Source organism: Kogia breviceps, chromosome 2 (assembly GCF_026419965.1).
Source record: "Kogia breviceps isolate mKogBre1 chromosome 2, mKogBre1 haplotype 1, whole genome shotgun sequence".
Classification (NCBI taxonomy): domain Eukaryota; kingdom Metazoa; phylum Chordata; class Mammalia; order Artiodactyla; family Physeteridae; genus Kogia; species Kogia breviceps.
Window position 1 is genome coordinate 91,585,003 of NC_081311.1, and position 72,089 is coordinate 91,657,091.

A 72,089-nucleotide genomic window follows, 5' to 3' on the forward strand; every position below is an offset into this window, starting at 1 on the left:
GAAGTTTTGGTAAGCTAAGAATGCACAGTGTAATTCGTAGGGCAACCAATATAAAAATACAAAGAGATATAGCTAAAATCCAATAGGTCCATGAATAGCATATAAATAAAATTTCATCATGTTTTTTTCTTTTTCTTTATTTTTATGATTATCTGTTTTTTCTGCAATCATTTCTTTTTTACTGAGGTAAAAATCACATAACATAAAATTAACCATTTTAAAATGTACAATTCAGTGATATTTAGCACATTAACAAGGGTTTGCAATAATCATCTCCATCTAGTTTGAAAATATTTTCATCACCCCCAAAGGAGACTCTGTACTCAGTAAATTGTCACTCTCCATTTTCTTCTCTTCCAGCTCCCAGCAACCACTAATCTGCTTGCTATCTCTATGATTTACTTATTCTGGCTATTTCATATAAATAAAATCAAATATTGCTCATGAGAGTATAGAACTGTAAAAACACTTTGATAAACAATGGAATACTACTCACTGATTTAAAAAGAAATACTGATATATGCATGGGTGCATCTCAAAACATTTTTAAATGAACAAAGTCAAACACAGAAGTTTATATACTGTTTAATTTTGTCTATAAGAAGTTCATAATCAGTCAATGCTTATGTATGGCCATAGAAATTTATAACAGTGATTGCCTATGGGGAGCGGAGATGACCCAGAAGAAGACATAAAAAATGTTCTGGGATAATGGAAAGATTCCATATTTTAGTAGATGTGATGGTTACAAAGCTGTATGAATTTTTCAAAACTCATCAAGTTATACACTGAAGATCCTTTCACTATATATAAATTTGACCTCAATTTTGAAAGAGTAACACCAAGCAGTTATTTTTAAGATATAAATAGGAAAGAAACCATCCCTTGATATCTGAGAATCTGGAACAAACATATTTAAAAATGATAAGTCCTTGATACTTAGACCTAGAAGAAACGTAAAGTGTCTTCAGTCTAAACTCATTCTTCCTTATTTCAGAAAAGTAACGGTTGAGACCCAGATATAAATTTTCGTTTACTTTTCTATACATTAAAGTTGCATTTTTATTGTAATTTTTATTGAAGTATAGCTGATTTACAGTATTATATTAATTTCAGTGTAGAGCATAGTGATTCAGTATTTTTACATGTTCTACTCCATTAAAAATTATTACAAGATAATGACTATAATTCCCTGTGTTGTACATTATATTCTTGTTGTTTATCAATTTTGTACATAGTAGTTTGCATTTCTTAATTCCATACTCCTAATTGTCCCTTCCCTTCTTGACATTTCATTGTAATTTAAAAATTAATTTCTTAAAGTAAACTTCCAGATTGTAATTACTGAACTAGAGGAAAAATTTCACCAAAGTAGTTGGTCCAATTAGACTAATTCACTTTTTGGGTTTTTAATTGAAGAATACATACAGATAAGTATACAAAATGTAGATGCACAGCAAAACTGCCATAGAGATCAAGAAATAGAATAATATCAGCAAAACAGAAGACACCTTTGCCCCAGGATGTTCTGTTCCTTCGCACATTGCCAATGGTAATGTCCATCCTGGCTTCTACAACTGAGTAGTTGTGCCTGTTTTTGAAATGCATCTAAATAGAATTTTACCGTATTTATTCATTGGTGTCTATTCTTTTTCCCTCAGTGGTACTTTTATAAAAGTTAATGACATTCTTTAAAAAAAACCTATAGTTCATTAAATAAATATACCACTATTTTTCCATTCTAACATGATACACTTTTTTCTAGCTTTTATATTACAAGCAATGCTACAGTGAAGATACTTGTACATTCACCTTGTTATACTTAAGCTTGCATTTTTTTTTTTAACATCTGTATTGGAGTATAATTGCTTTACAATGGTGTGTTAGTTTCTGCTTTATAACAAAGTGAATCAGTTATACGTATACATATGTCCACATATCTCTTCCCTCTTGCATCTCCCTCCCTCCCTTCCACCCTCCCTGTCCCACCCCTTGAGGTGGTCACAAAACACTGAGCTGATCTCCCTGTGCTATGTGGCTGATTCCCACTAGCTATCTATTTTATGTTTGGTAGTGCATATATGTCCATGCCACTTTCTCACTCTCTCACTTTGTCCCAGCTTACCCTTCCCCCTCCCCGTATCCTCTAGTAGGTCTGCATCTTTATTCCCATCTTTAGGCTTGCATTTTTATTGAATATTTCCTAGCAGTAGAAGTACTGGATCATTAGTACATGATAGTTGATTTTTAGTAAATAGTGTTCCAAAGTGGATAAATCCACTTATATTTCCACCAGCAATAAATTACTTATTGTTCTTTATCCTCACGCATACTTTCTATTGTCAGTCTTTTTTAAATATTACTCATTCTCATGGAGTTACCTCATTGTAGATCATTCATGTTTTCCTGATTATTAACAAAATAAGCCCTTTCTCATAGGTTAAATGTCTCAGAGAATATCTTTTGTAAGATGACTATTCACGTTTCTTGCCTATTTTTAGGTTAGGTTGTCTGTTTTTGCAAGAATATATATTCCCTCTATATGCCATTTTCAAGTATGTGCTTCAAACCTTTTTTCTACTCTATGGAATTCTTTTTAAGACTGGATAATATGAAATTCTAAATTTTGGGGTTCAGTTTAATATTTTTTTCAATTTTTATTGTTTTTGTCTTATTTTAAAATCATTACTTATACTAAATTCTTGAATATATTCTTCTACTTATTTTCTAAGAATTTTTTTGTTCTGACTTTCATATTTTAAACTTCAATACATCTGGAATTTGTTTTTGAATGTTATGGTTGGATATCAATTTATTTCTCCATATGTATACAGAAATTTCCCAGCTCCATAAATTGAAAAAGTTGTCCTCCCCTCACTGTTTTTATAGTAACATCAGTGTCATAATTTAAATGTGTCTGTATATGTTTATGCTTATATCTCCCTCATTTTTTGATCCATTGCATATATATTTCAATCTATTTTTGTCCCACAACTACACTCTTAATTATTTTTCCTTTACCAATGTCTTGTCATGGTGATGCCTAGAAGTTTGCATTTACATATACATGTTATAATTAATTTTTCAATAATCACACTCATGTCCACACAAAAATAAGGGCTGGGGTATTGTTTATGACCTAAGTAATTTTAGAAATAATTCATATTTTACAACATATACTGTCTTGCAATATATGAGACAAACGATGTCGTCTTTCATTTATACAGGTCTTCATCAATTTGTCAACAAAAATGTTTTAGTCTTCTCACCACTCCTTTGCAATATTGTCTTGAAAGTCATATATCAAAGCAATAAAATAAGAACTGGAAATAAAAGTTATACAGAATGAAAAGAGAAAAAAGTTTTCTTCATTTCAAATGGTGTGATTGTCTATGTAGAAAACCTGAAGGAATCAACAAAAAATAAAAAGTTTGGAAATTAATAAGAAATTATAAGAAAATTGCAGGATACAGGTTAATACAAGAATACTTCATTTTATTGTGTTTCACTCTATCGCACTTGGCAAATATTGCATTTTTTACAAATTGAAGGTTTGAGGTAACTCTACATCAAGCAAGTCAATTGGCACCATTTTCCCAATGGTTTCTGCTCCCTTCATGTCTCTATGTTACATTTTGGTAGTTTTCACAATATTTTTAACTTTTTCATTATTATATTTGTAATGGCAATCTGTGATGAGGAGTCCTTTATGATGCTACTATGACTGGCTAAGGGTTCAGATGATGGTTAGCATTTTTTAACAATATTTTTTTAAAATTAATGTATGCACATAGCTTCCTAGACAATTAATGGAAAGTATAGTCTAAACATAAATTTTATATCACTGGGAAACAAAATTTCTGTGACTCACTTTATTGTTATACTTGCTTTATTGTATGGTCTGGAACTGAACCCAAAATATCTGCAATGTATGCCTGTATACAAAAATCAATCCTTTTCCAATAAACCAATAATGGACAAGTGACATTTGAAATTAAAACACAATACCATTTACATTAACATTCTCCCAAATGAAATACTTAGGTATAAATCTAACAAAATATGAACAAGGTCTGTATGTGGAAAATTACAAAACTTTGATAAATAAAAAATAATTAAATGAATAACTAAATAAATGGAAATATATTCCATGTTCATGTATAGGAAGACTCAATGTTGTAAGATGTCACTTATTTCCAATATAATCTATGGATTCAATGCAATCCCAATTAAAATCTCAGCAATTATTTTGTACATATCAACGAAATGATTCTAGAATTTATATAAAAAACAAAAGACACAGAATAACAAACAATATTAAATGAGAAGAACATAGTTAGAGAACTGACACTACTTGATTTCAAGAAGACTCATAAAGTTATAGTAATCAAGATGTGGTATTGGCAAAAGAATAGATAAATAGATCAGTGGAACAAAATACAGAACCCAGAAATAAACCTCATAAATATAGTCAAAAAATATTTGAAAAAGGAGAAAAAATGATACAATGAAACAAAGTAGCATCTTCAACAAATGCTGCCAGAATTACTGGACTTTCACTTGCAAATAAATAAAATTTAAAAATTAAAAAAAGAGAATCTAGGCACATACCTTACATTCCCCACAAAAAGTTAACTTAATATTCACCATATACATAAATGTGAATCCAAAGCTGTAAAACTCGTGGAAGATAATAGAAGAAAAACCCAGGTGACCTTGGGTATGGCAATGACTTTTTTGACATAACATCATAGGCATGATCCATAAAATAAATAATTTATAATTTGAACTTTATTAAAAACTTATACTCTGGGGAAGACAGATGAAGAGAATGAGAATGCAAACCCCAGACTGGAAGAAAATGTTTACAAAGTAAGTATCTGATTAAAGACTATTATTTAAAATACATAAGGAACTCTTAAAAATCAATAATAAAAAAAACAACCTAATTTTAAAATGGGCTTAAGACCTGAACAGACACCTCATCAGGAAGATATACAGATGGCAAATATGCAAATGAAAATATTTTTGCATTGGATGTCATCAGGGAAATGCAAATTAAAACAACAATGAAATACGCTACACACCTATTATAATAGCCAAAATCAGGAACACTAACAACACCAAATGCTGGCAAAGATTAGGAGCAACAGAAGTTCTCATTCATTGTTGGTTGGAATGCAAACTGGTATAGTTTGGCAGTTTCTTAACAATTTAAAACTAAACATACTCTTACCATGTATTCCAGCAATTTCACTCCTTGATATTTACCCAAATGAATTAAAAACTTATGTCCACACAAACAAAACAAAACAAAACTTATGTCCATGGATGTTTATACCAGCTTCATTTATAATTGCCAGAACTTGGAAGCAACCAAGATATCTTTCAGGCGAATGGATGAATAGACTGAGATGCGTCCAGACAATGGAATATTTATTCTACACTAAAAATAACTGAGCGATCAAGCCACGAAAAGACATGGAGGAGCCTTAAATGCATATTACTAAGTGATAGAAGCCAATCTGGAAAGGTCACATACTATATGATTCAACTTATATAATATTTTAGAAAAGGCAAAACTTGGGGGACAGTAGAATGATGAGTGGTTGCCAGGAATTAGGAGGCAAGGAGAGATGAATCTGTGGGGCATAGAGCATTTTTAGGGTGGTGAAACTAATCTGCATGATGCCATGGTAGACATATGTCATTATGTATTTGTCAAAACCCATAGAGTAAACCCTAATGTAAATTGTATACTTTGAGTGATGGTGATATGCCAATGTAGTCATCAAATATAACAAATGCACCACTCTGATGAGAGATGTTGGTGGTGAAGACTATGCATCTGTAGGGACAGTGGGTATAGTGGAATTCTCTGTACTTCCCATTCAACTTTGCTGTGAACCTCAAATTGCTCTAAAAAATAAAGTGTTAGAAATTTGTTTGAGTATTTTACAGCTTTCTAAAGGGAGTGTCATACTGTTTCTCTATGAGATTTATTCCCAAGATTGTAATACTTTCGTAACTTTTATTTCACATTCTAACTAGTGGTGGCTGATATAGATAAAAACAACTGAATTATGTATATTAACCTTTTATCCAGCAAAATTGTTAAACTCAGTAATTCTAATAATTATTTGCCTATTCTTTTGAATTTTGTCATATTGAATCAATTGATTCAAAAATAGTAGCATTTTAATTTCTTCTTTTTAAATCTTAAATATTTTATTTCATTTTATTTTACTTTGGCTTATTGCATTAGTACCTCCAGTACAATAATGAAGACAAGTGGTAATGTTATGAATCCTTATGCTTTCCTAGTCCCACAGAGGAAGATTTCTTTATTTCCTCATTAACCATGACACATTTTTGTGGGCGGGTGGCTGTTGCTTTTGTTTCTTGTAGATTAAGAACATTCTCTTTATTCTTAGCTTGGAGAACGTTTTTAAAATACAATGGATGTTATATATTATTAAATACTTTTACTTCATTTATGGAAATGATTTCATGTATTTTCCATATATAAATCAACCATGTATCTCTGGAATAAAACCAAATTGTTCATCATGTATAATTCTTTATACATATTGCTGGCTTTTGTTTGCTCAAATTTTTGTTTCTACATTCTTGAGTGATATTGCCTTGAATTTCTTTTTCTTGTAATATTCTTGTGAAACCTTAGAATTAAAAATATGCTGACCTCATAAGAGCTCCCTTTTTAAAATTCTTTTGGAAAATTTACATAAATTGATATGATTTCTTTCTTAATTATTCAATAGAATTCACTCATAAAGACAAAAGGGCCTGAGATTTTCTTTGAGGGAAGATTTTAATTACAGATTTCTTTAAATAGAAATAAGATAATTTTTATTTTCTATTTCTTTTTGTATCATGTTCAGTAAGCTATATTTTTCTGTGAATTGATCTATTTCTATTTGTTTCAAATTTACTAGGACACTTGTTTATAATATATGAATCTGTATCTGAATAGATGGATAGATAGACAAACATAGAGGTAGAGATATATTCCAAGCTTATTTGTTAGTCTATTTCTTTCCTCAAATATATCTGGACATTTTTGAACATTTTTCTAATAAAGGGAAACATGCATATAGAAAGTGCAATAAATCATACATGCATCATCCAATAAGTATCTCAAAGTGAAGATACTCTCACAACTATCAGCCAAGACAAGAAAGAGAAAATATCATCCCCACACAAACCCATTCTCCTGATCTCTACCGATAAGTAGCCCCTCATATCTCACCAAAGTTAATCATCTGCCTGGATTCTGATATTATATTATTTGTCATGAATTTGAACTTTGAATACATATGGAATTTGAATACATATGGAATTTTACAATATTCGTCTGTGACGTGTTTATGTGTATGTGTGTGCCTACTTTCTCTCAACCCAATATTTATAATATTGATCTATGTGGCTTGCCTTCTCACTGCTTTAATTATATAATTTTATAAAGAGTACATTCGTAGTTTGTTCATTTTAATCACTGTACACTTTCTATTATAGGAATGCACCAAAATGTATGTATTCATTGAAATGCTGATAGACTTTTGGGTTGTTTTTAGTTTGGGGCTATTATATTAAATTATGCTATATATTTTTTGAAGACTTTGGTGCACATTTGCACATACCAATTGGGTATACACTTAAGAATAAAATTGGTGGGTCAAACGGACTGTGTGTGTGCTCTGTATTAGTAGATTTTGACAGATATGTTTGTAAGGTTGTGGTCCTTATTTCTACTCCTATTAACAGTAAATGGGAGTCCCTACAGCTCTACATTCTCACCAAAAGTTAGTATTACATAATAATTAACATTAGCCATTCTGCTGTTTTTAATGTATCTCATTGTGGAATTAACTTTTGCTTCCTTGATTTTTAATGATATAAAACATTCTTTTATAGATTTATTGGCCATTTGGCCATTTTCTTTTTGAAACACCTTCTCAAATTGTTTGTTCCTTTTCCTATTGGTAGTCTTCTTGTTTTTGGAGGAATTATTTATATAACCTGTATAGGACCCTATGTCACTTACATATGTTGCATATACATTTTCCTACACATTGGTTTGCCTTTTCGCTTTCTTAATTGTGTCTTCACTAAGTGTTCTTTATTCTAATGTAGCACAATTTATCAATCCCTTCTCTTTAGGATCAATGCTCTTTATATCATATTAAAGAAATTCCTTCCTGCACCCAAAGATATGAAGCTATTATCCTATGCTATAAGGTAGACAATTTATTATTTTTTCACAATCAAATCTATAATTCCCTTGCAATTTATTTATGTGTAAGGCTAGAAGTAGATTGTCAATGCCCATCTTTTTTTAAAATTGAATTATAACTGACATACAACATTATGTTAGATCAGATGTACAATGTAATGATTTGATATGAAATAATCACCATAATAATTCTAGTTAACATTTGTCACCATACACAATTACAATTTTTCCCTTGTAATTACAATTTTTCCCTTGTAATGAAGACTTTGAAGAAGTCTTCAAAGTTGCTATCCTCTTAGCAACTTTCAAGTATGCAATAGAGTATTATTAACTATAGTCACAATGCTGTACATTACATTCCCATGACTTATTTATAAGTGAATTTTGTAGCTTTTGACCCCATTCACCCATTTTGCCCACCATCTACCTTATGACTCTGGCACCCACCAGTTTGTTCTCGGTTTCTATGAGCTTTCTCTTTTCTTTTAGATTCCACATATAAATGAGATCATATGGTATTTGTCTGTCTTTCTCTTTCTGACTTATTTCACTTAACATAAGCCTTCAAGGTATATCCATGTTGTTGTAAATGACAAGATTTCATTCTTTTTTATGGCTGAATAGTATCTCTATCTAGCCATAACATATCCATTCATCCATCTGTGGGCACTTATATTGTTTCTGTATCTTGGCTATTGTAAATAATGCCGCAGTGAATGTGGTGGGGCTAATATTCTGTCAACATAGTGTTTTTGTTTTCTTCAGATAAATACACAGAAGTAGAATTTCTGGGTAATATATAATTAGTATTTTTAATATTTTTGTGGACCTTCCATATTATTTTCCATGGTGGCTGCAACAATTCACATTCCCACCAACAGTGCACAATGATTCCCTTTTCTTCACCTCCTTGTCAACACTTGTTATTTCTTATCTTTTTGATAATAGTCATTCTAACAGATGTGAGTTGATATGGTTTCCCTGATGATTAGTCATATTGAGCATCATTTCATGTACCTGTCGGCCACCTGTATGTCTTCTTTGGAAAAAAAGTCTATTCAAGTTCTCTGACCATTTTTAAATTGTATTATTATTATTGTTATTGAGTATCTTTTTATATAGATTTGTAATTTTCTCAGCAAAATTGTTTGAAAAGATCACATATTTAAGTTTTTAAAAATTTCTCTTGGCAATAGTCTTTGCTAGTTTCCATGTGGAATATTGGACTTTTTATTAGATTTATTCCTAGGTATTTAATGTTATTTGCATCAATACAAATATTTTTATTTTCTAAATCTCAGCTTCCATATGTTGCTGAAATATAGATTTGCAGTTGACTTTTAATCAAGTAATCTTTCTATATTCACTTGTTAATTTTAATAGCATATGCCTATATTCTTACATTTTTATGTACAAAATATAGTCCTCTTCAAATGTTAAAAGTTTTATTATTACATGTTGTTTGCACTGGGTAGAAAAACCTCCAGTATAATAGTAAATAAACCTTGAGATAGCAAGCATTTTTGAGTATTTTCCAAAAGTCAGAGGGAAATGGTAACAATATTTCACCATGAAGTAGAACATTTGCTGTGTTACATGGTATCAGATTCAAGGAAATTGTTTTCTTCCTAGTTTTCTGAGAGTATTTTTTTAAATGTATTTTGTATGTATTAAAGTCATTGTATCTATTGCCATATTTTCTCTAATAAAAATGTGCAATATTTGGCATGGAATATTATATATTTTATTATGTATTTATTGCAATTAAACTTATTTTATTAAAATATACAATAAATAAAGGTACACAAATTACAAATGTATCAATTGACTAATTATTAATTTTTTCATAGTTTTTGTTTTACATGTGCTGGCTTTTGTATTAGAAGTATATCTAAGAGTAGAGTTACTGGATCATAGAGTATACAAAATTTTAGTAGATATTATCAAACACTTTTACAAAGAAATTGTATTAATGTATGCTCCTACAGCAGAGTATGGAAACTTCATTTCCATACTCACATCAACACTTTGTAATGTCAATCTTTTTAACTTTTGTCACTCTGGTGACAGTATAGTTACATCTCATTTTGGCTTAATTTGTACTTCCCTAAAGGTTAAAGTTGAACCTTTTTGGTATGTTCTTTGGTCCTTGGGGTTTCCTTTTTGTGATGTGTAAAAGTTTATTTCAGATTTTTCTAACCATATATTAAGGATTTTAATTTATGTATTCTCATCATATCTTTCATCAAATGCATGTATTAAAAATATCTTCTGTTCTGAGGCTTTTCAGTCTAAATCATATCTTTTGATAAATAGACATTGTTAGCTTTAGCATAGTCCAATTTATTGGACTTTTCATTTTACAGTATAATTAATAAATATTTGCCATTCCCAAAATCATTGGTACATTTTCATATGCTATTATCTAGAAGTTATTTTCCTTCTATCTTTCTATCTAAATCTGTTACCAAACTGAGGTTGGGCTACTCACTGCATGACCTGACAGGCCAGTAATTTGAGTGACAAGGTGCTGAGACAAGGAAAGCAACTTTATTCCAGAAAGCCAACTAAACAAGAAGATGGAGGACTAGTGTCCTTAAAAACCATGTTGACATCTCAACACAGGCAAAGGGTTTTTAAAGACAGTGTGAGTGAGTGGGCTGCACAGTGTGTGAGCAGCTTGGGTGCAATTCTTGTATAGGTTATACGACTGTATTTCTTCTGACAATTTTCTATGTTAGTCCAATTTAGACTTATCTGTGGACTATAAAGTAAAGATTTGTCAAGGCATATCCACTTTTCTTGGTATTTCCTGAATTCTAATTTTTATCTCCAACCCATGAGTTTCTCAAATGCTCTGTTTAACGTTTAATATTCTTGTAGTCTCAGTAGACTTTTCCAGATTTGACAGATGCCTCCAAAATTAATATGATCCCAAATGATAGCTTATGTTCCAAGATATTTTTTTTCCCTGGAACTTATCCAGTGGTATTTCACTTTAATTTTGTTTTATTTTCTTATACTTTTTTTTTTTTTTTTTGGTTTAGTTGTTCTCATCAGGAGGATTAGGCCAATTTATACAGTAAGCTATTACTGGAAGCATCTGTCTTCATTTGTTAAGGAAAATTAGTGAGTATGAATACATATTCTTCAGTGTTGAACCCAAGTGATTTAGCTCATCAAAATCAGTAAATTGCCTTTGCAACAACTAAACATTTTTATTTAAAATTATCTCTGATTTTTTCCTGACAACACCAAAATCCCAGTCTATAACTAATTAATATGGCAATCAATCAGACATATATAAACTATTTTATCGTCTTTACCAAGAAGTGCTAAAAAAACCCCTTAAATTGGCAAAAAAAAAATAAAGTTGTTTTATAATTGCTGAGTTATTTAAAGTATTTAACTCATGATTATGTTTTTGTAAAATATATTTTTTTAACAAATTTTTATTTTCAATATTGAGCAGATAAACTAAAAATACAGTAGGGATATCTAGAAGGTGAGTAGAAAATCTCATAGAACTTGATAGTTCTGTGTGCACTTTTATTTGTATTTATGTAGTTTTTTTTTTTTTTTTTTTTTTTTTTTTTTTTTTTTTTTTTATGAGAAGCATATCAGCTCTCACTCCCTCTTGAGAGAACACCAGGATCACAACTAACTGCTGAACAATCATCAACAGGAAGACACCAGAACTCACCAAAAAAGATACCACACATCCAAAGACAAAGCTGAAACCACAATGAGATAGTAAGAAGGGTGCAATCACAATAAAATCAAATCCCAGGGGCTTCCCTGGTGGCGCAGTGGTTGAGGGTCTGCCTGCCGATGCAGGGGACACGGGTTCGTGCCCCTGTCCGGGAGGATCCCACATGCCGCGGAGCGGCTGGGCCCATGAGCCATGGCCGCTGAGCCTGCGCGTCCGGAGCCTGTGCTCCGCAACGGGAGAGGCCGCAACGATGAGAGGACCGTGTACCGCCAATAATAATAATAAAGAAAAGAAACCATTAAAAAAAAAAAAATCAAATCCCATAACTGCTGGGTGGGTGACTCACAAACTAGAGAATACTTATACCACAGAAGTCCACTCACTGACGTGAAGGTTCTGAGCCCCACGTCAGGCTTCCCAACCTGGGGGTCTGGCAAAGGAAGGAGGAATTCCTAGAGAATCAGACGTTGAAGCCTAGTGGGATTTGATTGTAGGACTTCGACAGGACTGGGGAAACAGAGACTCCACTCTTGGAGGGCACACACAAAATAGTGTGTGCATCAGGATACAGGGGAGGGAGCAGTCACCCCATAGGAGACTGAACCAGACCTACCTGCTAGTGTAGGAGGATCTCCTTCAGAGGCAGGAAGTGGCTGTGTCTCACCATGAGGACAAGGACACTGTCAGGAGAAGTTCTGGGAAGTACTCTTTGGTGTGAACACTCCCAGAGTCAACCATTAGCCCCACCAAAGAGCCTGGGTAGGCTCCAGTGTTGGGTCACTCAGGCCAAACAACCAACAGAGAGGGAACCCAGACTGACCAATCAGCAGATAAGTGGATTAAAGTTTACTGAGCTCTGCCCACCAGAGCAACAGCCAGTTCTACCCACCCCCAGTCCCTCCCATCAGAAAACTTGCACAAGCCTCTTAGATAGCCTCATCCACCAGAGGGAAGACTGCAGAAGCAAGAAGAAGTACAATCCTGCAGCCTGTGGAACAAAAACCACTTTCACAAAAAGATAGACAAGATGAAAAGGCAGAGGGCTATATACCAGATTAAGGAACAAGATAAAACCTTGCATAAACAACTAAATGAAGTGGAGATAGGCAACCTTCCAGAAAAACAATTCAGAATAATGATAGTGAAGATGATCCAGGACCTCAGAAAAATAATGGAGGAAAAGATCAAGAAGATGTAAGAAATGTTTAACAAAGACCTAGAAGAATTAAGGAACAAACAAAAAGAGATGAACAATATAATAACTGAAATGAAAAATACCCTAGAAGGAATCAACAACAGAATAACTGAGGCAGAAGAACAGATAGGTGACCTGGAAGACAGAATGGTGGAACTCACAGCTGCAGAACAGAAAAAGAAAAAAGAATGAAAAGAAATGAAGACAGCCTAAGAGACCTCTGGGGCAAGATTAAATGCAACAACATTTGCATTAAGGGGGTCCCAGTTGGAGAAGAGAGAGAGAGAGGGTTTGAGAAAATATTTGAAGAGATTATAGTTGAAAACTTCCCTAACATGAGAAAGGAAATAGCTACCCAAGTCCAGGAAGCACAGAGAGTCCGATACAGGATAAACCCAAGGAGAAACATGCTGAGACACAGTAATCAAACTGGTAAAAATTAAAGGAAAAGAAAAATTATTGAAAGCAGCACGGGAAAAACAACAAATAACATATAGGGGAACTCCCATAAGGTTAACAGCTGATGTCTCAGCATATATTCTACAAGCCAGAAGGGAGTGGTATGATATACCTAAAGTGATGAAAGGGAAGAACCTACAACCCAGATTACTCTACCCAGCAAGGATCTCATTCAGAGTTATTGGAGAAATCAAAAGCTTTACAGGGGCTCCCCTGGTGGTGCAGTGGTTGAGAGTCTGCCTGCCGATGCAGGGGACATGGGTTCATGCCCCAGTCCAGGAGGATCCCACGTTCTGTGGAGTGGCTGGACCTGTGAGCCATGGCCACTGGGCCTGTGTGTCCAGAGCCTGTGCTCTGCAACGGGAGAGACCACAAAAAAAAAAAAAAAAAAAAGAAAAAAAGAAAAGCTTTACAGACAAGCAAAAGCTAAGAGAATACAGCACCACCAAATCAGCTCTACAACAAATGCTAAAGGAACTTCTCTAAGTGGGAAACACAAGAGAAGAAAAGGACCTAAAAAACAAACCCCCAAACAATTCAGAAAATGGTGATAGGAACATATATATCAATACTTACCTCAAATGTGAATGGATTAAATGCTCCTACCAAAAGTCACAGGCTTCCTGAATGGATACAAATACAAGACCCATATATATGCTGTCTACAAGAGACCCAGTTCAGACCTAGGGACACATACAGAATGAAAGTGGGGGGGTGGAAAAAGATATTCCATGCAAATGGAAATCAAAAGAGAGCTGGAGTAGCAATACTCAAAACAGATAAAATAGACTTATAATAAAGAACGTTACAAGAGACAAGGAAGGACACTACATAATGATCAAGGGATCAATCAAAGAATATATAAAAATTATAAATATATATGTACACAACATAGGAACACCTCAATACATAAGGCAACTGCTAAAAGCTATACAAGAGGAAATTGACAGTAACACGATAATAGTAGGAGACTTTAACACCTCACTTACACCAATGGAAAGATGATCCAAACAGAAAATAAATTAATAAGGATACACAAGCTTTAAATGACACCAAAGACTAGATAGATTTAATTGATATTTATAGGACATTCCATCCAAAAACAGATTATATTTTCTTCTCAAGTACGCATGGAACATTCTCCAGGATAGATCACATCTTGGGTCCCAAATCAAACCTCAGTAAATTTAAGAAAATTGAAATCATATCAAGCATCTTTTCTGACCACAACACTATGAGATTAAAAGTCAATTACATGGGCTTCTCTGGTGGCGCAGTGGTTGAGAGTCCACCTGCCGAAGCAGGGGACACAGGTTCGTGCCCTGGTCCAGGAAGATCCCACATGCCGTGGAGCAGCCGGGCCCGTGATCCATGGTCGCTGAGCCTGCGCATCCGGAGCCTGTGCTCCACAACGGGAGAGGCCACAACAGTGAGAGGCCCTTGTACTGCAAAAAATATATATATATATATATATATAAACATATATCTCTCATATATGCTCACAAGGATGAAAAAAGTATTTCTCTCAAATCAATACCTCTGTCTCATTGAAAATGGGGTTATAGTTTTTATTATTTTAATTAAATAATATTTTATAATTTTACTTGTTACTTATATATCATCAAAAATCCCTTATGCATTTTTTTTTTTTTTTTTTTTTGTGGTACGTGAGCCTCTCACTGTTGTGGCCTCTCCCGTTGCAGAGCGCAGGCTCTGGATGCACAGGCTCAGCGGCCATGGCTCATGGGCCCAGCCGCTCCGCGGCACGTGGGATCTTCCTGGACCGGGGCACGAACACATGTCCCCTGCATTGGCAGGCAGACTCTCAACCACTGAGCCACCAGGGAAGCCCTCTTATGCATTTTTGAAGTATTCTTTCTCAAACACTCTCCACTTATCAAAAAAATGAATATTCATGCAAACTATTATATGTAACATGGATAAACAACAAAGTCCTATTGTATAGCACAGGGAACTATATTCAATATCATGTAATAAACCATAATGGAAAAAATATGAAAAAAAATCTATATATCTATGTACCTGAACACTTTGCTGTGGAGCAGAATGTACCACAACATTTTAAATCAACTATACTTTAATAAAATTTTTAAAAATGAATATTCAATTTGGAGACTGATTACCATTTTACGCTCACACCTTGTAATGGTAAGAATTACTACCTGATCAACACTTCATGAACTTCGTTTTTTGTTTTTTCCAGGTAGAAAGAGTAAATGTAGACATATCTATTTTTGCCTAGGTCTGTTATTCAGTTATGTTGGGCTGACAGATGTATGTATATAAACAGCATCATAAATTGTTAATTTTACTTAACAAATAATTAAGTTTAGTTACTGAGTAATTTATAATCAAATCTGTCCAAGTGCCATAGCTGCAATTAGGTTAGTATACCAAAATACTTCAATTCAGGGAGGGGTGGGGACTCTTCAAACTGCTCATTTAAATTTTAAAGGCAGAAGACTCCAAGTTTTGATTGCTGTTTCTTTTACTTTTAAAGTACAGGACTATTTACAATAGCCAAGACATGGAAGCAATCTTAAATGTCCATCAAGAGATGAATGGATAAAGAAGATGTGATATATGTATATAATGGAATATTACTCAGCCATTAAATAGAATGAAATAATGCCATTTGCAGCAACGTGGAAGAATGTAGAGATTAACACACTAAGTAATGTAAGTCAGACACAGAAAGACAAATATCATATGATATCGTTTATATGTGGAATCTAAAAAAAGGGTGCAAACGGACTTATTTACAAAACAGAACTAGAGTCACAGATGAAGAAAACAAACATGATTACCAGCAGATAAGTGGGGGAGGGATTAATTGGGAGATTTGGGATTGACATATACAAACCATTATATATAAAATAGATAACTAATAAGAACCTACTGTATAGCACAGGGAACTCTACTCAATACTGTCTCATGGCCTATGTGGAAAAGAATCTAAAGAAAGAGTGGATATATGTATATGTATAAATGATTCACTTTGCTATACACCAGAAACTAACAAAACATTGTAAATCAACTATACTTCAATAAAAATTAAAACAAAAATAAATAAATAAAATGCAATGATATCCTTCTTTTTCCCACCCATGTGAATTGTTTATGCCATTTCCTCTGCCTGAACCATCTTCCCAACAAAATCTTGCTCATTGTCCAAAACACAGATCCAACAGATCCTTCTCTGTGCAGATTCTGGGGGGCCTCTCCAATCAGAGTCAAGAGGAACACTGTTCTGTCCCTGTACACATACCTACAGCAGTCCTTATGCAGTTATGAAATTAATTTAGATTGGCATTCGTTCTATTATACTAAGAGATTCTTGAGGACAGGAAATGTATCTCTAATCCATGTATTACTCACATATATCAATATTTAGCTTTGAAAAGATGTTCTATGAAAATTTATATGACTTCACTTAGTATTAGGGGAACTATATGGTCTCCAAGCATATGGCAATATATGGAGTCTAGTCTCTTTGGAGCAACATTTTTTATATTCTCTAAGATTAGTTGCTGCCATAGCTTTCTCCCCTCTCAGGGCCATCCAAGGCAAATCAGCATGTTCTCGTGCTGTTTGTACCCACTGTTTTCCACTGATTGTTATGTAGATTTGAGTAATTTTTGCATTTGTCTAATTGTGGTTATTAAGTATGACCCAGAGTCATGTGGAGGCTTTTACTATTCAGGCCTGGATAGTGGTAGGTAAACTGAGATCCCAATGGAAAACAGCATTATAAGATTTCTGCAGCTAGGCGGAGTTCCAAGGTTTCACTGAAGATATCAATATCCCCGTATCTTCTGATAATACTCTTGACAATTTCATCATGAGGAGAGGGTTTTGGAGGAAGGTTTAGAAGCATGAGGAAGTGGTCGAATATTACATAACATTGCAGTTTGGAGAGCAATTTTTTTTTTTCAGCACTGTGAGGCTTGAGTGATCTTAGTTCCCTAACCAGGGATTGAACCGGGGCCCCTGCAGTAGAAGCACTGAGTCTTAACCACTGGGCTACCAGGGAATTCTCATATAGAGCAGTTTTTTAATTACCTTGGTCTATTTATCTTTTTAGTTAGGCTTGATGCAACCATGAAGTTTCCATGATTCCACAAGATATTATGTGGCTAGTTAAAACTCCTGTGCTTTTGAAAACCCAGAATCCACTCACTGATTTTATACTGCACAAGTCCCCAGGTGTCATGACTATGCAAAGATTATGCTGAGAGAGCTAACAATTTGTTGAATGACTGAATGAATAATCCAGTAAATTAGTGTACTGCTAAAAATAGTAATTAACTGTGTGTAAATATGATGCAATTTTATTTCTACCTCTCTCATCATACTTATGCATTCAGCATGACATTTTTGCCTCAGAGCAGATACTCAATGTTTTTATCTAAATAATGAAATCATTTAAATTTGTGCACTTTTAGAAGGAAGTCTCCATGAAGCCTGAAATCTGTTACCTTTATTTCCTTGGAAGCATCTATTAAATAACAGACACATAGTGGGAGGTCAATCACTTATTGAATGAGTAGATACTTAGATTCAAAAAGAAAACTGGACTCTGACACAGGACAACAATGATTTCATCAATGTAACAATTGTGCTTGATTTACTTGCTCAGCAGTTCCAATGGCTGACTGCCTGTCACATTACCGATCTAAATTTGCACTTAAGACACTGAAGTGTCCAGATTGATTATTCAGTGCTCTTTTGTAGATTAAATTGACAGAATGTAGTCATTGAATCCATTGTCTATCAATTGCTTTTCATTTATTTAATTGGGATAGATTTCTTCTTAAGCCATTAGATTAATGTTTGATTATGTGAAGATTCATTTTGACCTAAACTACTAAATTAGAGTCACTGATTATATCAGTCAGGGTTCAATCAGAGAAGAACCAGTAAAGCAGGTAGTTTGAAGGGAAGACCACAGGCAAGTTCACACACACAAGCACAAGCTCTTTTCCACAAGAAGTCAGGAAGAAAAATCATGAGCAGGACTAGAACCCCAGGGACATGTGAAAAAACTGACATTCACAAGTAGAATCTTTTCTTTCTCCCAGGTAAACCATAGCTATGCTTTGACACCTTCCAACAGATTCAGGCAGAGCCACCAGATCATCCAGGTTAATCGCCATCACTTAAAAGTAACTGATTAGGGGCTTTAACTATATCTGTAAAATCCATTCACAGTAACACCTAGATTTGTGTATGATTAAATAACTGAGGACTGTAGCCAGGACAAATTGACACAACAAAAGAGCCTTCCCATTTTTCTCTGCTAGGCTTGAGACTCCCTTCCTCCACACAGAGTGCAAGGCTAGGGACACAGGGAAGGGGGATTCTGCTTCATAGAGTGCATCTCATAAAGTTCGCTCTGTTCCGTACAGGGAACGTTCATCCTATGAAAATGAGCTCCTAGCCCAGGAAGTGTTCCCACAGACTGGGAATTTCCTTCCTCCACCTGGTGGACATAGGCAGCTCAGTCCAAGGAGGCTCCTTCGGAGCCATAAAGGACAGTTCTCAGCTGCCAGCAGCGACCAATGGGAGTCTCAGTGTAATGAGATGGACAAGTTTATTCTAAAATTTATATGGAAAGGTATAGGCCCTAGAATAGCAAAAATTATCAAAAGAACAAGTGGGAGGAACCACTCTATCCAATATTAATGCTATACAGCTACAGTGCTCAAGAGAGTTTGCCGTCAGTGGAGGGTTAGATACATAGATCAATGGAATGGAATTTAGAGCCAAGAAATAAACCTACACATATATGCTCAATTAAGTTTTGCCAAAAATGCAAGAGGAATTCAACAGAAGGGATATAGCATTTTCAACAAATGGTGTTGAAATAATTGGACACATATACAGAGAAAAGTGAACCTTCATCTAACTCCCACACATGAAACAAAATTAAACAAAATTTAACTCAAAATGGATCACAGATTGAAATATAAAACTTAATACTATAAAAACTTTAGAAAAATCACAGGTGAATATATTTATGATCTAGGGCTAGGTAAAGAACTCTTCAATTTAATACCAAAAGCACTATGTATAAAAAAGGATAAACTGATAAATTAGACTTTATCAAAAATTAAAGAAAAAAGCTTTTGTTGTCTATATGTCTCTCTTAAAATGATGCAACTGTAAGCTGAAAACTGAGAGAAAATATTTGTAAGCCACATATCTGACAAAAGACTGGTGTCTAGAATAGATAAAGGATACAAAACTCAACAGTAAAATCAAACAGTCTGATTAGAAAATGAGCAAAAGACATGAAAAAACAATTCTCCAAAGAGTATATCCAAGTGAGGAATAAGTATGAGAAAAGATGTTAAACTTCATTAGTCATGAGATAAATGCAAATTAAAACCATAATGAAATAGCACTACACACAACAAAAATTCAAAAAGAAAATAGTGAAAACACTGAATGCTTAGAGCATTCAGAAAAACGGTATCACTCATATATTGCTGGTGGAAATGTAAAATGATACAGCCACTATGGAAAACACTTTTGTCAATTTCTCATAATATAAACATACAACTACCACATCAGAGTCATAATTTATTCATTATACCACCAAACCAAAAACAATCCCCAAGTCCTTCAACATGAATGATTAAACAAAGTGGTATATCTATATCATGGAATGCTACTCTGAAGTAGAATAATGAATCTTCGATAGGCAAGACAACTTGTGTGAATCTCCAGCTCATTATGCAGAGTGAAAAACATCCAATCCTAAGTGGTTACATATTGTATGGTTCCATTCACATGGCATTCTTGAAATGACAGACTTATGGAGAACCAGTTAATGGTTGCCAGGGGTTGTGGCTGTAAGGGGCCATATCGGGTACCCTGGTGGTGATGAGACTGTTCTGCATCCTGACTGTATCAATATTCACATTCTCATTGTGATATCCTATTACAGTTTTGCAAGATGTAACCATTATGGGAAAGTGTATAATGAGTACGGGGCAACTCTCTGTTGTCATTGTATGTTGCCCTGTACTCATTGTGTTACACATAACTTCTGTAAATCTACAATTGTCTCCAAAACTGTTTAATGAAAATGCAGTCACATTAATCAAATGTTTTAATTTACTCTCCTGAGTTTCAATTTCTTGAAACACATATAGAATTTGAGTCTTGATTATAAATATTTGTTCATAGTATTAGCTCCAATATTTATCAACCACATATTTTGATTCATTAACACTTATTAAGCCAATAGATGTTCAGTATTTTCATATATACTCAATCCTTTGATTCTCATAGAATCCCTGTGAGTTAAGTAATATGTTTTTTTAATAAGTGAAAATAACATACACTCCATGTTAGAATAGAGGAAACATTCTAGAGGAGCTTAGATAAGGTCATGTAGCTAATTAAGGCCAAAAAGCAAAACATTACACCTGTTGTTTTTGCATCTAATGAAAAATGAGAGACAAAGAAGAAGAAAGGAAGGAAGGAAGGAAGAAAATAATTTGTTACAATACATGTTAGAAATCAATATTATTATTATTGTTATTTTTTCCTACTAGGATCTTTAGTGATGCTGTTAAGGAAGTAGACATTATGGTCCTTGATTTGATATTTGGAGAAAAACGTGGTTATAACCATTGGGACATATAAGTCGCTGAAGTGCGTCAGAAAGTCTAAAAACCTATTACTCTATGAACAGAACTAGCTGCTTCCACAAATCTGACTCAATAAACCTCTATTCCACAAGAATTCATGAAAGGCATACTGACTATCTGATACTACACTGTTTTCTGGGGATATAACACAAAAAGAACAAAGGTCTGTTTTAATGAAACTCAGACTTTTAGGAACCACAAGACCTCCTGTACAACAGACTATATAGGTACCGATATCAGTGACCCAGCCTGGAAGTCATATTCAAAGCTATGTCTACAAGGTTGCTGCCTTATTGACCAAGTTTAGCCTGAAACTAAAGAAAATATTGACAGGTCGGCCTAACTGCTTTGATATCTTTAGAGACAAAGTGAGGATGGAAATACAAAATTAGTCTTGTGGAAAAGTCCTGAACTACCTGATCCTAAAGGCTATAGTACTGTTTTCTTTAGGTCAAATGTCCCAGGTTCCTTCCTTCCTTCCTTCCTTCCTTCCTTCCTTCTTTCTTTCTTCCTTTCTTCCTTTCTTCCTTCCTTCCTTCCTTTCTTTCTTTCTTTCTTTCTTTCTTTCTTTCTTTCTTTCTTTCTTTCTTTCTTTCTTTCTTTCTTTCTTTCTTTCTTTCTTTCTTTCCTTCTTTCTTTCTTTTCTTTCTTTCTTTGTTCTCTTTCTTGGGGTATAGTTTCTTTACAATGTTGTGCTAGTTTCTGCTGTACGACAAAGTGAATCAGTTAAATGAACACATATATACCCTCCCAGGGCTACAGTATTGATGATGTGTTGGTAATGGTGCTTAAGCCTTGTGAAAATGAACAGAAATTATATTGTGTTTAACATTACTTCAGTATACAAAAGTAAGGACTTTCCAAGATCCTGTTTTATTTGAGATGCTGTATTTCTAAATCCATGCTAATTTACACATCTTAGGAAATCTTGCCTGTCTGTGGAAACAGGACCAAGCAGGGTAATATGATCTTACTCAATGAGTTCCTGACACCACTTGTGTCAATGGGAATGAGGCAACTGAAAGAATGATTTCAAGTGAAATTATTGTAAATCTTTAAAAATACCTAATACTAAGAGAGCCAAAGCATATTAAGAAGAGTGTGCATTCAGACTGTCAAGGAAATAAAGTTGAATTAGATTGCTGAGAATAAATCACTCAGAGCCCCAAAAGACATGTTTACCAAATATGAAAAAAAAATCCCATTCAGTATGCACTGTGAAGAGGCAAAGAATATTTTTTAAAAAATCTTTTTGGTTGTTCTCAATGACATTTGGGTAGGAAACACATATATATGTACATTTACTGTCTAGACGGGAAAAGCCTTAGGATGTAAGACGTGGAGAAAACTGAGGCATACATAGAGATGGATGGACAGGTTTTGGATGGATGAACAAAGGTAGGCATGTTTCACATGGAAGAAAACAAAGGGAGACAAGGGTGAGGACAGCCTAAGTAGAGAGGAACCTTTATGTTGGTGAAAAGTGAAAAAGATAGTTGGATCTGAAGACTGGGTAAAGACTAGGGAGAATTATTTAACATAATTTTTGCCAAGCTGGAGCACACAATAATTATTGAACTGCAATGAAAATACTGGGATCCTTAATAATTATTTTACTTAAATATATTGTATTTTGATGGCACGTAAAGGAGCTGAGATGTTTTATGATGAAGTGAAAACAGCACTGGGTTAGCAATTCACAGATATTGAATTTTAATCTTTCCCTTCCTTTCTAGTGATTGAACATTGAAAAAATCACATAACTGTTTAGATTTGGGGTACTTTTATGAGCGAAATTAAGGAATTGGAGTGGATTTTAAAAATTCCTTCCACTGCTAACAATCTTCTAAATCAGATTACCCAGTTAATACCATTTCTTTTCCATATGTCTTTATAGGTTCTATAAACTTCACCTAACCCTGAATATTGGTTACCTTCATGTTTTGCCCTAGGCTCTCTTCTCACCTCATACTTCCCTTGGATATTCTCCCCCTGCTTTCATGCTATGAACTAGCCCTAGATATCTAACATTTCTAATCTGTATTTTTAGTCCAAATCTCCTCAAGTCATCTAAGAACATCTTTCCTTGGATATTTCATCTGGAATATAGTATTTCTATTATTATACTCTATAATACATAATACATATTTATTGTATTATACACCAATGGAAAAGTAAGGTTTTGTATTTCTCTATTATCAACTTACAATTGAATGCCTGAAATATAGTAGACTCCTAATAAATGTTTACTTAACTGAATTGTTTATTAAATTTAGGGAAAAAAAGATTTTATTCTGAGTATAGCATGAAAATATTAACAAATGTATTCATGTCTCAGTTACATCTCATGTCTGTATAATCATGAACATTTCTACTGAAGCTAAAATTAAAGATAGTATACTTCTCCCAGAATTTAAAATTAGGCAGAATAAATGTATAGTACTATACTCTGATCCAATTTTTTTCCTATATATATATATATATATTTTTTTTTTTTTTTTTGCGGTATGCGGGCCTCTCACTGCTGTGGCCCCTCCCATTGTGAAGCACAGGCTGCAGACGCGCAGGCCCTGCGGCCATGGCTCACGGGCCCAGCCGCTCCGCGGCATGTGGGATCCTCCCGGACCAGGGCACGAACCCGTGTCTCCCGCATCGGCAGGCGGACTCTCAACCACTGCGCCACCAGGGAAGCCCCTTTCCTATATTTTTTGTATCCTCAAGAAAGTTGGTGCTATCTGATTCTCTATTAACTTTGTTTTGCCTGAAGTATTGTCAGGATCAGAAAATCTCATAGGACATAACTTTAGCCTTAGCCCTACAGTATCACAATAGATTGGACAATAGGAAGACAAAACAACCAAGAATAATTCAGTGTTTTATTACCTAAGGAGGGTCTGTTATTAATGAAAAGTGAATATTCTTGAATTCCCATTAGAATTTCATACAGGCAATTACAGTGCATTCAGCTCAATCAGTTTTTAACCGTTTGCTCACTATATTAACAGATTTTCCAAAGAGAGAATTAAAAAATCCAAATCACATTTGTCTTAGGAATTGAACAAAGTTGTATTTTTTATCCAGATGCAACATTATATGACTTACAAGTTTGGTTAAACACTAGTTTCTATCACTCATTGTTTCTGTAGCTGGGTTACCTTTCAAGCATAGCAGCACAATATACTTTTTCTTCAAAAACTGTAATTAGATTTTTAAAAATATGACAAATATTTGCATGGTGTTTTAGATGAGGCTCTGTGCTCAGTGATTTACACGTCTTGTCACTGTTCGACCAGAGCTTATAGATACACATTATTTATCTCCACTTTCCAGATAAAACTGGAGCTCATTGTAGAAGGTGAAAGAGTCAGGATTTGAACCTAAGCCATTTTGTCTAAAAATCCAAACTCTTTTCATTGCATAAATCCTCCCCCACAATCACCCCTCTGGACAAAAAAATGAGAAATTACACATCCACAAATTTTTTCTTTCAAAAAATGTTATTTTTGGAAAATAAATTCGTTCAAACATTTGTGATGATCCCTTTTAACAGGATTTTAGAGGTAGTATGCCAAATAGAGAAATAGAAACACAAACAGTCATTACTTCATAGTCACATTTCGATTTTTATAAAATATGTTTCATCAACTTTGGTAACCGATCTTTTTTCCTCAATCTTAGTTCTAAATGTCACCTATTTCTAAAATCAAATTCCTTCGTAACATTGATCTGTTGAAGCAGGCATGCTTCTGATTCTGAATGCAGTTGTAAGCTGGAATTCCAAACATATATTGAGTTATAGAGGGATTTTGAGATAACTAAATAACCTCTTATGTTATTTTTAAATCAATACTGAAAGTATTACAGTATTTAATACTTTTGGTAAAATAGAAAAATAAAACAATTCATATATCTGCATATCACCTCTGTATAAAAATTATACTTGAGGCAGGCAAGTATAATTTTTATCTCAGTTCTGTTACTTAGCTGTAACAAATTGTGAAGCTTTGAGAAAAGAACCAAAGATTTCCTTCTAGCTCTCCTTCTCCTAACTTCTAAAATGCATATCATAATTATAAAGCCAGCCTTATGTGTTAGTATAGGATAAGTGAGAATGTATGTGAATACAGTGTGGGTATTCTATCCCAGGATATTTTATATGCATACATGTATTCAGCATGATTGCATTAGTAACATGTACATTTTTAGGTTGGGGACAACTGGTTTTCAGCTATATCTGTTAGGAAGCTTTGGTAAAAAACCATGAAAATGGATATATGTGAAAGTGTCATCATTTTGTTAACAGTCTCACCAGAACTTTAAGAGTAGTGCCCAAATTGCTTCTGGGCTTTGACTTTCTGTCATGCACGTAAATGACAGAATATTCTTTTAGAGGAATGTCTTATTCCTGTTGCAGGTATGACCACCACTTCTCTGAACTTATATGCTACCTTAGCTCCTAAAGTTTGATCACCATGAATAAATTCTTATCTAAATTCCAAATATTCCTGGAAGATGGTTCATGATTCAATGAAACTGATATAGGTAAACACGAAACACTAAGGACTTACTTGACTTGCGTTGTCTTATGTTTGATTTAGTTCGGTACTAGAATTCCTGTCCATGGAACATTAGTGAGGGGTGTCCACATTCCCCCCCATAAAGTGGGCACTGCTTAGATTGTTTCTATTTCATAAGATGAATGAGGAAGACATTGTCTTTCTGAACCAGGTCTCAGACCCTTTCAGGGTGACACTAAGCACATTCTCATTTTTCATCTATAATAATTACATCAGGAAATCTACTACTGTATTACTCTTTTTAAAAACTGAAAGATTGGGATTGACATATACACACTACTATATATAAAATAGATAACTAATAAGGACCTACTGAATAGCACAGGGAACTCTACTCAATACTCTGCAATGGCCTATATGGGACAAGAATCTAAAAAAGAGTGGATATAAGTATATGTATAACTGATTCACTTTGCTGTACACCTGAAAGGAACACAACATTGTAAATCAACTATAGTCCAAAACCAATTTTTAAAAGTCTTAATTTGTGTGCACATTACAATGCATCTAGTAAGTTATATGAATGGCTAATATTCATTAGAAATAAATTATTAATTTAAAGTGACATGTTTTTCTTTGTACAATACGTCATGATCTTCCACCTCTTCCCATGTTTGACCTTGGAAATGTATATAAACTCATGAGGTGTGTATTATTCCCTCTTTAGATTATCTAGATATGTAAACCTAGTGCTTAGCCACAAAGTTAGGAAGTAGCAAGAATGGCACTGGAATATTTTCACAGTTTTATGCTCCTTTTAGTGCACTGTCATACTATGTCACCTCCAACCACTCAATGTGGATGACAATCCAGATTCTTATAATGTACTTTTTGGTGTTCCTTATCATAGGCTTTTATCCCTTTCTCCTTTTGTGTCACTCAGCTCCAGTTAGGCTCTTGGCAACTAAATCAGAACTATTCACTGTACTAGAGTCATTCATCGATTTGTCCCTCCATCCTATATACATATCCTGAACATCCATTATGAGCCAGGCACCAAATTAGACACTATAGATGAAGAGAAAGATGTTGTCTATCCTTAGAGACTTCACAGTGGAGAAAAGCACAGACTTAGTGAATCAAGTGTGACAAGTCACTGGTGAGGACAGAAGGAAGTACAGGTGGCTGCTAGGATACATAAGAGACACAAGGGGGAAATCTCAATATCGCCATAGGCATTTCCTTAAGGCGGTTCACATAAACCAAATCGAGCACACAAAACAAAATGCACCTCATAAAAGTATCATCTCATTTAGAATATATTACATTTAAATGGTAACTCTTCAAAATAGTAACCTGACAATCTAAGATTTTCCTAAAAGTGGAGATCATGGAAGTGGTGATGGGACTTATTCTGTAACTTGGAAGAAGGAAGGTTTCATATTTTATGTATGAAATAATGGAATTAGGAAGTCTTCATTGGGCCACAATCATAGTAATAATTGTTTGAGTCAAGAACCAACAGTGGATTATTCTAACAGGTAAAAGATTGAGGAGTAACAAGTATTTTGAATATCTTCAAAGTCTCTCTCTGTAATATGTATAGCTGATTCACTTTGTTATACAGCAGAAACTAACACACCATTGTAAAGCAATTATACTCCAATAAAGTAGTTAAAAAAATAAAATAAAACACTCAAACAGCGTTACAACAACAACAACAAAAATATTTATTAATCACAAATGGAAAACAGGAACTTTAGAGTGAAGAAGCCTGATAGACACTGCCCAAACCAGACTGTTAAGCCAGCATCATGTGCCTCCTGGCACAATGCACTGAAAAAGACACAGTATCACTTCTGTAGCATTTTTGCAAACATATTTAATTTGGGTTTTATCATAAAGAAACAATAGACTCTCTCATACTTAGGGGCATTCTATAAAATAACTTGCCTGTACTTTGAAAAAATAACAAAAATTAAATATAAAGAAAGACTAGAAGAATCTTCTAGATTAAAGAAAAGTAAAAAGACCTGAACCTAAATGCAACACAAATTAAAATTTAATTTTCTTTTATAAAGATTGTTAATTAAACAACTAGCTAAATTTTGATAATCTATCAATATAATAGTATTGTATCAATATTAATTTTGAATTTTGATAATTTTACTCATTAAATAAAGTTTCTATTTTAGAAAGCTAAACAAAAATATTTAAGGATTAAGGGAAGTCATGTATTCAAAAATATGCACATGTATATGGAGAAAAACAAAAGAAAGAAAATGGAGCAAGCTGTTAGCATTTTGGGGTATCTGAGTGCACAAGATAAGAAAATACTTTTTCCATTCTTGCTATTCTTTTCTGCAAGTCTGAAATTACATCAAAACAAAAGTTAAAAGAAAAATCAAGTGAAGTATATTTTTATGACTTTTATAATATATGCACATTGTAAAAACTTCAAATATAAAAAGTATGTAAAAAAATAAACACCTAATATCTCATCACCAAAATAGATAATTGTTAACAGTTTAGAAATTACATTCCAGTCGTATATTTTCATGGAAACACATATGCACTTTCTTATGAAATTTCAACATTGAAATTTCATTTCACTTAATAAAATCTCCTTTATATTGTTAAATATTCTTAGATATTTTAATGAATCTATAATGGTCCATACTTCAAATGTACTGTAATTCATTGTCACTCCCTCTTCTTCAATATTTAGATTGTTCCCATTTTTGCAATATTATATAATACCAAAATAAAAACATAATTGTTCATAAGGTTTTGTATGCATTTACTATTTCTCTAGAGTTTATTCTTAAAAGAGGAATTTCTAGATAAAGTTATATAAACTTTATACTCCCCTTGACCATTACAAGCTATATTTCTCTAGTCAATTCATCATTTCTCTATTTTCAGGGTCTTCAATCTTATTTCTGTTCCTCCCCCAGCAATGTCCATACCTCCAAAGCACAGAGAAGAGAGGAGGTACATCTTCCATTCTTTCTAATCAACCTACTAAAGATTCATGCTTTTTTTTTTTGCCCACTTTCCTCTTTTGTTCTGGCTACAAGGGAGGAGCTGCCCTTCCTCCTACCTAAGGTAAATTCTTCCACAGGGACTTTGCATCACCTAACTCCCTATCTTTTCAGTAACATGAAATATGGACTATTCCTTCCATGCTCTTTACACCCAATTTAAATATTCAATATTTAAACCTCATTGGTTCTCTTCCTAGATGACAAATAGAATACTCTCTAAAGTAAAAATTTATTGAACATTGTACATACTGTTGCTATTTTATCACCTTCCATTCTTCAACCTATTCCAATTTGCTTTTGTCCAAATTACCAGGTAATAATAGCTTTTTTCTAAGATCACCAATTGCCTCCTTGCCCATAAAGCTAAATGCATACTTTTTATACTCCATCTCACTTGCCTTTGCAATAGCTTTGAATATACTAAACACAAATTCCTGTCTTTTCACTCTATATTTCCTTATCAGGCAGGGCCACCTGTGCTTATGATTTAATTATCATCCACATACTGACAACTCCCGAATACAAGTTATGTCTTAACTTCTCTATTGATATACACATTGTATGCACCTAAGACAAGAAAGTCTTGAAGGCACTTCTATTTTTGTGATGAAGTTATAAGTACAATCAGACATCATAGTCACTTAACATTATACATGTTGTTATCAAACTCCACTGAGCATGTCTGCTCAATGGAGTTTGATAAAGATTAGGCAGATATTCTCCAAATAATGTCTTAGGAATTCAGTCTCCTTCCGCAATATCCCTCTGCTATTTTGTAATCCTACCTTTCTAACCTGTGCCCAAGAGAAAGAGTGGGAAATCACCCAAACTGGAAGCAACAATTTTACATCTGCTCATACTCTGTTGGCCAGAGAAGTAGCACTTCCTAAACCTAATGAGCTGGGAAATGTAGTTTTCTAAGTTGCTCAAGAGGAAAGGGAAACATGGTACATATACTGTCTCGGGTGCTCCCCCTGTCCACCAAATGTAAAACCTTAAAACCTTTCATCCCAGTCATGAACTTTTTCAGTTCTCCTAACTTAAATAAATAGCAACGTCATCCAATCAGTGGTGCAAACCCCAAACCTAGGAACTACTCTTGACACTTCCTTTTTAACAGCTCCTATATCCGTTCTATCACCAGGTCTCTGTTTCACCTTTATATATCTTTCTAATCTGTCCACCCTTTTCCATTTCCTCCATTCCCATCCTACCTAAATCACCAGAAAGTCTCTAGACTGAGGCAGTCTTCTTTTGTTTTCATTTCCTATGTTCATTATTCATCCCATCAAATCCATTCTAAACTCGTTGCCAGTGATTGCAAAATGAAAATCTCATTATGTTGGATCCATGTTTACCCCTACATTGATCTCCCTTCCTAGTTTAAAACCTTTTAATTATTTGCCTTAGGATAAATGTCATAATTCTTAATGTATCATACAACCTCCTGAATAATTTGGTTTTCATTTAGAGCAGCTCCACCAAACCCCTATTATATGTTTTCCAGTCACTCTGTACTTTTGAATCTTTCAACGTGCTGCTCTGTTTTCTGTCTCAAGACTTTGGCTGTAGTATTTCCTTCACTCTAAATTCTTCCCTTGTTTCTTACTACAATAATTAGTATTCTCTTTTTAAATCTCAACTTAAACTTTGTGGGAGGAATTTTTTCTTTGATCTTCTAATTTAGGGAAGATTCTCCTATTATACCCTCTGTCAGTTTGGCATATTTTTTTTTTTACATTTTACACATCACTGTTGTAATTTTATATATAACAGTGTTGTTACATAAAATATACCTATCTCTTCCACATGTAGTAAGGATATAAGGATAGCATGGAGATCCTTCATTTCTACAGGGGCTAACCCACAGCAGAAGCTCAATAAATATTTAACAAATGAATGACTGACCCAACAGATGGGTTCACTATTATAAGCTGTTTCCCAGGAAAGCCTATACCAATTTATGTTGCCATTTTCAGTGAATGAGAATCCCATTCCATCATATACCATCATAATATCACATTAATTTTCTTTCTATTGAGGTTCAGGGTTTTTTTTCCCATTAAAGTGTATATACTCTTTTTAAGGTAAGGGTTTTTATGGCTGTAATAATTTAAACTCACATTCTACACGGAGAACTGCACCTCTTCATTCTTTTTGAATTTCCTGCAAAACAAGAAGTTCTAACTCTTCTCTTTTATTTTCTATCCAAGAGAGCTTGCAGCTTCAATTTTCCTCCACTATACAGGCCATATGGGAAATCATAATTTTTTCTGTCTGCTCCCAACAAGCAGTGCAACTAGCTGATGCTATCTTTTGCCAACTTGGAGTATAGCCTTTCATTTCCCAAGGTTTTATATACTTTCAGATGTAATTTGCAGTAGGAGAATGATATGAGCAACATGGCAAACTATGAAACTCCAGGCCTTTGTTCTTACATGGAAAAATGAAGTAGACAGCAACAGACTAAGTGGAATAACTTTGTGGGAGCCCCAGAAATCACTCAAGTTTCTGGAGCAACTGAACTAAGTCCCAATCAAGAACAAAAATACACACACAAAAACAGTAGAAAAGTTTATGTGTGTGTGTGGTTTTTTTTTTCTCCTCATTCTTGCCCCATCCCCTCCTCAGTGTAACACAGCTTTAACTATTGGGAAGAAGCTATACAATTGCCTGTTTCTCCATCAAAATGAAAGGAAAGGAGTGGAGCTAGCTTGCAGTGTTTGGCTTGTCTGGGGCTGCACAAGGGATTTATTTCTGTCTTACCTGATGTGGAGCTCAGACAGGAATGAAAGCATAGTTTTTCAGTATCAGGTTGGAGACCACTAAAGTAGTGGAAAGCATTCCAGCAGGTGAAAAAATGCAGGGGAATTGGAGATCCATGGGTGTCTGACAGTAAAAGATTATAGGCAGAGGAATACGTAGAATATCTAAGGCCCTGAGAAGAAGCAGGAGTGAGACTTTTAGGAAAATTAAGACATTTCAAAGCAGCAGTATACATGGGGGAATTGGGACATACACACACATTCACACACACACACACACTCACACACCCAGAGAAGATGCATGCCCAGAAATGCATGAAAAGAACTTAAGCCTTCATGATAAATGAATTAGTGATGCTCCACTGCATGGAGTCAATCTTCAAAGATGTGGCTGCTTTTTTTTTCTCAGATGTCCAGTTTTCAACTAAAGATTATGAGGCACACAAAGAAAAAGAGAAACATGACCCATTCAAAGGAAGAAAATAAATCTCCCAGAACTGACCCTAAAGAATCATAGGATTCAGACTCACTAGAAAATATTTTAAAACATCTGTCTTAAGTATGCTCAAAGAGCTAAAGGCAAACACAGAAGAAGAACTAAAGTAAATCTGGACAATAACATATAAAAAATGAGAACATAAACAAAGATAAATATTATAAAAAACAAACAAACAAACTACAAGTCTGGAACTAAAACTGCAATCACTGAATGCAGTAACAGACTTGAGGGATAGAAAAAATAATCAATAAATTAGAAGATAGGTTATTTATTGGGGTTTTTTTGTTTGTTTTTTCGGTATGCGGGCCTCTCACTCTTGTGGCCTCTCCCATTGCAGAGCGCAGGCTCCGGACGCGCAGGCTCAGCGGCTATGGCTCATGGGCCCAGCTGCTCCGCGGCATGTGGGATCTTCCCGGACCGGGGCACGAACCCATGTCCCCTGCATCGGCAGGCAGATTCTCAACCACTGCACCACCAGCGAAGCCCAGAAGATAGGTTATTTAAATTTATTGTGTGTATAGAGGAAAAAATTTTTTAAAAAAGAGCCTAAGGAACTTATGATAAACCATTAAATAGATTAATATATGCATTATGGAAATCCCAGAAAGAGAAGAGACAGACAAAAAGGGCCCAAGAGTTTATCAGAAGAAATAATGATCAAAAATTTTCCAAATTTGAGAAAAATCATGGCTATACAAATACAAGAAGCTTAATGAAATCCAAAAATCCAGAGATCCACTCCAAGGCACATTATAATCAAACTGTGAAAATCAAAGAGAAAATCTTGAAAACATCCAGAGACAGAGACACATCATATGCAGAACATTCTCCGTAAAATTATCAATGGATTTCTCAGCTGAAAGTTTGCAGGCCAGGAGGCAGTGAGATAATATAATTAAAGTGTACAAGAAAAATAAAAACCTATTGACCAAGAATATTATAGCCACCAAAACTGTCCTTTTAAAAATGAGGGAGTAATTAAGACATTCCCACATAAACAAAAGCTGAGAAAGATCATTACCACTAAGCCTGCCCTGAAAGAAACACTAAAGGGGACCTTTCAACTTGAAATCAAAGGACTCTAGACAGCAACTCAAAACTATGTGAAAATATAAAGTTCTACAGTAAAGGTAAATATATGAACACATGTAAAAATAGGTATATATTATTTCAATTTCTTAATTCCATTTTTTATTATTTTCTAGAATTTAAATGTAATATTTGACATCAATACAGGAAGTGGAAGATCTAGTAGGGAGAAGGAAGGTAACAGTTTATTTCCTGCATCCCTCCTTGTAAACTCATTCATGGCTCTTCCAATTAAAGATCAAAGTCAATGTTCTCTAACAGTCTGGGTAAGACGACCTGGATAAATAATTTTACTGAAAATTAAAGTGGGTGGTTTTAAAGGGAAAGGTTTAAAACAGGAAGGCTCTATGTTAAGTGCTGTTAAAACTGAATTAGGATGTCTTCGTACTCTTTGATAATGTAAGTGTTCCTCTTCCCTTCAATAAGAAATATTAAATAGATGCTAAAATCTTACCAAAACATGTAGAATGTATTTGAGGTGGCTTTGCTTATAGAAAAAGTGAGACAAAATACACTGATTTGATTTTGATATGCTGAAATTATCTATTTACATCAGCTTAGCACAGAAACTCCAAGGATGCCCTCACCCCAAATCTGCATGCTAATCTCAACTTCTGAGAATGTGCCCCCCAAATTTGATAAATGCAGTATTATGCTGTAAGTTCTATGTTTATACCTTTCTCTTGAGAGTTCTCCTTTTCCTTACTTTACAACACTATTTTTCCATATTTCTTCCTCTCTTACCTGACTACTGCTTTAGGAAAAACAAAAACAAAAACAAAAACTACCATTCTCTCTACTATATTTGGCTTTATCTCCCACCTGCCAAGTACACAAATATTACCTATTTTTTATAGTCACATTTGGACAATTTCTCAGCCAGTTTTTGTCTAATGTGTCCCACTATAGAGTTGATCATTTTTGGAGATCTAAATGATAGTACTCGTGGGTTCTAAGGAGTTCTGTGTAGATTATTGATTAACAGGAGGATTCATTTACTATGGGCCACACTCCTATAGAGACAGATGACAGCCTCAAGGTTTAGTACTCAAGAGTAATCAATCCATGTAGGAAAAACTGATCTTAGTCATTAGATTCCGATAAAAGAGCCAGTCTGGGGACACATTATCTATGTATGATTAAATGAGAGGGACCATGGACAGTGATGCTGGGTGACACTGCAGAACACCTTACTTATTTATGAATAAATTGCTCCAATCTGATAAACCAAAGAATTCCCCTTGAAAACAGTCCCTCCTGGTAATATTATGTTTTTGCTGCAAGGCAGAATGAATTAATCATCTTCAAATCACATCAGCAAATGTTAAAACCAACTCTACGCATATATAAAAAAATTATAGAAATACTTTGGGGAACACAAGTGAGAAAATGTAATACAGACATACTGGAAGTTAAGATATGCTATACAGTAGGATCTTGATGAGCTCCAGCATGTGAAATGCATGGCATTTTGTTAGAGCTGATGAAATCCGTGTTATCCTTTCTAAGTCTGCCAGTATGGAGATAGCTCAATGCAAAAAGTCTTGCCTAGTGAGACAACCAAATAGAGCTCAACATAGAAGCTGCATAATCACAGGGTTGAAAGAATTGGAATTTGTTCTTTGAATCAGTGCCACAATGAACTCTATTTAAACAAATACAAATATATGTGTGAAGAAATAGAAATGAAAACATTTTGAAATAACAAAACCAAAAACAGCTGGATCATTTCAGCCTGGCTGATCTTATTTTCTGCCACAGCAATACAATTTAGAGCTTTGTTAAATAACTTTTGTTTAATAAAATAATCCAGGCAGATTGCTGATTTTTTTTTTTTCAATTGTAATAGCAATTTGAGCAAATGACCGCTTAAAGCTATACTTTCATGGGATATAATTTGTTTCTCTCCCTTTCAGAGTGCTACCATTTTAAATATGGATACATTCTCATATTTTCTCTCACACCTGTTTCTTCAAGGACGTTTAAAGAGCACCAATTCCATGTCCTGGCTATTGTAAATAGTGATGCTATGAATATTGGGGTGCATGTGTCCTTTTGAATTATGGTTTTCTCAGGGTTTATGCCCAGTAGTGGGATTGCTGGGTCATATGGTAGTTCTATTTTTAGATTTTTTTAAATAATAAATTTATTTATTTAATTAATTTTTTTTTGGCTGTGTTGGGTCTTCATTGCTGTGCACAGGCTTTCTCTAGCTGCCGCGAGCGGGGGCTACTCTTTGTTGTGGTGCGCTGTCTTCTCATTTCGGTGGCTTCTCTTGTTGCAGAGCACGGGCTCTAGGCGCACGGGCTTCAGTAGTTGTGGCACGTGGGCTCAGTAGTTGTGACTCGTGGGGTCTAGAGTGCAGGCTCAGTAGTTGTGGCACACAGGCTTAGTTGCTCCGCGGCATGTGGTATCTTCCCGGACCAGGGCTCGAACCCGTGTCCCCTGCATTGGCAGGCATATTCTCAACCACTGCACCACCAGGGAAGCCCTATTTTTAGTTTTTTAAGGAACCTCCATACTGTTCTCCATAGTGGCTGTATCAATTTACATTCCCACCATCAGTGCAGGAGGGTTCCCTTTTCTCCACACCCTCTCCATTTATTGTTTGTTGATTTTCTGATGATGGCCATTCTGACCAGTGTGAGTTGATACCTCATTGTAATTTTGATTTGCATTTCTCCAATAATTAGTGAAGTTAAGCATCTTTTCATGTGCCTACTGGCCATCTGTATGTCTTCTTGGGAGGAATGTCTATTTCGGTCTCCTGCCCATTTTTTGATTGGGTTGTTTGCTTTTTTTAATATTGAGCTGCATGAGTTGTTTGTATATTTTGGAGATTAATCCTTCATCCATTGATTCGTTTGAAATTATTTTCTCCCATTCTGAGGGTTGTTTTTTCATCTTGTTTATAGTTTCCTTTGCTGTGCAAAATCTTTTAAATTTCATTAGGTCCTATTTGTTTATTTGTGTTTTTATTTCTGTTTTTCTAGGAGGTGGTCAATAAAGATCTTGCTGCGATTTATGTCAAAGAGTGTTCTGCCTATGTTTTCCTCTAAGAGTTTTATAGTGTCTGGCCTTACATTTAGGTCTTTAATCCATTTGGAGTTTGTTTCTGTGTATGGTGTTAGGGAGTGTTCTAATAAAACAAATATTGTATATCAATGTATATATGTGGAATCTAGAAAAATGGTATAGATGATCTTTTTTGCAAAGCAGAAATAAAGACACAGACAAAGAGAACAATGTGTGGATACCAAGGGGGTATGGCGGGGTGGAAGGAATTGGGAGATTGACATATATACACTATTGATACTATGTATAAAATAGATAACTAATGAGAACATACTCTATAGCACAGCGAACTCTACTTAATGCATTATAGTGACCTAAATGGGAAGGAAATCCAAAAAAGAGAGGATATATGTATATGTATAGCTGATTCATTTTGCTGTATGGTAGAAACTAACACAACATTGTAAAGAAACTATATACCAATAAAATTAATTAAAGATAAAATAAAGAGCACTGATTTATCCTCTTTAAATCACTGTACTTTTGTATGGTACTTGTAATGGCCATTCTCAGTTAATCAAAGAAGAGCAACAAACAGAAATTTTTTGAATGATTATATCTAGAAGCTTCTACAGGAAGTATCAATAATATGTGGACCACCAAGAAGACCTAGATACTGACACTCTTCCAATGCTTATACCCTTAAAGGGCAGATAACAACCAATTTATATATTAATTATCCATCCATGCCTCCATATATTCTTTCAACATTAATTGTAAATAATTAAGTGAAGGTTACCAATCTACACTAAGGTGAGGTTAATAAAAATAGCAATGTAGGATCTGATAAGATAATTCCCTTAGAAGTAGAATCAGAGGCCTAAGTAGCTCATTAGATGTGGAAATGAGCAACAATGGTCAAGTCAAATTGATGTACAGTTTTCTTTTTAAAATTTTATTTATTTATTTATTTATTATTGTTGGCTGCACTGGGTCTCCATTGCTGTGCGTGTGCTTTCTCTAGTTGCGGTGAGCAGGGGCTATTCTTCGCTGCAGTGCATGGGCTTCTCACTGCGGTGGCTTCTCTTTTTGTGGAGCACGGGCTCTAGGCGTGCAGTCTTCAGTCGCTGTGACATGCAAGCTCAGTACTTGTGGCTCATGGGCTCTAGAGCGCAGGCTCATTAGTTGTGGTGCACAGGCTTAGTTGCTCTGCAGCATGTGGGATCTTCTCAGACCACGGCTCGAGACTGTGTCCCCTGCATTGGCAGGTGGATTCTTAACCACTGCACCACCAGGGAAGCCCCTGATGTATAGTTTTGAAACTCTGAGCCGTAGAGTGCCACCCAGTACTGCCTGAGAAAATGATTAGGTGGATGACTGAATATATTTTTGTAAGAAGGTAATATATATTAATTTCTGGAAGTATTAAAATTGAGACACCAATGAGATCTCCAAATGACAAAAATACAGATCATTACAAGGTATGGTCTACTTCACTCAGACCACAATAATTCCTGAAGACTACCTTTAAAAAATACCAGACATTTTTAGGGCTCCATATCTTTTTCTAAGCCTATTTGTACTGACAGATGACCTTTGAGGTCCCTCCTATCAGACAAAGCATGAGGTAGTCTTCAAGGTTTCAGTGATAAATTCCTTGTCTTCTTTTCTTCAAAACCCAGGTCTTTAACTGAATATTTCTGTTTCTAATTTAATCAATGCATTTCCTTGTTCAGTATTATAATGTAGTTACTCTCCACTTCTGCATGTAGTCATGTGGATGTAGAGAGAACCACTATCTGATTTCTGCTTTCTGGGGGGTTGCATATAAAGTGGACAGTGTGCAGTTAAGTACTAAAATAGACAAATTAGTTATAAGGCTTTCTTGTACATTCCAAATCCTTTATCTAAAGCTTTATAACATTGGAAATATTCAGAGAGTTATGACTGTCCATTATCTCTAATCTCCTTGAAGGTAGAGGTATTGCCAAATTCATGTTTTTGTTTGTTTGTTTTTGTTTTTGCTTTGCCTTCCACAGAGATTTATTTACTAGGGATATCAATGAACACATGTTTTAAGAAGGAACAGGTAAGAGAGTGCATTAGAAGCATGGAAGCACAAATTGACCATTTTAGACATGTAAGAGGGACTACAAAAGCATAAGGCATTAATACTTGTTTCATTCATTCATTCAGTACTTATTTTAAAAGATGAATAAACATCCCAAGCAGGAGAAAAACCCAGGTGAAAATACAGAAGTGAGAACGGGAACTAAATATGCGGGAAATATAGACAGGACTGGGTAGAATGTTATGCAGGGTTTGCATTTCACAAAGAGGGATGATCTTGTTTAGAAGCTGAGGGGTATCACTGAAGCTAAGGAGGGCAAACCTGAGGATGTGGGGATAGCCATTATTTCTAAAGTGCATTTCTAAAAGGACACATTGGACCATATTATTAGGACCCAAACCACATGCTTCCCTGTCAACTAAATTTTCAATTAAACTGCAGTGTAATTTTGACGAAATGGGCACCATCTGAAACTTATTTGGCTGTGCAAATTAATAGTTACATGGCACAGAACAAACATATTGCAGACCCAGTGGCCAGTGGGTATATATATATATATATATATATATATATATATATATATACTTTTTTTTTTTTTTTTTTCCAAAATAGAGCTTTCAGAATTCCCAGGGATACTGTCTTTGGAACTCTTAACATTGTCTAATGGAAGTTTCTGATTGGCTGCCATTCAAGTCATGCCCAAATCCATGATGTGGCACTGCATGTTGTGTGCTTTATTTTTAATTTATAAATTCTATTTCAAAATCTCAGTAAAACATGACAGGCATGGCTGTTTGCAGAAATTATGACACTTTTCAAGCAGTTAAAATCTCTGAGTCTATAGCTACTGTGTCTTGTTGCAGCACCTGAGGCAACTAATACACACCTCAAAGTGCTGATGACCCACCCTGCTTTATCCTTTGACTGTGTTGTGTCTGCTCTATTGTATCCCACAGAGATTTACTAAATTGGCATGTGAGTGTGAAAACCTGATGGATAGTTCTTAAACAGTCACATGGGAAATTAATTCATTTATAGTGGTTTTCTACTCAAGGAATGGTATCATCTTTGGTCTGTTAACAAAGGAAAACAGAGTAGGTATTGTTGACATTCCTACACTGTAGTTGTTTTTTAAAAAAAGCCTATTAAGTTATTTGGAAGGTTCAGGAGTAAGCAACACAGGTAGAGTCACTCCCTACTTTGTGGCTATGACCTGATCAAGTCACTTGATCACTGTAAGTCTCCGCTTTCTCAACTAAAAGTTGAGCAATGATACCTTTTAGGGTACTTTGACTATCAATGAGATAACTGAAAAGTACCTGTGACATGGTAAACCTTCAGTAAATAGTAGCTATTTAACCACCTTATATCCTTAATATTCTGTTCACTATGTCCTGTCAGACTAACAAAACAGAAATGTAACTAGCTCTCAGGCGTTAGTTAACATCCTTTCAGGACAGGGATACCTGGTCAGACTCACCAACAAAAGTGATGGGGAAACAGGAGGAGAGCTTGCAATTTTTCCTGTAAAAGTGAGTCACCAGTTTATCTATCCATGGATGTCTGATACCAGAAGAGAGAAAAGCTAAGTAGAATTTGGGAAATACAGTCAAAGAAAGAAAAAGAAACTGGGATAAAACATGTGGACCTGGTAAGGAAACGAGAAGAGCAAAATTGATAGTGAGAGAGGCACCTAAAGTCCAACTCAGATCGGAATTAAGAGGCTTCTCTAAGGAAGCTAGACCCCATGGTTCACTGTATGTATTTATAGGGCCTTGAACATGTAGGTCTCTTTTAAAATTATTTTTTTAATTTAACAACTTTATTGGTGTATAATTGGTTTATAATGTTGTGTTAGCTTCTGCTGTATAACAAAGTGAACCAGCTATAATGTATACATATATCCCCATATCCCCTCTCTCTTGCGTCTCCCCCCAACTTTCCCAATCCCACCCTTCTAGGTGGTCACAAAGCACTGAGCTGATCTCCCTGTGCTATGCAGCTGCTTCCCACTAGCTTTCTATTTTACATTTGGTATTGTGTACGTATCAATACTACACTCTTACTTCATCACAGCTTCTCTTTCACCTTCCCCCTCCCCGTGTCCACCAGTCCATGCTCTATGTCAGCATCTTTATTCCTGTCCTGAACCTAGATTCTTCATATCCATTTTTCTTTCTTTCTTATATTTAAGATTCCATATATATGTGTTAGCATACGCTATTTGTTTTTCTCTTTCTGACTTATTTCACTCTGTATGACATATTCTAGGCCCATCCACCTCACTACAAATAACTCAATTTTGCTTCATTTTATGGCTGAGTAATATTCCATTGTGTATTGTGTATATATGCCACATATATCCATCTTCTTTACTCATTCATCTGTCGATGGACACTTAGGTTGCTTCCATGTTCTTCCTATTGTAAATAGTGCTTCAGTGAACATAGTGGTATATGTCTCCCTTTGAATTATGGTTTTCTCAGGGTATATGACCAATGGTAAGATTGCTGGGTCACATGGTAGTTCTATTTTTCATTTTTTAAGGACCCACCATACTGTTCTACATAGTGGCTGTATCAACTAACATTCCCACCAACAGTGCAGTGGGTTCCCTTTTCTCCACACTCTCTCCAGTATTTATTGTTTGTAGATTTTTTATTTTTTATTTTTTTTTGGTACGCGGGCCTCTAACTGTTGTGACCTCTCCCACTGCAGAGCACAGGCTCCAGATGCACAGGCTCAGCGGCCATGGCTCATGGGCCCAGCCGCTCCATGGCATGTGGGATCTTCCTGGACAAGGGCATGAACCCGTGTACCCTGCATCGGCAGGCGGACTCTCAACCACTGCGCCACCAGGGAAGCCCTGTTTGTAGATTTTTTGATGATGGCCAATCCGACCAGTGTGAGGTGATAGCTCATTATAGTTTTGATTTTCATTTCTCTAATGATTAGTGGTGTTGAGTATCCTTTCATGTGTTGGTTGGCAATCTGTATATCTTCTCTGGAGAAATATCTATTCATATCTTCTGCCCATTTTTGGATTGGGTTGTTTGCTTTTTTGATATTGAGCTGCATAAGCTGCTTATATATTTTGGACATTAATCCATTGTCAGTTGCTTCATATGCAAATATTTTCTCCCATTCTGAGGACTGTCTTTTCGTCTTGTTTATGGTTTCCTTTGATGTGCAAAAGCTTTTAAGTTTCATTAGGTATCATTTATTTATTTTTGTTTTTATTTTCATTTCTCTAGGAGGTGGGTCATAAAGGATCTTTCTGTGTTATTTCAAAGAGTGTTCTTCCTAAGTTTTCCTCTAACAGTTTTATAGTATCTGGCCTTACATTTAGGTCTTTAATCCATTTGGAGTTTATTTTTGTGTATGATGTTAGGAAGTGTTCTAATTTCATTCTTTTACATATAGCTGTCCAGTTTTCCCAGCACCACTTATCAAAGAGACTGTCTTTTCCATTGTATATCCTTGTCTCCTTTGTCATAGATTAATTAACCATAGGTGTGTGGGTTTATTCATTTTGCATAGTTAAAAACTATCTATTTTTACATAGGTAGTATATATTACCCATGTCCTTTGACTTAGCCTGGACTAATGAATATTGATCCTTTACTGTATAACCTGTTCAGTTGTCTTTCTATTTCTTCGCTTAGTCCTCTGAACTCAGATAGTTTATCCAATTTCGAACTTAGTCAACCCCTCCACTGATACTGGTTTCTTAACAGATCTTTTCTCTATCTTAATATAAACATTTCCATGGATAAATTTGCCTCTAAGGACTGTTTCATTGATATATCTTCATTTTCTTTCATCTAACAGTATTTTCTGAGCCTTTGTCCCTTTGCTTATTCATGTGTGTTGTTTAAGTTTCACATATTTTTGTATCCCATATTTTCATTGCTATTTATTTTTTATTTTATTTCTTTTTAGTCAGAATATTTATTTTGTAATGTTTTTACCATTTCTAATTTATTGCGGTTTATTTATGTCTTAGCATATTGTCTATCCTGGAAAATGTTCCATGAATATATGAAAATATTGTATGTTTTGTTGTTGTGTGGAGTGTTTTGTAGATATCTACTAGTTCTAGTTGGTGTATAGCATTGTAAAGTCTTCTATTTTCTTGTTGATCTTCTGTCTATTGTTCGATATGTTACTGAAAGTGGGGAATTGTATGCTTGAATTATTATTGTTTTCCATATCTCCTTTCATTTTTGTCAGGTTTTGTCTGACATATTTGATTATCTGTTATTAAGTCCATACATGTATATAATTGTTATGTCTTCCTGATAGACTGAGAATTTTATTTTTATAAAACATTATTCTTACTTCTTTTTTTTTTTTTTTTTTTTTTTTTTTTTTGTGGTATCAGCCCTCTCACTGTTGTGGTCTTTCCCGTTATGGAGCACAGGCTCTGGACACACAGCCTCAGCCGCCATGGCTCATGGGCCCAGTCACTCCGCAGCATGTGGGATCTTCCTGGACCAGGGCATGAACCCGTGTGCCCTGCATCGGCAGGCGGATTCTCAACCACTGAGCCACCAGGGAAGCCCAATCTTACTTCTTTTTTTTTTTTTGCGGTATGCGGGCCTCTCACTGTTGTGGCCTCTCCCATTGCGGAGCACAGGCTCCGGACGCGCAGGCCCAGCAGCCATGGCTCACGGGCTTAGTTGCTCCGCGGCATGTGGGATCTTCCCGGACCAGGGCACGAACCCGTGTCTCCTGCATCGGCAGGCGGATTCTCAACCACTGCGCCACCAGGGAAGCCCAATCTTACTTCTTTTTAATTACCTAGTCTACTTCATCTGATATTAGCAGAGCCCCTTCATATTTCTTATATTTATTGTTTGAATGATATAACTTTTTCCAAGCATTAATTTAAGTCTATTATACCTTTGAACATAAAATATATTTTTTGTAGACATCCTTTAATCAGATCATGTTTTGTTAATCTGTCTTTTGATTACTTTGTTTAATACATTCACATTTAATATTGTTATTCATATAGTTGGATTATATCTGCCATTTTATTCGTTTTTCTATATTTCTCACATCACTTTGTTTCTGCAATATTCTTCTGCAATATTCTTTTCCATTTGTGAATGGTTTCTAATGTAGCATTTTAATTTCTTATCTTGTGTTTTCACTGTATTTTTTTAATTTTATTTTTTAACATCAAGCTGTTCAATTCTACTAATGTCTGGCTGATTATTCAACCATTTTCAACACAGCCTTGTGGCATAAATTGCTGTACAGACTAATGCAATCAAATTGTGGGTCCTTTGCAGCAGGAACAGTTTCTGATGTCAGTGTTTGGTATTTATTCTGATTCCAGGAGGGCTCCCCTCAGGTAACTTACTCCTTAGTTCTCTCCAGTTAACTAGCCTGCCTATATTTTAGCCTGTATCTTGAATCTCCTCCCAGTTGTCCATTATCAGAACTTCCGCTGTTTTAATGAGTGCCTTTATGCTCAAACTTCTTCACTCTTTGTTGTAAAGGAAATCAGTTCCTTGAGAAGAGGTTAAGAGCTCTCTGTTTTAAGACTCACAGACATAGAGAACAGACTTGTGGTTGCCAAGGGGGAGGGCGCTAGGGGAGGGTTGGACTGGGAGTTTGGAGTTAACAAATACAAACTATTATATATAGGATGGATAAACAACAAAGTCTTACTGTACAGCACAGAGAACAGTATTCAATATCCTGTGATAAACCATAATAGAAAAGAATATGAAAAAGAACATGTATATATACATATGTGTGTGTGTGTGTGTGTGTGTGTGTGTGTATAACTGAATCACTTTGCTGTACAGCAGAAATTAACAACATTGTAAATCAACTATATTTCAATAAATTTTTTATGAGAAAGAGCTGTCTAGGAGGCAGGTTAGCTTTTGGCTTGATCCTTTCTCCTGGCATGAAGATCCTTTTTCCGGGCATGAAACCACTGACTTAGGCTCTAAGGCAAAGATGATCAAGCCCCTAGTCGTCTCAGTATGCTGTACCCAACAAGGCTTATAATATAAGGTTTCACCCTGGACTTAGCTTCAACAACAGGAAGCTAGGGCCAAGGTGAGAAATGTTGACATCCTGCTCCTCCAGGAATGAAGTCATCTGACTGAGAAACGAGCAGAGAAGGAGCCTTGTGTTCTTGGCTAAAGCAACCTGAAGTAGACTCTCTACTTCACTGAGACTGGAGTGGAGAGGCAGAAAGTAGTCTTCATTCAAATACCACAAACTTTCACCTTTCTTATCAAATTTTTGCCAATGTTCTTGAATGGCTATTTATTCTTTCATGGTTTATCCTTCAGACCTTCCTTTCCAGAGACCTTAAATGATAATTTCTGGTAATAGTTTTTAATACATTCAATGGAGAGAGAAAGTCAGTGGAACCCTCAACACTGTCACACTACAGGTAGATCTCATGTGGCTCTATCTTTATGAACTTTAGTTTTTATGCATACAAACAGAAATATTTATAGAATAAATAATATGGTAAGTGAAATTTAATTAAAAATATTTTAAAGAAGTGCTTAGAGATATAGATGAAATGAAATAGGTTTAGGAATAATTAAATTGAGTAAAGAATGAGCCAAGTTTATCAAATTTTTCTCTCTCCTTCTCTTTGTCTCTCCCTCCTTCATTATTCTTTTCTCTCCAAATATGTATTGGTAGGTGTGTGTGTCTGTGCATATGTGTGCATGTTCAATTTCAGACAGTATCTGGAGGATATAAAAGAAATCTACCCAGTATCTGTCTCTGGTGTTTGGGGCAGGAGAGTGTAAGAGAGAGACTTAGTTGTTAGGATATACCTTTTTCCTCCTAAAAAAAGTATTAGATGATTCTGAAATATGGCTGTGCTTCCAATTTGAATCTATTAATATAGAGCAGGTTATTATTTTGTAAAGAGCAAAGTTGTTCAAAATCACTCAGTAAGTTAGTGCAGAGTTAGGATTTGGATCCAGACCATCTAACACCTGACTCGTAAATCCAGAGCTCACTTATATAATGTCACACAGCCATCCTGATTTTAGGCCAAGTTTACTCTGTTCTTCAGATAACTAGAAAAGGGTCCATTAAAAATTATTTGAGAACATGTAGTTATAAAAAAAAAAAACGAGGATTGAAATTAGCCTATGTACCTGCTTCATGCAAAGTTGTTACTAAAGATTGACTTTGATTTAAATTACTTTTGGAAGAAGAAATGTGCTTGTGAGCAGGGAAACTAAATCATCTTATCAGGATGAACCTACATCATGACATCTACTGATTGTGATCCATATCTGCCTAGGTAATATATATTTATTTAATTTGGACCTCCAAGGTAAAATGAATCTTTTTGTAATTTTTCCAATAATGGCAATAATAATGATACATGTATTCATAAGATATATAAATGAGTAGGTCATGTATTATAAAATCACAGACTGAACAAAAATGGGATATTTAAAAACTTTAATACATCTTATATATTCCATAAAAATTTTCATTTCTTACTGCCCCTTAGGCATCATAGCAGTGCTATAATGTTTAACAATGATCTTTCTGGGTTTTTGGTTTTTTGGTTTTTTTTAGAGCTCCGATTTGTAGTGTTTGCCAAATTCTGTAGTATAACTACCCTGATTATGATCAAGTTCAACCTACCAATGGTTAACAACTAGCCAACAAAATTCCTGAAAGTTTAACAATCACGTCTCACAAGCTGGTATGTCAGCCCCAGCATACCTATTGAGCTCACGGCCCAATGGGAACATGTGCATTTGAAAATTAAACCCAATATAATACTAGGTTTTTAGAGACAGTAGAGACAAGTGGAGGTTTTGAAAATGTCTCATTTTATGTGACAACTTGACAGGCCTGTGGGGTGCCCAGATATTTGGTCAAACGTTATTGGGTGTGTCTGTGAAGGTGCTTCTAAAGGAGATTAACATTTGAATTGGTAGACTGAGTAAAGCAAATTGTCTTCTTTAATGTGGGTGGTTCCCCATCCAATCATCCAAGACCTGAAAAGAACAAAAAGGCTGAGTAAGAAAGAACACCTTCTGCTGGACTCTTTGAGCTGGGATATCAGTCTTTTCCAGCCTTTGTACTTGAAATAAGAAATTGGCTCTTCTCATATCTTAAGCCTCCCAGCTTTCAGACAGAAACTTATACCACCAGTTCCCTTGGTTGTCACTTGTTTGGATCCAGACAAGAACTATATCATAAGTCCTGGGTCTCCAGTTTGCCAGACACAAATGGTGGGACTTCTCAGCCTCCATAATTATATGACCCAATTCCTCATAATATCTATCTAACTGCCTATCTATCTATCTATCTATCTATCTATCTATCTATCTATCTAATCTATCTATCCTACTGGTTCTGTGTCTTTGGAGAACCCTGACTAATATGAACATTTCTACAGGCTTTCCCTCTTACCAACATTGTTTTATTCTTCTGTATCTAGCCAAATGCTTAAAAATCCTTCAGCACTTAAAGTCTTATTTCTGGCATAAATCCATTTCTGCCACTATCAGCCTATGGTAATTCTCCTGTTTTCTGAATTCTTGAGATATTTAATTAAAATAACTACCGTTTGCTGAGGGCTGACTAGAATAACATGTAGCAGGCATTCTTGGGATATTTGCATTTATTATTTTGAAACTTTATGACAATATTGCCTTGACAGGAATAATAGATGCAACAAAGAATCATAAAGTTTGTTACAGTGAATTAAGGACCTTGTAGCATGTAAGAGATAGGACTCAGAAACTCCATTTAAGACCTATCTCACACCAAAGCCCACAGTCATTTCATTACTATACCTCTCTTTGAATAGCACAGGGAACTCTACTTAGTGCTCTGTGGTGACCTGGATGGGAGGGAAATCCAAAGGGGAGGGGATGTATGTGTACGTATGGCTAATTCACATTCCTGTATGGCAGAAACTAACACAACACTGTAAAGCAACTATACTCCAATAAAAATTAATTTAAAAAATAAATTAACAAATACATAATTAAAAAATATACATATATATACATCTCTTTCGAATGATGGATCTCAATCCATATGCATCATCCTTACACTCCAAAGGATATTAGCACTTTTATGCATATTGTGGGGGAATGGGATAGAATAAAACTAACATAAGGAGAACATCTTAGTCATACTCTATACTGGAAACTCTTCTTACATTAGGTCATTTCACTCTCCTAACAAGCCTGGGTGTAGCATTATTATTATTATTTCTATTGTACAGATGAGGAAACTGAGGCTCAGATGATTTCCTATAATCATGCACCTCGTGTGTGATGAAACAGAAATTAAAACCCAGTTCTCAAATGGTTTGTGTTCCTTGCACTACTGAATATTCTTTACAGACTTTGTAATAAATGACTTCCATTAAAAATCATAGGCTTATTCTATAGTATCTTCCCACATGTCACTCCTTCAATCATTGGGATTCCAGTGACATTGCCTTACTGGAATTAAGAGAATGAATTGAGCAGGTATTACAAGTATTCCCCACATTACAACAGAATGATAGATTTCTCTGCAGCTTCAACAAGAGCAGGGATGATTGACAGGTGTCCTTTACTTCCGCCTTCTCACACCCATATGCTTTCTACAAGCTCACAGAGTTTCACAGGTGAGAAGCAAAGACTCCTAGAAGACATCTCAGGGGACCTGGTCTAAGCAGAAGGAACAGTGTGCAGTCACTGATTAAAAATGACTGAGGGGACCTCACCCAATTGTCATTTTCTTCCTGCACAGTTTGTCACAATCTCTAAGGTGTCACCATTGTATGATATTTCTGTAACTCTCAGAAGCCTCTGAGATAGGATGGGATTTCATTCTCTATATAGTGCAGTGGATGACAAAATGGATATTGGCATGCACTCTACCTTGGACGACCTTCTTCACATATCTTAGCCTCAATCCCTTGTGAAAAATGCACAATAATATCACTTCTCTGTCAGAGATGTTATGAGGGTTAAATAAGATTGTCTCAAGTACTTGAAATGGTGTTTGACACATAATAAGTGAGTTATTACTCTTGTTACTATTATTAACATTTCATTTTAGAGTTCAGAATCTGAAAGGTCCAAAAGAAAGGCTCTTGGTGATAATTTAAATTGGTATCAATGTCTCTGGTTTATAATCCGGTGACCTCTTCTTAGATATCTTATTACCTGAAATGGCATCTTGGACCAATAAATGAATAAGTTACTTAAGGGAAATACTTTAGTGATTTTTTCAGTTTAAAGAAGGTTATTTAAGTAAAATTTTGGACAATTGACTTATTTTTATGGGCAATTATATAATAATGAGGTTTATTAATCAGGTGAAAATTACTTTAACATATACTAAGATATAGAAAATTTATTTGTTTAAGTCATATGTATGGGGACTATATCTTAAAAGATGTACTGTATAGTAATGTTTGGGAACATCTCATAAGCTATATTTTATTTATAGAAATGGAATGGAATAAATTTATAGAATTAGTTCAGTATATCTCTGATGAAACTATTTGATCAATAAGATACTTGGCAACATAAAAAGAACAAAGAAAAAACTAGTACTGTATAGTTTCACTGTGGATATAACAATGAAAAAATTACATGGAATATTCTTTGAGTCATGGGTAAAGGGGCTGCACTGTCTTTACTTTTTAATATCATTTTGCACATGGCTTATGCCTATTCTTCTTTTCATTGGCAAGGGCATAAATAAAAAACAAAGCAAAACAGAAAGAAAAATGACTGTGGACTTACCTCAGTTGGTCCAGACTGTTAGTATCCTTGATTGGAGCTGCCCCCTTGAACATCAAGATTATGGAATGATCATGGCAGCCTGCTGCTTTGATAATTCCCCCTGATAATGGCCTTCATGAAAATTTGTCTATAGAAAGCAGAAAGTTAAAAGAGTTGGTTAAATATATAGATCAAGCCATCTTAAAATTCACTAAGTTATTTACAAATATTGAAATCTGATTTTTGGCCATTCTATAACCCATCTTCCTTCATTTACTATTGAGGGAAAATAATCACATATTTACATTTCTTTAAGTTATGAAGCACATTCCATCATTATTTAGCTATTAAATGAAATTATAGTAATTTTCTTGGCTTGCAATTAAGTTGTTTTAGTACATACAGAAAGATCAGAAAATTATTTTCTCATTCCATTTGACTTTTCTTATGAAGTTATGAAAATAAATTAGAGCCAATATTTGCTGGTTTAAAAGAAAATGAAAGAAAGGGAGGATTTGAATGCATACAAAGTATTTTCTCAAGAATGCAGATACAAGGTTGTATACAAATATATATTCTTTTCAGATGAAAAAATTTTCGATTTGGCTGAGTGGTCGAAGTTATTTTTTAAATAAGGCACAGCTGAGTGGCCATTTTAAGTGAATTACAAATATCAGTGAAAACAAATAGCCTCACATTTCTCTCTACAGATACCAGGTTTGGCAGTCTTGTCACTGGCAGCAGAGACTCCTTACCAGACTGTTTCTTAAGAGAACACATTTTATATTTCTTTGTGGTAAAAGTGCAAAGCCTCTTCAAAATATTTCCTATTACTCAGAAGTAAATGTTGTTTATTATTCTCCTTTAAAAATGAAGAGTATTGCCCCAAATACGTATGGGAAAAGAGAATGGTGGGATGACTTAAAGTAAGAACTTCACTTTGAGCTGAACCTTCTTCTGGAATTGTCCAGCTACCAAGTTCCAGCATGTGAGTTCAATTAGCATGGCTGAAGAAGGTAGTTCTCACTTCTTCCAAGGTAAACCTGGCATTCTCAAGCTTTTTTCAGGACAAATTCCTAGATGGCAAAAGGGCAGCATTGGATTTAATTGGTGGTCAGAGACTCAAGAAAAGTGTAAACTCCACAGTCCATCTCTTTAACTTCCAACGGCTTAATTCTACCTAGGGAGATGGAAACATTGACTGGGTGATTACCTGGTTACCTTCAAGGCTACACATTAATTTGAAAAGGTTAATGAAGTTAAGCCACCTTGAGAATGTAAAATATGGCTGCCATTGTTCTCATGATATACGTGTAGGTGTTGTCTCATTGGAAGATTGAGAAAGAGTAACACACAACAATTAATGAATAACACAAATGTGAATTTCAGTGCTATTCTATACCAATCTTTCTGCATACTTTAAGAGTTCTGAAAAGGGAACTTTAGAAATATCTAGATAGTCTAGAGGATCTTTGGAGTGGGTAAGAGTTAAAGTCATCATTTAAGGATGAGGCAAAAGAACAAAGCTGTGAGGTTTCAGGCTCTGCTTCAGACACTAGAATATATTAGGTATGAAAATATCTTCTAAGACTCACAATAAAGTTTAAACAAAGGTTATATTATTACTGTTTTTCAAATGAAGTAATTAATGCTCTCAGAGATAAAATAATCTCCTACAAAATGGGGGGGGGGACGTATTTCCTCCCTGAGGACTTTCTCTGCCCCCAAACTACCAACATTACTTCTGTTGAAACTGGGGTCTTTCCACTTTACAAAAAAATGTAAAATGATCAGTAGTACACCTCCAGCTTTTCTGCTTAGATTAAAATGCAAGTTTATTCTACTCTAAGGAAAACTAATTTTTCAGAATGCTGACCCCCCTATAGTACTCATTCACACTCTTCCTGGTCCCTTTCACCATCACTTGGTAATCACTAATCTGCTTTAAATTTCTATATATTTGCTTGTTCTGGACATTTATTATAAATAGGAATATATAATATTTTTGTGTGACTGGCTTCCTTCATCTAGCATAATGTTTTCAAAGTTCATATATGCCATAGTATCAGCACATACTATGTTTAATGCCAAACAATATTTTATTGCATAGATAATGAAACATTGTACACATTTAGTTCTCAGTTGATGGACATTTGAGTTGTTTCCAGTTTTGGCTATTATAATTAATAGCACTAAGAAAATCTGTGCAAAAGTTTTGTGTGGACATATGTTTTCATTTAGGTTTCAAGTATAGCTAGGAGTGAACTTTTTGGATCACATGGCAACAGTTTGTTAAACATTTGTTAAACTGTAAAAAACTGTGTTCCAAAGCAACTGCATCATTTTACATTCCCACCACAAGTGTATGAGTGTTCAAATGTTTCTGCTTCCTTTTCAGCACTTGTTATTGTTTGCTTTTTGTATTATAACCATCCTAGTGGTTGTGAATGGTATCTCCTCCTTGAGGTTTTGCTTTGCACTTTTCTAATGACTAATGATGTTGAGCAAATTTCATGTGCTTATTGGCTACCTGTACATATTCTGTGGAGAAATATCTATTCAGATCCTTTGCCCATATAAAAATTATGTTTTTTTATTATTGAGTTCTAAGTACTTTTTATATATTCTAAATACAAATCTGATATCAGATATATGACATGAAAGTATTTTCTCCAGTTCTATGGGTTGGCTGTTGACTTTCTTTATGGTGTATTTTAAAACAAAAATGTCTTAAATTTTGATGAAATCCAATTTATCTATGTTTTCTGTTGTTTCATGTGCTTTTGATGTCATGTATAAGACATCTTTGCTTAATCTTAGGTCACAAAGATTTAAGCATTTTTTTTCTTCTAAGAGTTTTATAGGTTTAGCTCTTACAATTATGTCTTTGAACTATTATGAGTTAATTTTTTAAAATATGATGTGAGTTAAGTATCCAACTTCATTCTTTTTCCTGTGGATCTCCAGTTGTTCCAGCACAATTTTTTAAAAAGGCTATTAGCTCCTTAATTTTTGTTGGCACTATTGTCAAAAGTCAATTTAACATAAATATAAGTAGCTTTTTTTCCTGGATTATTAGTATGATTTCATTAATGTACGTGTCTATCCTTAAATCAGTATTATTATTTCTTGATTTTTGTAGCTGTGTATTAAGATTTTGCATGGGGAAATTTGAGTCCTCCAATTTAGTCTTTCTTTATCAAGATTGTTGTGGCTATTTTGAGTATCTTGCTTTCCATATGGATTTTCAGATCACATTGTAAATATTTAGAAAAAAGACAGCTGGGATTTTATAGAGTTTTTACTAACTCTAAAGATAAATCTTAGGAGTACTGACATGCTGACAATATTAAGTCTTCTAATTCATGAACACAGAATTTCTTTCCAGTTATTTAGGTCTATAATTTTTTAATGATATTTTATAAGTTTCAGTGTTCAAATTTTGAGCCTCTTTTGTTACTTTTTTAACGCTATTATCAATAGAATTCTTTTCTTAATTTCATCTTCATATTGTTCATTTGTAGTGCATAAAAATATGTTGACTTTTATGTTGCTATTTTACCTTGCAACTTTGCTGAGCTTATTCATTAGCCTGAAACATTTTCAAGTGAATGTCCTACAATTTTCTATATGCAAGAATGTCATTTCACATGAAGATAGATTTATATTTCCCTTTCCTATTTGAATGCATTTTATTTCATTCTCTTGCCTAATTGCCCTTGCTAGGACTTCCAGTACTATGTTGAATAGAAGTGGCAGAAGTAATATCTTACCATTGTTTCTGATCTTATAGGAACAATTTCATTCTCTCACAATTAAGTATGGGCTTTTTGTTTTGTTTTCTTTTGGTAGATGACTGTTATCAGGTTGAGGAATCACCTTTTATTTCAAGTTTTTTGAGTGTTTTTATCATGAGAGTATGTTGGATTTTGGAAACTGCAACCAAATTAAACTCTCTCATTTTTTATTTTTTTTTCGTTAACCTTGGAATGTCTCTATTTTTTCCCAAACTGTCACAGTGGAAAACCCTTATGAAGGGTCTCTAGTCAACAGTTCCAATTGAACCCTTTCTAGCCATCCTCAACAAAGTGCCAGATCCAGGAGTGCAAACATCTTAGCTCCATCAGATGAGCCAATCCACTAGCTGAAAATTACCATGGTTACCATGTGGAATAGAAGAATGTTCAGGTGAATCATGTAATGACTAATCTTTTTTCTTAGTCCATTGGGGCTGCTATTACAAAAATACCATAAACTGGGTCACTTAAAAATAACAGAAATTTATTTCTCACAGTTGTGTAGGCTGGAGAGTCCATGATCAAGCTACCTGTGGGTTCAGTGTCTGGTGAGAGTCCACTTTCTGGTTCATAGATGATGCCTTTTTACTCTGTCCTCACAGATAAAACAGGTGAAAGATCTCTTTCATAAGAGCACTAATCCTATTCAAGAGAGGAATACCCTCATGATCTCATCACCTTCAATGTTCCCATCTCCTAATGCCATCACCTTGTGCAATAGGTTTTCCACATATGGATTATGGGGGCATACATTCAATCTATATTATTTGTCCTCTGAAGAGGAAGAAAAAGCTGAATGGTATCATGTTGAGGCCATGTTAGCTCTCAAACATTCTGATGTATATTCTTCTATTACCTGTCTGTCTATTTATCTACCATCTATATCTATCTATGTGTAATCTAGCTATTTATCTATCTATTTCTTTCTTTTTTCTCTTTACCTTACTCTCTATACTAGTTAGGATTCACCAAAAGAATTTTAGAGCTCAGCAATGGATTATCCACAAATTGCAAACTCTGACCTTGTCTATCCTAGGTATTTGCTTATTGGGGAGATAATAATGAATAAGATATAATACTCCATTGAAGTGTTAATAACTTGGCAACTGTTTAATCAATCACTATGCAAGTGTTCTGAATTGGGAAACAAAAGGCCATAACTCTCATGGAGAAAAGCCCTTACATTCACACTTTCTTACAGTTCTAAACTAAGTTTGACTTATTTATAAATAAACAGTTAAGAGTAAGGTCATGCCTATAATGGCATAGATATCATTTTTCATATTTTAATAAATTTAACAACATTTTTTCTCTGGATAACATTTAATTGCACTTATTTATATCTCACAAGTGAATGTTTATTAGAGAACTGTCTCAGCAAGACCTCTGGAAGCTGTTGGACATACCATCTAACTCTTTGGTAGAGAAAGAAGTTCCCCAGTGCTCCCTTGTATATATCTGCAGAATAAATAAAGGTCAGAGATACCACCAGGATGAATAGGCATTTTTCTACTCTTAGGTAAGGAGGAAATAAAGTAAATATCTTCCTTTATTTGGTATTTATTTATTATTCACTCATTTATTTATTTTTATTTTAACTAGAGAGGACTCAGGGATGAGAGCAGAAGAAATAAGTGTTCATTACTGAATCTCCACTGGGAATCAAAAGTGCACGTTTTCCAAACAACCCAATCCAAAAATGGGCAGAAGACCTAAATAGACATTTCTCCAAAGGAGATATACAGATTGCCAACAAACACATGAAAGAATGCTCAACATCATTAATCATTAGGGAAATGCAAATCAAAACTACAATGAGATATCATCTCACACTGGTCAGAATGGCCATCATCAAAAAATCTAGAAACCATAAATGCTGGAGAGGGTGTGGAGAAAAGGGAACCCTCTTGCATTGTTGGAGGGAATGTAAATTGATACAGCCACTATGGAGAATAGTATGGAGCCTTAAAAGACTACAAATAGAACCACCATACGACCCAGCAATCCCACTACTGGGCATATACCCTGAGAAAACCATAATTCAAAAAGAGTCATGTACCAAAATGTTTATTGCAGCTCTATTTACAATAGCCAGGACATGGAAGCAACCTAAGTGTCCATCAACAGATGAATGGATAAAGAACATGTGGCACATATATACAATGGAATATTACTCAGCCATAAAAAGAAATGAAACTGAGTTATTTGTAGTGAGGTGGATGGACCTGGAGTCTGTCATACAGAGTGAAGTAAGTCAGAAGGAGAAAAACAAGTACCATATGCTAACACATATATATGGAATCTAAGAAAAATGTCATGAAGAGCCTAGGGGTAGGACGGGAATAAAACAAAGACCTACTAGAGCACAGCCTTGAGGATATGGGGAGGGGGAAGGGTAAGCTGTGATGAAGTGAGAGAGTGGCATGGACATATATACACTACCAAACGTAGGGTGGATAGCTAGTGGGAAGCAGCCGCATAGCACAGGGAGATCAGCTAGGTGGTTTGTGATCACCTAGAGGGGTGAGATAGGGAGGGTGGGAGGGAGGAAGACGCAAGAGGGAAGAGATATGGGAACATATGTATATATATAACTGATTCACTTTGTTGTAAAGCAGAAACTAACACACCATTGTAAAGCAATTATACTCCAATAAAGATGTTAAAAACAAACAAAAAAGTGCACGTTTTCTGTAGCATTTCTTAAACTATCTCCTGGCAACCAAGAATGGTGGTTTGTGAAAAGTGGGTTAACAAGGCAGCTGCAGTTGGGTGAGGGAACACTAAGCTCTAACCCCAAGAGATAGTAATAGCAATTGTTCATGGATATGTCATGTATCCAGGTATATTATAGAGAATTTTTCTCATCATCAAATAAGAAATAAAGTATTACAATGTCTGAGCACACCTATTGAAAACTGAACACACCTTGAAACATTTAGAAACATGAAGGTCCAAAATGTGTTGAAAATTGTGACTTTCCTGTACAATGGTGTTCTGTAGGGGCAGTTTAACTATGTTTCTAAGAAATTTTTATAATTGCAATGAATGTTGCTTTTGAAATCCATTATGGTGATTTGAATATAGAGCAATCAAAATCATAAAATTTCACACTGAATGCTCTCTTTGTTATATAGACTTTCCTCATTTGAGTAGGCCCTTTGTATGCCAATGAGGGAGAGGGTTTTTTTTTTTTTTTTCACTGTCCATGGACTGGGAAACATGACACATTAGAAGTGGTCTGAGCCCATAAGTCAACTTAGTGATTTGCCTAAGGTCACACAGCTTGTCAGCATGACCAATTTGAACTCTTGGTTCTTGATCCCAGACCAGTGATCTTTTGTCATAAAACTCAAGTAAGTCACCTTTTCTAGATGAATAAATTTGCTTCACTTAAGAGAGACATTTATCTCTAAGGTGACTTCTCATACATATCTTACAGACTTCCCATTATGCAGATGAGAAAACTCTAACCAAAAAATGTCAGACAGCTTGCCCCAAATCAAACGTCTAACATAGGCAGAGATGATGCAAAATCTTTGGATGCCATGTTTTGTTGCCTTTCAAAATATTAGGCAAGATTGTCTATTATTAGAGCTGAAGTATTTAGTCCATACATAATTAATCCAAACAGAAGTTAGCTAACAGAAGTTCGCATTCTTGTTAAAAAATGTGATATATGCAGGATCTGTTAGGGTTTGTATCTTTTGAATCCTTTTGCCAATCCATTTGCTGTCTTTGAGAATATAAATTTTAAAGAAAAAATACAAGAAGGCCCATTTAATTATGTCCATGTAATTAGTCCGTTTATATCTTTTGTTTGCATTCTTTGCTTTTTGCTGCAAGGATACAATCAATATTTAAATTTTATTATGCAAACTCCGCACACCCATGCTAAATTCCAATTGGCAAGTATATGTTTCTGATCACAATCTTGGCAGTTACTGACTCATGGAGCATCTGGAGTACAGTTTTCTTTGCTTAGCCCACTAATACAATTTACAGTGTTTTGAAAGGTAGACTATTAGCTGTTCGTCTAAGTAATTGACACAGCTAAGGTTCAGATGAGCCCCTACATTTTCTTCTTTCACAAACCATTAGGCAAAGCAATTTTATTTCATTTTCCTGCTAACTTATTCTTCAAGTTGATGATTCCCTTAGCAACTGGATTTAGTAGACAAAGGTGAATATGGGCTGGTATTTATTTTATAAAGCTCAAATTCAGCCTTAAATCTAATTCTTCATTGTCAAATGTAGTCCTTTTGAGAAAAAGGACTTAACACAATGTTTCCTATTTTGAGTCTCGGTATTCAAATTACGTATAACCAATGCTTGAGATGATCATTATGGTGATGTTTATTTCTGTTGTTTCCTCCAATCCATTTCAATACAACGACAAATTTTTTATTTTTTATGGCATAAAATCAATGTATTTTATTAAGGATGCCACTTTGTGAAGACTAATAGATTTCAGATACAGTATTGTCATACTTTGGGTTTTGACTGGCCTATCAAGATCCATGTGAAAATTGTCAACTCTGTAATGAAAATTAGTGTCAGAACAGGGCCTAGGGTTTAAGATAAATTTATAAGAGCAGTTGAAAGAAATTTATACTTCAGGTTTGTTTGTTTTAGGTAATTTAGGATTTTTGGTGAACTGAAAGTGTTTTGATTTTGTTTTTCAATGTTAAGCAATTAAAAGGAGATAGAAAATGTATTTGAATCAATTAAGCGTATTTGTTGATTATATAACACACTTGAATACTTGACTTGAACTTCTTCAACTTTGATAATTAACTGACTCATATTAAGAATGGATCACTTCATTATTTCACATTGGAAGAAATTCCAATCAGGAAGATTCTGTGATTTATTCAAGGACACACAGCTTTTTAAGTGTAAACAATTCAAATGTAAAGTTCTTAACCCCTATGAGTTCATTTAATTAAAATCATGGGTAGTGAAATATAATGTGGATATTCTAACATGTACTGATTAAATAACTGTGTATTTATGTATGTTTTTTCCTTTTCTCTGTTTTCAAATGCAGAATCCAAATAATGTTTGTTGAAAGGAGTTTTTTTTTTTTTTTGTCTTTTTATTTACTCTCATTTGATTCCATTGTGTTGGGATTTAGAAAAGATATTAATAGATTCTTAGAACCTAGGTTTGCTAAGAAACCAAATATTCTATTTTGTATTGATTGCCATTCTTTTGAATTTCCTCCTTTATTGATATTATCCTCATATTCATTTTTGGCATTCGTTCCTTTCTCAATACTTTGTATCTTGAGTATTCCCTTATCTCTCTATCTTCTTCTTCCCCGTCTTCTTGGTCACTTCCTGTTTTACCTGTTTCCTATGACATTCTCTTTGAAAAACTCTTCCTTCTACTCCACATTTATTCTTGGCGATTTTAACTGTTCTTACTTCATAGATAACCCATGTTCTTATGGTTTTTAAATGTCTATTTGTCTCCATCAGTCATTTCCACATTTACTTATTTTTTTCTCATGGATTTACTGACATCATCTCAAAATATTCTTCTAAAAATCTCATCCACTTTAAACCTGTTCCTCCTCTCATGCTTCCCGTCTTGACTGATGTTATAAGTACCATTTCAATAAGTTAGGTGAGAAAAATTAGAGATATTTTTGACTTTTTCTTTTTTTGGGGACACCTTTTTTTTCTTTCTTCCTTCCTTCCTTCCTTCCTTCCTTCCTTCCTTCCTTCCTTCCTTTCTTTCTTTCTTTCTTTCTTTCTTTCTTTCTTTCTTTCTTTCTTTCTTTCTTTCTTTCTTTCTTTCTTTCTTTCTTTCTTCTTTCTTTCTTTCCTATTTTTCCCTACTCCTGCTGTTTTCTACTCTATAGATTCTGATTGCTGTGCCCATGTACCTTCAATACTCTCCCTGTCCTGCACTATCTTGCTAATGCCTTCTTCTTCCTTCCTCTTTTATTGACTCTGCTTTTAAAACATCCATCCTTGACTTAATCCCATTGCCTGGTCTTTAATCAATTGTTTCTAAACTTAAGTTTCTGTGTATGGCTATGTAGATGGCAAAACCATATGAACTGAAACCTCTGTTTCTTGGGTTGCCTGAAAATCCTACAAATAAAAGAGTGTTCTCACGTTTTCAGTAATGATGATTTTTAAGCCTTCACCATGCAGATCAACTTCTTTGATACCTCTTGTTCTTGGCAGATGACTCTAGATTTCTATTCCTGAGACAACAGATAACTTCAAACAGAAAATACCTAGCCTTGTGACTGTGTCACTACAAACTTACCTATAAGCCTATTCAACACTGACTCTTCCCCTCCTTAAATGTCTTCCTTTGCCCCTTAAATATTCACATACCCAGGTTTCAAGCACACAATAAGCTTCATGAAAATTAACACAGATTTCTACCTAGATTTTCCTAAGCTTGGGTCTGTCCCTTTCCAAAAGGTCTCTGAATTATTTTGATGAATCTGGATAAAGAAACATATAATAAAATCCCGCCTTACAAACTAACCTCTATAATTCTGTCCTACTGAATACTGAACACATTTTTTAAAGCATTTTAAAAGAATTTTTAAAAATTGAAAAGAAGGTCCCATTACAGCAAGTCCTGCTTGTCAATGTTTACTCTCTTTTCAAGGTACTTCCATCAAAAAGAAGGGTTCAGTTTTCATTGATATTTTACTTCTCTTGAGTGGGAAGATTATAATGCAGTGGTACAACTTCTTCTTGTTTAGGAAAAATATTTTGTAATATGTAGAAAGTATTTTTATGACTAGATTTTATTGACCAATTATTTTTACAAAAATAGATTCAATGTTTAAACATAATGTATTCAGAAGGGCAAAGTTTACCACAGGATATAATTATGTCAATATATTTTTATAAAATTTGCATACACAAACTGACATACTCTATCCTTTCTTCATCATCAAAGGTAAAAGAATACAAAAAGATAAATTTAAGATATATACCATTACTACTGCAAATATAATCCTCATGCTGCTTCCAGAGAAATCATACTAAAACAGAAACCTGATCAAGCCATTTAATGCTTAGAACTCTTTTATGTCTCCCATAAACCTCAGAATTAATTCAAATTCTTCAGAATGACTTATCTAGTTTTTTAACCAAGTCTTTGCTTAATTGTCAATACCCCCTTCCATGCCCAACTCTTGTAATAGAAAGTGTCACAATACAGAAATATTCTGTGCCTTTTGGTCTGCATATTTTTAGTTCTTTTACAATGAAGGAAAGTCACATCTTTTCTCCAATAGTTTCACAATTTTTTAAGTGAATGAATGAATGAATAATGAATTAGCTTTCTAAACTATTCCTCACTTTCTCTCATTTCACCATCAAAAGAATGATTTCTTAAGCTACACTACATTAACCAACCTTCTCTTTGAAAAGTATACACTAGATTGCCATTACCTAAAGAACTAAGTGCAAAGTTACTGGCACTCCAATCAAAACTTCCACAGTATAGTTTCAAATTGCCTTAACTGTCTTAGCTTATATATTTCTATGCTATTTCCATGAATTCATTCCAAAGAAGCTCAACTACTCACCATTTCCCTGAGCACTTTTTCATCTCTATTGTTGGTTCATGTTAAAATGTTAGAAATATTTTGTTTTAACATCTTTATTGGAGTATAATTGATTTACAATGGTGTGTTAGTTCCTGTTTTATAACAAAGTGAATCAGCTATACATATGCATATATCCCCATATCTCCTCCCTCTTTCATCTCCCTCTTAACCTCCCTATCCCACTGCTCTAGTTGGTCACAGAGCACTAAGCTAATCTCCCTGTGCTATGCAGCTGCTTCCCACTAGCGATCTATTTTACATTTGGTAGTATATATAAGTCCATGCCACTAAGGAGACAAAAGACCTGCATGCAGAAAACTATTAGACACTGATGAAAAAAATTAAAGATGATACAAACAGATGGAGAGATATACCATGTTCCTGGATGGGAAGAATCAACATTATGAAAATGACTATACTACTGAAAGCAATCTACAGATTCAATGCAGTCCCTATCAAACTACCAATGGCATTTTCAACAGAACTAGAACAAAAAATTTCACAATTTGTATGGAAACACAAAAGACCCTGAATAGCCAAAGCAATCTTGAGAAAGAAAAACAGAGCTGGAGGAATCAGACTTCTGGACTTCAGACTATACTACAAAGCTACAGTAATCAAGGCAGTATGGTACTGGAACGAAAAGAGAAATGTAGATCAATGGAACAGTATAAAAAGCCCAGAAATAAACTCACGCACATATGGTCACCTTATTTTTGATAAAGGAGGCAAGAATATACAATGGAGAAAAGACAGACTCTTCAATAAGTTGTGCTGGGAAAACTTGACAGCTACATGTAAAGAATGAAATTAGAACGCTCCCTAACACCATACACAAAAATAAACACAAAATGGATTAAAGACCTAAATGTAAGGCCAGATACTATAAAACTCTTAGAGGAGAACATAGGCAGAACACTCTGTGACATAAATCACAGTAAGATCCTTGTTGACCTACCTCCTAGAGAAATGGAAATAAAACCAAAAACAAACAAATGTACCTAATGAAACTGAAAAGGTTTGGCACAGCAAAGGAAATCATAAACAAGATAAAAAGACAACCCTCAGAATGGGAGAAAGTATTTGCAAATGAAGCAACTGACAAAGGATTAGTCTCCAAAATTTACAAGCAGCTTATGCAGCTCAATGTGAAAAAGACAAACAACCCAATCCAAAAATGGGCAGAAGACCTAGATAGACATTTCTCCAAACAAGATATACAGATTGCCAAAAAACACATGAAAGGATGCTCAACATCACTAATAATTAGAGAAATGCAGATCAAAACTACAATAAGGTATCACCTCACACTGGTCAGAATGGCCATAGTGAAAAACTCTACAAACAATAACTGCTGGAGAGTGTGTGGAGAAAAGGAAACCCTCTTGCACTGTTGGTGGGAATGTAAATTGATACAGCCACTATGGACAACAATATGGAGGTTCCTTAAAAAACTAAAACTAGAACTACCATATCACCCAGCAATCCCACTACTGGGCATATACCCTGAGAAAACTATAATTCAAAAAGTGTTATGTACCACAATGTTCATTGCAGCAATATTTACAATAGCCAGGACATGGAAGCAACCTAAGTATCCATCAACAGATGAACAGATAAAGAAGATGTGGTACATATATACAATGGAATATTAGTCATGAAAAGAAATTAAATTTAGTTATTTGTAGTGAGGTGGATGGACCTAGAGTCTGTCATACAGAGTGAAGTAAGTCAGAAAGAGAAAAACAAATACCATATGTTAACACATATATATGGAATCTAAAAAAATTTTTTTAAGTGGATATGAAGAACCTAGGGGCAGGACAGGAATAAAGACACAGACATAGAGAATGGACTTGAGGACACGGGGAGGGGGAAGGGTAAGCTGGGGCAATATTAGCATCATTTAAATGTCATTCGTTTTTTAAACTGCATCTAAAATGTTACCTGCTTCCTGGGGCTTCCCTGGTGGCGCAGTGGTTGAGAATTTGCCTGATAATGCAGGTGACATGGGTTCGAGCCCTGGTCTGGGCAGATCCCACATTCCGCAGAGCAGCTAGGCCCGTGAGCTACAACTACTGAGTCTGCGCGTCTGGAGCCTGTGCTCTGCAACAAGAGAGGCCACGATAGTGAGAGGCCCACGAACCTCGATGAAGAGTGGCCCCCACTTGCCACAACTAGAGAAAGCCCTCACATAGAAATGAAGACCCAACACAGCCAGAAAAAATAAAAATAAATAAATTAAAATGTTACCTGCTTCCCAAAATAGCAAGCCTTCTGTGATCCCTCAGAGGCATAGAGATAATGCCTATTTTTGTTTTAATTACATTCTATTATAGATATTTGTTTGCATACCAATCTTTCTATCTTTAATCTCTTTAAAAGATCTACACTTATTACTGTAAATTCTTTTTCTGGGAGAGTGACTAATACACATTCATTCTTCACTAAATGTGGGAGACAGAGAGAAAGAAAGAGACAGACAGAAAGACAGAGAGATAGAAAGAAATTAAGTCTACAAAAACACAATAATAAATTTTTCCAGGAAGCTTCATAGTCCAAAATTCATTGAATTTTTTATTAAGAAGATGCTTTCTTTAATTAAGTTAAATTTCACAAGAATCCTGCCATTTTCTTCTTCATGTAAAATCAATGTATGAGGATTTACTGTTTCACAGTAGCCCTCTTTTTCTTTTCTTTTTTTTTTTTTTTTTTTGGTTGAGAATATTTTTACTTAAATATGGCTCTGAAATGTTTTCCCTCTCAACTCTTCTGACACAAAATGTGTGGGTTTTCCTCCCACCATCCAATTCTCTAACTCTTCAGATACCAACTAGGGTGTCCTACAATCTAATTCAATTGTGATACTAACTACCCAGAGTTAGTGGAGCCCCCATAGGCTTAGAGCTTATCCCAAAGACTGTTCTTACTCTAATACCAATCATAATTCCCAGCTACCTGTATTTCTGATTGACTGGCTATAAAGTATATAATACAATGGTTTAAACTTTTATGTTTAAACTTTAATCCTATTTGCCTATTTCAACTCATCTTTTGTCATCCAAATCAATTTCTAAAATCTCAATTGTGAACAGCTATGATAGCAATAGTAAAGGCTGCTTTGTGTAGCTCTTGTGATGGGTTATCTACTATGAGAGTTAAGTCCTGGCTCTACTGCCATCGATTAAAACTGTGATGACTCTACTCCCTCAGACCCCTTCCACTAAGGGAAAACAGGACAACACAGGACAAGAGGAAGAGGTAAGGAGAGTATCCGTGTCTGTTTTACTTATGGGTTTATTCCTGCCAAGAGATCACAAGGCAAAGAGAGAAGTTGTTCTTTTAGTAAGCTCAAGGGGCTTTTTTCTTTCTATTTTTCTCTTTGTGAAATGAATTGTTTCTGTATATGCTTTATACTATAGAGGTCCCTGTGTTCAGAAAACAACAAAGCTCTTTGTTATGCAAAAGTATTGACCAATTATGTTCACAAGCTGTTGCCTGCTTCTCACAAATTGACACAAATGAAGAAGGTGGGATTCCTTTAAAGTTCTACAGGAACTCAAATGAACACATTCATAGATAATTTGAATGTGCAAATTTCAAGTGTTTCCACAATAAACTCTTCTCAAATTTAACTTCCTCCTGCACAGAAACAATTCTTATTTGTTTCACTAACATATTACATATACATGTAAAATTTGCTAAATAGGAAAGTTATGCTTTTTCCCAAATTAATATTTTCTTCATAAAAAGTAACATTTCCGGAAGTGCCCCACTTACATGCAACATAAATGAGTGTTAAGTAGCTGATGTTTTTCAGAGGAAGCATTGCAATGAGGAGAGAGCCACACACTTAAATGCATGCCCATTCCTGTAGGTAGCTGTGTGACTTGGTTAATCACTGTTCCTCTTTATCTGGACTTCAGTTTGCTCATCTAGAAAATCAGGGTGACTTAGTTACATCAAGCCATCTTTCCAACTATAAATGCTATAGTCCTAATAATAGAGGGAAGGCCAGAATTCTAGGTAAGTACACTGAAGGATAAGGTTGGGTGGACACCTGAGGTCAGCAGAGGAAAAATATTCAAAACTCAAGCAAAGAGGGCTGTGACCCACTAGCAATGAATCTGTGAAGCAAAGTTGCTGTTTTGTCAGATCCTACCCTGGGAGTATACTGGATCAAAATTCCTAACTTATGTTCTAACTATGTATTCGTCAACAAGACACTTAATATCTCAAAATCTCAAATTTATCATCTAAAACTTGTATACTATCCTTGCATGAAGGAAAAGTAAATGATAACATATTATTAATGTTGCAAGAGGAGGGCCTTATTTATTGTATAAGAAATGATTTTTAGGGAAGGACCAGGGTCTGGTCTTCCTTATTTTTAGTTCACTTGCATTCAATGTAAAAATACTTCAATTTTCAAAGAACATTTTTGGTCATCTCTAGTTTGGAATTTGAAACCTTGAAAGACATCTCAGATTTTCTGCTTAAGGAAGATTTAACAAATGTAGGTAGCATGGACATTTGAATTTTATGTAAATGTCCAGGAGCAGAGCAGGACTATAGCACACTTTAAAGAAGTGAGCAAATTGAATCTCATAAATGAATGAAAGCTCCAAGATCCAATATTTACTGCTTTCTTTTTGCAGAAAGAGAATTATCCTTGACATTAAAGAGACAGATCATCCTCTGACAAAAAATATGATTACTGGGGCTTCCCTGGTGGCGCAGTGGTTGAGAGTCCGCCTGCCGACGCAGGGGACACGGGTTCGTGCCCCGGTCCGGGAAGATCCCACATGCGCGGAGCGGCCGGGCCCGTGAGCCATGGCTGCTGAGCCTGTGTGTCCAGAGCCTGTGCTCCGCAACGGGAGAGGGCACAACAGTGAGAGGCCCGCGTACCACAAACAACAACAACAACAACAAAAATATATGATTACTTTCTAGAGTAAATAAAAGCTAAGTATTTCCAATTAAAAGTTAAATAAGGGAGAAATAAGAGCTTGGCTTTTAAAATCTCACTTTTCCTGTTTGTGTTACATTTTGTCAGCTAGGGCAATTATAACATCACCTCATCTTCTGCAGCGTGTCAGGTAACACTCCATATGTTATTAAACACTGACAATGAACTTGAAGAAAGCAAAATAATGGCTCATTAAGTAACAGAAACTTTGTGTATCATCAATAATTGGTTAATTCAAGAGAGTACTTAAAAATCATGCACCCAATTGGTATCAGTCACTCCCTTTTTAATCCCCTCCATTTACGGGCTGCCCCAGCTGCCTCACTCCGCTCGTCCTGCCTCTCTACAAGATGCTGCAAACATCTGTCTCTGTGTCCATCCATCTCAACCTGCCTGTCTCTCTTTTTGCTTGTTTTCACATCACTCCATCAGGCTGGTTGCAGTGTCACAAATTACCTTAAGCGCAGTTTTTGTAATATTTTATCATTTAAGAGGTTGTGGTGCATGATTACTGTCCACACTTGTCATCCTACTGATGGTTTAAATATCAAATTGCATCCAGAAGGTACCAGAATGGGGCTGGAGGGAAGTGCATATGGTGCATACATTCCAAAAGGGCTTAGCTGGTGAAGACTTCCTCTAATTGCAAAGCAGCTTAGTGTGTCATTCAAGTAAGAATAACATGATGTCTCTGAAAAGGAAGGCAGATTTAATGCCCTGTAATTCTCTCTCCATTCTGAGGATGTTAAATTCCTTAGATTCTTTTGAATCCAAAAGGAGGCATTAGGAGGACAAAGCATCCCTCCTAATAAAGCCTCCTAAATTTAGACCTCCATTCTTGAGCTGTTCAGTTTTGCTTTCCCAACCAATTAAGTTTTAATAAAAAAAGATGATGATTTTACAGCAACTTCCCACTTTTTACAGGCCAAGGAGATCACCTTAACTTATTTGTCCATTCCACTTTTTTTATGTTTGTAAATTCTTATATTAAAGGATGGTTTGGTATAGGAAGTAGTTGCCATGGACACATTAAGTAACACATTAAGTGTTACTTAATGGACACATTAAGTAAAATTCCTCTAAGTGGCATTTGTATAAATTTATATCTAGGAAATCAGTCACTTAAAAGGATAATAATTTAAAAAGTGGTAAAGTGAATTGTTCTTCACAGGTAAGTTTCCTGGAGTGTAAGTCAGAGACACCTTTAGTTGATTCCAACAGCAACATCAGGACCAAATTATTCTTCTTCATAAATAAGCAGTGAGTCATTCATTCATTCCAGAAATATGACTGTTACCAGTTATTATAAATTGACCAAAGAACCCCTAAAGTAAAAGTTATTTTTATAGTTTCAGGGAATGTAGGTTGCCATGGAAACCCCACACTTCATTTGCATCATCCTGTTACCATTTTCAGTTCCAGGACCAAAGAGCAGTGGCCCTACTTACTTTAGTGTTGCTATTTATGTATTTAATTCTGTATAGGATGGCCATTTCTGCTTTCACATGTGTTTATCCAAGATTTTATTTTCTTGATCATTGAGATGACCAAAGTATTGAATCATTCACCTGTAGTCTAAGTTTTGACCCACATAAAGCTTAAATTATCAATTTAATAAATTTATTAAGCAACAAAATTATTTCTTCTATTAGAAGAAGCCTACCATGTAAGTCAGAAAAAAGAATAAATTGAAGTTTTGGAGTTAATAATAACTGAGGCAACTCTGCAAAGCCTCTAGCCTCTCAATTGTATGCAATATGTGTACACCTGTAATTTGACATATGTGAGTAAATGTATATTTAAAAATTAGCACATGCCAACTTCCCTACTGTGGAGAAGCAAAGACCAAAATTTCCTTTCTATTTAGTTCTTTGACATAAATATGAATTTCTTTGATTACAAAGATGATTGAGCAACCCAAGGAATAAGAGATTTATGAAATTAGAGGACTGAGATATTAAGATATTAATAAGATATTAATTAAGATATTAAGGCATCTTGAACACTGAGACACACACTGAAAATCTGCATGCAGGCAAACCAAACGTCTTTGAAAGTAGATACAATGTGTTAAAGCGATCTGTTTGATTTCAGTCTAAGGCACTATTCTGTGACCTAGGTTGATGGGACTGATATTACAAACTGACTTAAGCATTGCCTTCTCCAACCATATCCCAGTATTCATTTCTGTGCTATAGGGACTACAGAGAAAGATATACATAGCCCCACATTGTGGTGTATCTAAATGCTATGGAGTCTACTATGAAGACTTAGAAGAAAAGGTGAAAGCGAGCAGTTTGGTTTGGTGCCACAAATGGGGTTACTAGATCTAGAGCAGAGACTGATTTTTCTGGGTCAGCTACAGTAGAATTTCTACCTATGGTCCCCTCACATCATACGTATACAGAGTCAGTGATAGGAGGCATGATTATAAGCACTGTCCCAAAATGTTGAGAGCATTTTGTGCCAACCATGCTGTTCTTGGCTAAGTAATATCCAATCTTGATTCCCTGACTCTTTAGAGATTCTATAAGCTGCAAAGTACCCGAAAATAAATCTCTTTATTTCATACAATCAATGAAACTTTTTCTCATTTACAACTAAAACTCTTTGTCAGTGTAATTATACCCTACTAAACTGATAGTTTGCGAGTGCTCAATTTGTCCTTAATGAACAAGAAAAGATGATTTCAGAGTTACCTGAGAAACTTTTCAAATGGCCATTCTTCATTGCCTTACCAACCTTCATTCTAACATTCCATTATACCACCTGGTATAATGTAGATCTTCACTGATGTGACGGTCTACATAGATTAAAAAGGGTGAACTTTTGATTCCAATATGCCAATATAATTCAGAGCCACTGACCTAAATCAGTCATCCAAATCTGGCTCACCTTAAACTTTCATCAGAGCTTGAGCTTGTGAACATATAGAGCCCCAGGTATACCCCTGATCTATTGCAACAGATTCTCTGAGGTACAGACTAGGAATCTGTGTACTGAATAAATTCCTCAGGTGACTGTAACACTGCCAACTGGGGACTTTCCCAAACCCCAGTGTTTGGAAGCCATTTACATAAAAATAAATCATTGATCTGTGGGGCCTAACAGAAGTTCACTGACACAACTTAAACTTATTTCTTTCTCCGAGAGGACCTGTCGCTTACTCAAGCAAGGGAAAACTGTACCAATCTTAGGTCTGGACTTCAGAAAAATACTTAATAAGATGTCTCATGATATCTTTGCAAAGAAGATGGATAACTGAAGCTGAATGTAAACATCAGTTGGAGGGATTATTCAATGGTGCAAATCTCTATACAAAAATGAATCTATTCAATAAAATAATACTCTTCTAACCTAGAAGTTCCATCTGTGAAACTATCAATATAGATTAAGTTGTGTTACAGTAAAAACAAAGTTTGATTTCTTTTTCATGCTATATGTAACATGTTTGCTGGAGGCTCTGATCCACAAAGTTCTCACTAAAGAAATAGGCTTAAAGAATGTCCATGATTTGGAAAATCTCTGGTGGGACGGGGTGGATAATTGATACGACCTAAATGATACTTGTTTTTATACTCTCAACACTTATCAAATATGTAATTTTACTTTTCTCACACTAAATAATTCTGACACTAACTACCTTGATTTAGCACAGACCTCACAGGTTAAGGGCTCAGTCCTGCAAGACTGCCTTCAACTTCAGATGCACATTGCAAGTCCCAGCATGTGTATCTCTAACCAATAGATCCGGGTTCCCACACCTGCTTCCTTGGGTTTGATAATTTTTTAGAATGGCTCATAGAACTCAAGGAAACAGTTTCCTTACTAACACCAGTTAATTATAAGAAGTATTATAAAGGATAGAAATGAACAGCAGAAAAAGAGGCACACAAGGCAAGATCTGGAAGGATCTCAAGGGTAGAAATTTTCTGTCCCCATAGACTTTGGAGTGTGCCACCCGCCGAGTATGTGGATGTGTTCACCAACCTAGAAGCTCTCAGAATCCTTAACCCCATCATTTATGATTTTTATGGAAGTTCCATTACATATGCACCATTAAATCATCAGTGGTCATTAGTTCTCGTTAACATGCTAAATGACACACCCACAGGTGTCATGACAGTTCTGATACCAACCATAAAAGGCCAAAATGTGGGCAGTAACCCAGTTCCTGGAAATCTCTATCCCTTCCCCAAAATAGTTGGAATAATCCTCCCATTCATTAACCTATGAAATGACCTAGCCCATGAAAATTAACCAGCCCATATATTGGGGCTACTCTCGTCTTTTGAGATGGACAGCATTCTGTCTATGGAATGTGTATCTGTCTAAATAAAGTCACTTCTTACCTATCACTCTGCCTCTTGCTTACTTCCTTCTGTGTTGAGACATAAAGAACTTGAGTTTCATTAAGTCCTGAGACAAGTGAGCAATTTCAAGTAAAAGACAGTGGGTTTGAGTCCCAGCCTGTAGGTTCAGGTCCAATCCGAGTTGTGCAGTTTCAGTGTGTCTATTGGCTCTACACCCACCAAGAAATGAACCCAGTGTTCAGGTAATAATGCTACCACAAGCCTAGAAGTAGTGGAATTTAGACATGAAAACTTTAATATTAAGTAGATGTGTCATGTATTAATTTCAGTATTATATATTGAGGCAAATGGTACTTATAATTTATTTTTATTATTATTGATTAGTATCCAATCAGGAAACTCAATCTTGAATCTCAGCCCACTAGATCTGGTCCAGTAGATCAAATGTGATGGTATAAAAGGAGTGAATAAAATATCAATTTTGGAAAAAAAATACCCTCAGGATTTTGGAAGATAGAACTGAAGGACAAACTGTTCATTTATTCTTCTAGATCAGTGTTTACCATATGGGCTGCACATTAGAATTGACTGGGGAATTTTTTTAAAATCCAGATGTCCCAATCATACCACAGATCAATTAAATCACTATTTCTTGGAGTGGGACCAGGAATGATCATTTTTAACTCCCAAGATAATTAGAATGTACAACCAAGGTTAAAAGCTACTGTTTTAAATTGATGGTTCTTAAGCCTGTGTACATATGGGAATCATCCATAGTGTTGTGGAGTGTTATAAAATTATAGCTGCTCAGTAGCCCCTGTTCCAGGCTCTATGCAGTAAGCTTATATAGAAATAGGTTTCAATTGAATATGAGAAACATTTTTCAATAGAGACTTGTCCAGAGATGAAATGAGCTCTCTCTGTAGGCAGTAATTAAGGATAGCCTGAGTGACCACTTGCTGTGTGCACTGCAGTAGTATGTTTCAAGCAGGCCTGAGCGCCAGCCTTGCTATCCCTGGGAAACTGGTCTCTCTGTCCCCTCAGGGAGTACAGTGAGGAAGCTTGAATCTCCAAAAGAGCTGGAGGAGCCTGTGGGTAAAGAGATACCCAGACAATACTCTCATTTTTTATTGACAACCTCACTTTTATCAGAGGCATCCTTAGAAGGAAAGTACATCCCTGGGGATATGCCACTATGTACTCTGCTCTCTATAGCTGATTTGTGCATTTTTGTATCTTTTATGTATAGTATTGGATCTTTTATTTTATTACTTTTTCTTGCATAAACATTTTGGTGTCCTTCTGTCAACCATTGTCACTCTTAGGACAAACGTGTAGATGCTGTGGAAGGGATCCAAGCATTCTGTCCCACTTGATAATCTTTGGATCTAATACTAAAGTTAATTAAGCATTTCTTTTAAAGTCCTGATTTCATTAGCATATATAAATATTTTCTGTCTTTACATGTAAAATAACAGAAGACTAACAGCATGTGTTAAACTCCAGCCCCCATGATTAACTAGCTTTATAATCTCAATCACGTAAACTCTCTGAACATTGGTCTCCTTGTTTATAAAATGCTGCTTATAAAATCTAACAAACAGAAACATTATACCAAATATAAAAGGTGTTCTAATGATATGAGTACAATAGCTATTAGTTAGTTTCTTGCATATTGCAATTATAAACAACTCTGTGTGAGCCACTTAACTAAAGTATGCCTTTTCTTCTAGATTGTTAACTCCACAAGGACAAGTGCTTTCTATCTTCACCTTTGTGTTATCTGTTTCAATAGTTTTGAAATATTAATTTTTACTGCCTACTCCATGACCGCCCCCCTCCTTTCTCTGTAGTTATCATTATCCTTAACCCTATTTGATTGACTTGGCACTTTGCATTCATTAGTTACAGAAAAAGAATCATGCAGCAGAACAAAAATATAAGAAAGTGTCAAGTTGTTGGCTTGTCATGTTCAAAAGCTTAAGCTTAAACATAGAAGAGAGCTTGGGATGTAGAAATAACGAACCAAAGCAAATTTTCCCTACTACATGTGATATTCTGGATGAGGGTAGGGGGGTAAATTCAAGGGAAAATCAGGAGGATTTAGCTACTAATGGACTGAGTAGGGACACTGTATACTCCCCTTAACCCTGGTCAGACTGTTTCCAGATAGGTTTGAAAATACTACTGCATCCCTGAAGAGTCTAGATATAGTTGATTCCACTAGAGAACTAAGCCTTAATATCCTATGCATCTAGAATGATACTAATTATGTAGAAGTCTTAGAATATTGAGAAAATAGTTACTCATGTCATTTATTGGTATGTGGTTCCTTTGAGGAATCTTGGCTGAGAAAGGCTGGT